The sequence below is a fragment of the Rutidosis leptorrhynchoides genome, chromosome 6 (genome assembly GCF_046630445.1).
Source record: "Rutidosis leptorrhynchoides isolate AG116_Rl617_1_P2 chromosome 6, CSIRO_AGI_Rlap_v1, whole genome shotgun sequence".
NCBI classification, from domain to species: Eukaryota; Viridiplantae; Streptophyta; class Magnoliopsida; order Asterales; family Asteraceae; genus Rutidosis; species Rutidosis leptorrhynchoides.
In genome coordinates, this window is record NC_092338.1 from 99,177,812 (window position 1) to 99,249,900 (window position 72,089).

Genomic DNA, 72,089 nt, shown 5'->3' on the forward strand with positions numbered 1-72,089 from the left:
GGATGACTGATTGATTGATTCATTCTGGTGACACAACTTTCGAAGCGTAGGTGAAATTCCATATCAGAATCCGAGAGATTTGAACTAGTGGTGAGTTTCATTTGGTACGGTTAGATAAAGTATTTTCGATAAGAAAAAGATTATAGGATTTAGTTTGGTATGCTTCAATACATAATTTACTTATGTATATACAATACCAAAATCCCATAAGTCACGGAGGAATCTTCGGAAGCTGTCGGATAAAGTTTATAGTAACTGATACACTGGGATATGAATTTATCTATACACTATCTATACTATAAGTGCAGGAAGTCGTTTCTAGACTTAGGAATAATAAGCAAGTAATTTTCTACTAGGAATGATAAACAATACTTATAATATGCAGCTAAGGTCGAAGTCCAGACTTGCTAATATATCCTAACAACTATCTGTTAAACACATTAATGCAAGACCTGGTTCGCTAGGACCAACGCTCTGATACCACCTGTGAGGACCCGTCCTTATCCTCCTGGACAAAGTCATCAACATTTGGTCCCATTGCGATGATCGACTCCAAGTAATGTCCTTAAAATGAGCAAATGCACAGCGAAAGACTTAATTCGTACCTGAGAATAAACATGCTTTAAAGTGTCAACCAAAAGGTTGGTGAGTTCATAGGTTTATCATAACAATCATTTCAATATATTAATAGTCTACAAGATTTCATAATCATAAACATAATACACTCGCAAGTGTATGTAAAGCATTCTAAGTGGTTGAGTACTTGGTAACCATACTTAACATTTAATCAACGTCGCATATTCCCTTTATTATGAAATCTCCCTACACTGTACCAAGTGTAGTAACAAAACGAAGTACTGTGCAACCGTTGAATACTGGTCGTCCAGTCCGGTTGGGTTTGTCAGGCCCGATAGATCTATCAACGGGATTCGCGTTTACAATACCACATGTAAATAGTAGTTACCAAGCTATTAGGGAAGATATGCAGGGTGGTACAACTCAACGTAGAATATATTTTAAGTACTTGTGTCTATCTCGTAAATATTTATAAAAGCAGCGCATGTATTCTCAGCCCAAAAATATATATTGCAAAAGCAATTAAAAAGGGAGCAAATGAAACTCACCATACTGTATTTTGTAGTAAAAATACATATGACGCCATTTAATAAGTGTAGGTTTGACCTCGAATTCACGAACCTCAAGGATGTAGTCCTAAAAAAAATGCCCAAGTCCGGGTTTGAACTCGCGATGTCCCGCTAAACCCGAAATCTCCCCAAACCACTCTTCTAACTTAACATCATACTATCCTAATCATTTTCATTTCATCATCAAGTATCATCACTTATCAAATATCATTCATTGTCATACTCATCATATGATTATCATTTTCATACCTATATCAACTTATCATTTATTGACATCATCATTAATCTCATTCCACCATGATATCGTCATGATCAATATCATAATTATTTCGTCTCCGTTACCACCCATATCATGACATTATCACGATCTCACTAACATCATTATAATCATAATCTTAGTTATAATCTTAATCTTACTTTCATCATCTCTAAATTAACATCATCATCATCATCATGAGGTATCCTAATCATCGTCATCATAATCATACGCCATTCATCATTATCATCGACTCATTTAACACTTAAGTCATTTTCATAGTCATCCTTATTTAACATCATCAACCTTTTCCCTCATCATTATCAACTTAATCATTATTATCATTTGTTCATCATCACCCCATATTAACGTCACCCTCATATCTTATTATCCAAACCAACCAACACAGCTCTCGTTCGAACCATCAATCCCATATTGTGATTTCAATTAGGTCTTAAATGGTCCAACATACAAACAAGGCCCACTATAAAAATAAAAGCTTGCGGCCCAAAATCAAAATGAGATGTAAGTTCACGGCTCAATCCTTCTCATATGAATCTGTTACCCCTTTTTTCCCTTTAAACTGTTATTTAAATATCAACATGTTACCCATATCAAAGTTGTCGGCCACAACAATATTAAAACAATCACAAGAAGTTTGATTCATCATTATCATGTAATCATTGAGCCACCTCACCATCACTATCTTAAAAGAAAAAAAATAATAAAAGGAGTTGTATACGAAACTTGCAGTTTCTTCTTCATCTTTGTGGGTTCATGTAGAGGTAATTCTGGTGGTTGCTTTGGTGTTCGAAAACAAGAAACATAAGTTACATCAATGGTGATCGATGGTGTTTTGAGATGAAGGTGATTGGATGGAGAAGAAAGGAACAAGGTGGGGGTTTGTTGGTTGACAGGTTGGTGGTTTGTGGTTTTATTTTATTTTCCCTTTTTGCGAACACAAATGGTAGTAAATCAAGTGGGTTGTCGATGGTTGTAGCAGTAGCAAGGCAATTCGATTAGAAACAGGAAAAATGAAGCAGTTTTTCAATGGGTTGTGGTGGGTTGATTAACCGAAGAAAGATAGCAAGATAGTAGCAGAAATATAGCGGGGACCGTGGTGGTTTTTGGACAGAAATTAGTAGCAGAAAGTGGAGATGAAAAGTGGGTTTGTTAATGGTTGAAGTGGTGGTTCAAGGTGGTAGAATGTGGCGTGTTGTGGTGGTGATGAAAAGAGGTGGTCTCGGTGGTGCTGCAAAACATAAGTGAAAAAGAGACAGTGGTGATGGTTCTTGGAGAGAGAGAGGCATTGAGAGAGAGAGAAGAGGAAAAGAAAGAAAGATATGTGATGGTGTACATGGTAGTTTTAGGTGAAGTTGAAGATAGCATGGATGTTCGATCGAAAAATGAAAGGATGGTTTTGATGATGGGTTTATAATAAAGAAGATGATGGTGAGGGTTTTAAGTTTATTCTCGTTTGATAATAGTAACCAAGAAATGGTAGTCGTAGATACAAGTGTAAGTGGTTTATGGTGTTTCCGATGGTGTTTGATGAATTTTAATGGGTCACGAATTGAAAGTGGTGATAAGGTGATGTAGTTGTAGTTGTGGTTGTGGGTTTGATATGGGTGGGTTTTACTTTGAACGAAATAGAAAAACAAAAAGATGCAGCAGCATAAGGATGACGGTTGGAGTGGTGGTGATCATAGGGGCTACAAGGTGGCGAGTTTGGGGGGTGATGGAGGTCCTTGGTGGTTGTTGCACGAGGATGGTGTCATAGGTGTTTTGTGGTGCTCAAATAGGGTTGTGAGGTTCAAGAAGGTGATGGTTTTGGTTATATGTTTGTTGAGAGAGGAAGTGCAATAATATTGCACTATGAACGAACCACTTGTGGATATTTCTTCAAATTAAGTGGGGATGCATACATGTATATATTATGCTTAGATATCTATCAAGTACAGTAACATAAAGTAGTTAATTGAATTCAATTGTGCACAATAGATTTAATAATAATAAACTTGGCAGCCACTTGTTTTGAATAATTCTGCCGACAGTTTACGGACTATTAAATCGTACTCCGTTGTTAAATCAATGGCGGATAAAAAGTCTTCAGAAAAGTCCTAAGCAAATATACTAATTGTTAAAATTTAACAAATAGCTCGTAAATATATATTTAATAACCCTATAATTTGTATAACTCATTTCCGAATCACCGTTCATTTTAAAAATACATAAGTTTGAATTTAACTTCTCTAAATACTTATTCGAAACGTCCAATGAGTATTACAACCATTAAATAATTATATTTAATATACTCTATACATATATTAATATTTATTTTTATATGTATACACATTTATTTACAAATAATAGCTCGTGAATCGTCGAGAACAGTCGAAGGTCAATTGAATATATGAAACAATTCGAAATTTTTGAGACTCAACCTAACAGACTTTGCTTATCGTGTTGAAAATACAATATCGTATTGAGAGTTTGGTTTAAAATTATTCGAAATTTTCCGGGTCGTGACAAATACCAAGCTATTTCCTTCCATTTCACACTTGATCTCATTCACATTTTACACACACTTGCTCTCTAATTCTCTCTCTAGTCTTTCTCACTCTAAAAATTGTAAGCTTTAAATTTTCTTCTTCTTCTTCTCTTCTTCTTTCACACGACATCATCATCATCTTCATAAGATCAAGCTTTTTAGCTTCTTGATCTTGTTATATCTTGAAGATTCAAACTTTGATTTGAATCCTTCAAGAACATGAAAGATTCAAGCTTTTTAGATTTGAATCTTCATTACTTTGTTGGATCTAAGTTTTGAAGCTTAAGATCACTTTATTTTGTTAAAAGATCAAAACTTGTGTTTATGATCTTCATATAACTTGTAGATCTAGCTTTTTGCTTTAAAGATCTTCAAGAACATTAAAGATCCAAGCTTTCTAGCTTAGGGTTTCATTATTTTGTTTAGATCTAAGCTTTTTAAGTTTATGATCTCATTACTTTTACTAGATCTTAGCTTTCTAGCTTATGGTCTCATTAATCTTGTAAAGATCCAAACTTTCTAGCTTAGGGTTTCCTAACACTTGAGATCTAAGTTATTATTGTAGATCTCACTTACTTGGAACCTTTTTATGTTTTTTATGGTGATAAAAATCAAGTCTTCATCATCTCATATGATGAAGATGCATAAACTTGCATCAAAAGGACAAAGGTTGAAGCTTTATTGTGATTATACAATAAAGAGACAACCTTGATGTTCAAAACTTGTAGAATGTTAGCTTTTACTCTTAGTTGTATGTTGATGGTTGAAACTTGGTCAAAGTGATGCTAAAACATCAAAGAGTTGTACACTTGAAGCTTACACGCATCAAGGATGAGAACCGTGATGAACATCAAGCACCAAGAAACCCACTGGAGCACTTGTTTTCTATTTTTTGGGGTCTGATCAAATACCTGGGACTTCTGAAAAGTTCATTTTTAGATAGTTCGTTTTGAGTAGATGACTTTTCGTTTAAGACTCGCCTAAATCCGATATACGGTTTAGGATTTATACCCTTCCGAAAGTCACTACGCCTTTGTAACGACGTGCTAAAAATTATGACCTACTCGTGCTTGAACCGTCGCCACGGTCAAACAACATCGAGTTAGGATCTTAAAATTGGATAGCGGTTAGAGGACTCATATACGGAGCCTTGGCCACTGACTACGCGTCTTTTCATTTTGTATAGAGGTCGTAGCAGCTGTCCGAAATCAGCCATTGTTTCGATCTCTATTTCTGTTGAAAACTTACTTTATCTTTTACGAATGATGATGATACTTAAGACTTAATTTATTCACTTTTAAACTTTTGGGGACAATGAACTGACATAGTGACCTTTGACTTAGGTTGAGGACCTTTCGGACCGACTTACTACTTGCATACTTTCCGTATCGACTTTTACCGCATTTATCACAGTGAGTTATAGCTTCCCTTTTTACTTAAACTATTTTTAGGACTGAGAATACATGTGCTTTTTATGTTTTACTTACTTGACACGAGTACTTAAACTTTATATATGTGTGGGTGATATAACGGCACAAAGATTCCCCTTAGCACGGTAACGTTTAATCATTGATTTTTGAACCGGTGAACGCAAATATTAGATATGGATCCATAGGGTTTGACATCCCCATTCGGGCTAATCGCGCTAGCATTTAACGGGTGTTTAATACTTCGAGAACATACGCACTCGCTAAGTGTACTTTTAGGGGGTGATATTTATTTTACGTTAAGTTAGTTACCGGGTGTCCACGGATAAGCATATACTTTATCATACTGATTTGAAATACTGATTTGAAACGTTGGTTGAAGCACTAAAATCTCGTAGTTTACATTACATTACTGAATACAAACAAACTATAGCTCACCAACATTCGTGTTGACTTTTTAAGCATGTATTTCTCAGGTGCTTAGACGTTGTTGCTTCCGATGTTAGACTTGCTGTTAGACCTGCTGTGTTAGACTTCCGTTGCATTGTTTAGAGATATCTCAAGCATGGAACTTTTATCTTGCATTTACCACTTAGGTTATTATTGAACAATGGCTTTGTAATGACCTTTGTGTCACATATTTATGTTTATGCTTTCTATTCGTAGAAGCACGTTATCTTTTGTAAAACTTTTACGTTATCTTTTTATGAATGCAAAACTGGTTTTTAAACAGCATATAGTGTTTGACCTTGTAATGATCCTGTTGTTGATGATCCGTACACGATGATTTTATACAGGGCGTCACACCTCCGCCGTCATTAAGGGTAGGGTTTTTGTAGTCGTCGGTGATGACAGAGATGGTGGCTAGCAGTGAAGACAACGATGGTGGCTAGCGAATTTGGGTTTAATCTGTCAATTTACATGTCTTCCAAGGGACAATACTTTCTGACATACTTCGGTTTAATCTGGGTTTCGATTGAATATTATATTTGGATTTCGATTGAAGATGACGATGATGAACAAAATGATGAAGATGACGTGGGTTGGACTTTTGATCTTGAATGATGTGGGTTTAATTTTGAGGAAGCTGAGATCGACAATCTCTCAAAACATCAATAGTTCGCAGGTAATATGTGTTTTGTATGTGTATGTTTATGTATTAATATAAAATGTTAAATGAACAAAGAATATGAAACCCATGTGGGATCTATAACCGTATTTGAAGTATTTGAATTGAAATGAATTTCTACATATTTTGATTTTGATGATAATAGATGAAATTGGTAGATGATAATTTGGGTATTAATTGATAATAGATAAATTTTGATTATGTTCGGGATTTAGATTATGATTATAACAATACATATTTGTGTTTGATGGTTTGATTAGTTTAGGGTTATAATGTTTTAGTGAAAAGATAAATTTGGGGAAGAACAAATACATAAAACAAACAAATATAAATATTATAAGGTTTTTTGCACTAAAATAATTGATATACGGAGTAATATATATTGATATGATATTGACATTGATATATTCTTATTTATATATAACGGAAATAAATTTATAATGGATGGATATAATTTTATAATAGGTTTGGTTTATTTTTTAATTTAGTTTTTGATTTGCTGTCTGTAAATTAAGATGAAGATGATTCATATATTTGGTATTTAAAATAACAAAATTATATCATATAAACATATAAATTATAAGATTTTTTGATTTTTTGCGCTGGTGGTCCTTCGTTTTTAGTGTACAATAGAGTAAAAAGACTATTTTACCCTCACATGCAACTAACATGATGGGACTTAACGTTCGATTTGGATGGCAAGTTGACAGAGGGACTCAGATTGCAAAATTAAAATAATTAAGGGATGCGAATTACCAAATTAAAAATAGAGGGACGCTGTTAGCGATTTGGGGTATAATAGATGGACCAACTGAGCAAAAAAGTATATTATTTTGTTTTAATTTAAGAGATATGCTTTTTTCAAATAATGTAACACCCTGAATTTTATACATCAGAAGTGTCATCAGAAAGTGTTAGTAAAAGTGTGCATCAGAAAGTGTCACTGAAACTCAACCTAACAATTATGCATTTTCAGAATTTACATCAGAATCAGAATCTGACAACCTCAGTCCCTGAACTTTTAAATGGAAGCTGAGAACTGCAGTTATCGCGTTTGGAGCACACTTGTCGCGTTTTAGTACGTCGCGGAATGCGACAAACATGGTCAAAACGCGTGATGTGATAAAACCGACCTTTAAATTTTTACAACTAAACTAACTAATAAATATTATCACACTACGGGCAACTGGTCCCGATCATGCATCAATAGATACTGGCAAGTCAAGTTCATTCTACAGGGAGAAGCGTATTCAAGAATTTAATTACAATTAATTATACTAGAAAATGGGGTTTTAGTTGGTTTTGATTTTGAATATAATTAACTAAAATAATAATAAAAATTACAATAAATAAAAATATAAGAAAGTGTATTTACTTAGATTTCGTCCCCCTCGTTGATATGAATCATAGAAAATTCATAATCAATATACTATGGATTGTTGTTAAGTCCGGTTACAATATTATATAGTATATAACTTCGTGATAACCTTTCGATTTCATAAAGTCCTGATTTACTAAAATTCAACTTAACTTTCACTAATCTCATTTTAACAAATCAACTATACCCGATCATTCGAATTGTGATTCAACCTAGTTTTAACTTTCATTAAAACCTAAACTAAAATGGTTTCCCTTCTTATAATTTCATGACTATATAAATCTTAATACCACCAAATCACCAAATTCGTATTCTTATATTTTTGTCAGGAATATAATCCTACGTTTTGTCTAGATCACAAATAGTGTTGAAGCATATTTTATATTACCAATTTAACTTTCGCTAAATGATTCAATAAACTATGTGACGAGGATTGAGTATTAAATTTACATAATAATGGATCTTTTGATTGAACACAATATCTAAAATGACTAAAATAACAATTATAATACTTAAAATGTTGACTTTATATATTTTTCTTTCGAATTTATATAAAATCTTAACTAACTAAAATTAAATCTAACTTTCGTTAGATCTTATTTTAGATAGTTAACTATACCCCGATTATCTAAATTGAGACATAGCCTAGTTTTGACCTTCGCCAAAACTTAAATCGTAATGGTTTCCCTTTTACAATTTCACGATTATACAAACTATAATATTACCCAAACTACCGAATCATATTTCTAAATTGGTATCAATAATTTATCCATAAGTTCGTCTAAATCACTTATAGTGTTAAAACATAATCTATATCAATAAAAATAACTTTCGCCATTTTTATCTAATAAATTAAGTGATAGGGTTAAATATCTAATTATATAACAATGGTTCTTTCGACAAGGCATAATATTAAAGATAATCTAAGTTACATTTTAGTGTTCTAAATGATAACAATCCATAATCGAGGGGTTCTACATCTAAGTAAACACGGGAGTAAACTAGCTAATCATAATAATAGGACGAGAGTAAAAAATGTAAATACATAAACATAAACATAATAATAAATAACAATAATAAAAATGAAAGTAACAAACTTACAAACAAAACTTCAATTTATTAACTGCAAATGGTAGAAATGGAAATAACAGTACCCGTGCACACGAACAATAATACTCGTACAATATTGAAACTACCCTATTACACTCTTGAAATGAAATTTGAAACCGAATATAATTTGGAAAATAAATGAAACGGAATGTATATGGAAATTAAATTTAGGACAGTAGATGTTTTGTTTGGTACAGTGTTGACTAACTGCTGCTAACTAGTTCCTACTCTACTCACTACTACTAGCTACTGTACGTAATGTTATATCCCTTGTGTAAAATTTCTTCCCTCTGTATTATAGCATAGTATTAGAAGTAGTAGGTAGACTTCTATCTGTATTCTGATTCCTTTTGCTGTAAAAGTCTGAAAAGTAGGATTATTAAACATAAAGTCACCGTCCCATTTGCTTTTGGATCTAGATCTGGTTGAAAAACTACGCGTTTCACGTAGATAGGTACGCGTTTTGCGTAACGTATCTTCGTGAAAGTTGTAGATTTTTGAGTTACGGACGTCTGGACACCTGATTCGCCTTTTTTCGAGTCAGTATGATTTAGTTATGATTTTTTTCGTGCAGACACGCAGATTCCGTGATTTCGATCATTTTAACTTGTAGTCTTGAGGCGCGATGTTGTACTCTTTTGTTGCTCATTAGAAATCTTTATTTTATCTTCATTTTGATCTTTATGTCATTGAAAATCCATAATAACATTTCATTCGACGCTTTGGATATTTTAACCAATTACAAACCTAAAAACTACTCGAATACACATAAAATCATAACATTTGGGACTGATATTGCGACTAAGAATATGCATATATTAAGCAATATCAACGCGACATCCTAAAAACCTGGTCATGGTCAATTTGTCGCGTTTTGGTATGGTGTATCGCGTTTGGGGTGTCGTGAAACGCGATAGAGGTGCTGAATGACCATTTTAAACTCGTTTTTGGGGTTTAATTTGGGGGTATTTGTGTCATTTCACTTGAGGACGGGTTATATGCTTGAGGACTGATCTAGAGCTTAACCTTAGCTCATTTCTCACCCACACAAACACTCTCATCCATTTCTAGAGAGAGGAACCCATTTTAGAGTGAGAAAGCTTGATTTGGAAAGAAGAAATGGAAATCTCACCAAAGTGCTAGTGTTAAAGTTGTTCATCTCATTCCTAACTACATTTTGGTTGTGGTGGTAAGTTCTAACTCCGATTTTCATTGTTTGATTCTTGTTTGGGTTAGGGTTTATGTTAGTGACGAGTTGTAGAACCCACTTCTTGTGAAATTTAGGAGTTTTGGGTATTGTTATTGTAAGTGAACCCGATTATTGTGGGTTTAGGGTTTAATGATGAATTTGGCTAGATTTATCATGGGTTTGGGTGTTAATCACTAGATTGTAAGCGTGTTGGTGATTTAGATGTTCATAAGAACATGTTTGTTGGTCAAAATGGGTGTTAACCTTGATTTGGTGTCAAACTAAGTTACGGGTCAAGATGTGATGAACCAAGCATATAAATGTTTGATTCAAGTGTTAAATGGTGTTTTGGAAAGTTAATCACTAGTCGTTAGTGGTTAAGGATGTTTTTGTAAATTTTGTCAAAACGGGTAAATTAAAATGGGTCAAAATTGGTAATGACACTAGTCTTGGTTCAATAGATGTTTAAACACGTTTGTTAAGTGTTAAATGATGTTTTTGGAAGTAATCGCGCATGAGTAGTGATTTCGGGTCAAAGTGATGTGTTAAACATAAGTCAAACGTGGTCAAAAGCAATATGGGTCAATATTGCAAGTGTTGGGGTTTTGGTGTAAATGACGTTCGAAATGATTACTACCTAAGTAGTCATTTAGTGTTAAGACCTAGGTTGGTCTAATTGGTGTAAAGTATAAATTGGGTTAAATTGTACTTTGTAGAGTGGGTTTGAATTACCACCCGAAGTGGTAATTGGTTTGTGTCCATTAGGTGTTAAATGGGCGGGTTATGGCGAGCAAGGTGTGATCCCTAGACTAAGGGATGTTTGTGTCGGGTTCTCTTTTAGAGAATGACTACTTATGTGTATATTGTGCCTATGTGTAATATAGGTGGTTACTTGCTCAGATTTGAGGACGAAGATCATGTTGTGCATGACTTGTGCGGGCATTCCAAGGTGAGGGGAATAATTATACGTGTATGTATATAATGTATTTATTTGTGTAGCGCGAGATGTGAAGTGTCGAGGTGCTAAGACACCACTTTCACGTGACGAGTGAAGTGTCGAAGTGTTAAGACACCACTCCGGAATGTTTGACGGGTGAAGCATCGAGGTGTTAAGATACCACTCGGGGTGAAGTATCGAGGTGTTAAGATGCCACCCGGGAGTGAAGTGTCGAGGTGTTAAGACACCACTCCAGAATGTTTGATGGGTGAAGCATCGAGGTGTTAAGATGCCACTCGGGGTGAAGTATCGAGGTGTTAAGATGCCACCCGGGGGTTAGTGATACGCAGTGTTAAGTACACTAATGGATGTTGTGAACTCCGATGGTCTTTCGCGAGCACCATTCCCTTGTACGATTGGTTAACCATGGTTATGTGTTGTAGTGTAGCATAGTATATTGTTCGAGTTATATGCTATTGTTTGTGCTAGCTTGCGTATTGGAGATCTAGCGTTATACTTTGCGATGGTATGCTAATTATATTGCTAGCGTGTATGCGGTAATTGTGTAAGTAATTGCAAGTAAGTAGGTTATATATGTATATGTATAATTATTGCATTCACTAAGCTTTATGCTTACCCCTCTCGTTGTTTACCTTTTTACATGTATTGTGATTGTGAAGTTAGCTAGTTATTAGACTAGATGCGTAGGAGCGCTTGAGCTCGATGGGGTAGCTTTTGGATAATTGTACGCGGATTGGGGATTTGATAGTCCTAGGGATTATGCTCTTGGTATCGGGTTGAGTTATTGAGTATTAACCCGTAATTCGTGTGATTGAGTCATTATTGCAAATGCTTTTGTAATATGTCATATGTGTACTAAGAGTCATATTAAAATGATTAAAGAGTCATTATGATAATGCGTATTCGGTTAAAACTATTTGGAATGGTTTATGTAAAGTGGATGTTTAATGGGACCTAACTTATAAAAAAAAAATGTGCTTCGTTTTCGGTAAACGGATTTGGGGTCGTTACACATAAATCACACACATTTCATTTGTTTTTGTTTTTTTTTTCATAACTAACGATAACTCGTGTAGAAACGAAAAGGTTTTCTTAAAAGAAAGAGTCTTCAACCAATAAATACAATTAAACAATCGACGAAACTCATACATAGAAAGCGGCTATACAATCTAACTATTTATAATCGAGATCTCACCTACTATTACCAAACCAATAACCAAAACAATTTAGAACATAACAATACAATACAATACAAAAAAAAAAAAAAAATTTCCAACAAACTGCGACTCACACATGCTATAAACAAGTCTAAACATCTAACAATTTAAAAGCCTTAATCTTTTCAATTTACCATTTATAATTTCCCGACGAATATTTTTACGAAACAATTATCAATCTTAAAAGTGAGCACAGTTGGGGAACCATTAACAACTAAAGTCGCAGTTGGGGGAGGAATCAAACCACTATTCGGTGGATTTTGAAAAAAGCATTTGTTAGATGATCCAGTATCCGCATCTAACGAACCAACACGGTTATTGTCTTGAACATTCATAAACAAACTTTGAATTGCGTCACCACTATCTTTCAGCTTGTAAGAACACGAAGGGGCATCCACGTTCTCCTTCTTATTCCCTCCGTTGTTATCAACACCTACGTGACCATTTGATTTTTTTCCTATTTATAGGAAACCAAGTTTTACAAAAACCTTTACATGAGAGCATAGGCTATTCATACACATTTCATTAGTGTTTTTTTTTTTTTTTTTTTTGGCGAAAATGCACACTAAAAGTTCAAGCTTCATAAAACATTTACGGCCCACAAACAACCCTAAATTAGAAGTTGAGATGTGGTCAAGCGGTTGGTGGTCTGCCTCCTTTAGAGAAGGTCAGGAGTTCGACCCCCATTGACTGCATATTAACCTACAATTTCATCTCTGCCATGAAGTTCCACTCATGTCTCCTTTCCCACATCGCGTTGTGTGTGGGGGGTGGGGGGAGAGAGGTTTTTACCGTCCATGCCCCCGTATGTGATTGGTGCGGGTTTTCTCCCGGGCACGTAGTTGGAGGACGAATATAACTCTGTAAAAGATGAACGCGTAGGTGGTTAAGTTCCTCTGAGTGTTCGTAACAGCTGTCAAAAAAAAAAAAAAAAAAAAAAAAAAAAAAAACCACCCTAAATTAATTCATAGATCATAGATTCAAATCGGGTCTCAGTTATTACCACTCATCTTACAACCAAATCCCTATTTCAGCAATCAGTCCATAAACTTCAAAATTGGGCTTCCAATCAGGCCCAATATCCCAAAACACCTCGATACAAAACCCTAAACATCAATGAAACCCTAATATCTCTTATACACACGCCTACACTCGATATCAAGCAGCAATTGTAGAGAGAGTGAAATCATGGTATCTGGATCGGGTATATGCACCAAAGAGGTGGTGGTTGATGCTCGCCACCACATGCTCGGCCGATTATCTTCCATTATCGCCAAAGAATTACTCAACGGTCAGCGAGTTACGATCGTCCGATGCGAAGAAATATGTCTTTCCGGCGGACTTGTTCGTCAGAAAATGAAGTATCTTCGTTTTCTTCGTAAGCGTATGAACACGAAACCCTCGCATGGTCCGATTCATTTCCGTGCTCCTTCTAAGATCCTTTGGCGTACCATCAGAGGGTAAATTATTATCAGAATTTATAAATACATACAATTTAATGTGCTCACTTATGGTTTTGTTTTATATTGCTGCGTATAGCATTATCTGTTGATTGATTTTATATTTGTTTCGCATTCACAATCTCTGAACGAATTGGGTAAATGGTTTTGTGAGCTGAATTTATTAGCTGGAAATGGTTCATTTGCGATACTGCTGTTTAGATAGATGCATATCTGATAAGTAATTTTATTTTTTGATTTGTTGTTTATGAAAGTAACATGTGGTTTTTAGAAATTTATAGTGTTTGGACGTGTTTATAAATTTAAATTGAAGTTAGGTCATGCAGGTCTTTTAGTTGTTATTTGTTGATTATTTTGATTTAAGTTTTTTGCTGTTTAATAAGTGATTGTCGAAATGTGCATCAAGTATTTTAGTGTTGTTATAAATTGTATAAAACTTTAATAATGTGCTGCTACTAGCCTTCCTAGGAATTTGGCATTTTAAGGGGTTTTTTAAATGCTTTAATTTTAGAAAGGCATTGTTTTCTGATTTGTGCTTTTGTATAATGTAGGATGATTCCCCACAAGACGAAGCGTGGAGCAGCTGCACTCGCAAAGTTGAAGGCTTATGAAGGAGTTCCTACTCCGTACAACAGGAAGAAAAGGATGGTGATCCCTGATGCTCTCAAGTAAGCACTTTGGGGATTTTATTTTAAATATAAAATAAAATTACATTTGTTTATTTATCCATAGTAGATTTTATGATTTACTTGTTGAACATGTTGAGGATTGTTTTTTTTTTTTTAATTAAAATTTCAGGGTTTTGAGACTTACTGCTGGACACAAGTTCTGCTTGTTGGGACAATTATCATCTGAGGTTGGATGGAATCACTATGATACCATCAAGGTATACATGTGCTCTTCTCTCTTTATCACCCGGTGTTTTTATTTTATTTATAGCAATGTGTTTTTTATTAATGTACATTCGTATCGTGACAGTGCTTATTACTTAACATAGTGTTTTGATTGTGGTTATATTGTCATTGTTTGTTTGTTTTTTGCATAAGTTGACTTCTTTCCTTGACAGGATCTTGAGAAGAAGAGGAAAGAGAAGGCTCAGGTGGTGTATGAGAGGAAGAAGCAGCTCAACAAGTTGCGCGCTAAGGCAGAGAAGGCAGCTGAAGAGAAACTTGGCTCGCAACTTGAGATCCTTGCTCCCGTTACCTACTAAATGTTTTAAGCATAGTTTCTTGTTAGAAATTTTGTGTCGGATATGGATGACTCTTTACAATCTACTATTTAATTTTAATATTAGGTTACCATGTCTTGGATTTCGTTTGTGGAATCGAACATTTTTGCTCAATTGTGGATCACATCTTGGGGTTCGGCTTTTTGTGTTTTTGTAAACTCATCTAAATATTTCATAATGCACTTCAGGGATTTTTGTATTTGCTTATATATGTAGGGCTTAAGCTCTGATTAGCCCCATAACTGGAGTTCAAGTTTTTGAGCTCATTGTTTCATAGAAAGAGACTATAAACTCAACTAAATAGTTTGTTGAGCTTGTATATTTTACTAAAATGAACTAAAGTTTAAGATTATGTAATGCAATCCTTTTATAATGCAAGGAAACAAATAGCCTTAATTTGTGTATGGACAACTTGGTTGCAAATTGCGTCTGTAGCTGTTGCGCAGCTCTGTATTTACGTAGGAGCCATCAATGTTATAATCGTTTTTGCTGTGATATTTATAAATGGTTCAGAATATTCTAAAGATTTCCTATAAATGGTTCAGAATATTCTAAAGATTTTAATCTTTGGACCGTGGGAGATGGAGTAACTTCCGTGATCTGGACAAGTATTTTTGTATTATTTGGACTACAAGAGGAAACTAGAGCAATATAAGTAATAGTCAACAAACTGAAATTCATTTGTCAACAGATTTTTTATTCCGTTTGAATTTATTTCAATAATTCTCGACCCTTCAAGGTCCCTACCGTATCGATTTCTTTTTGCACCTTTTTCAACCTTAATGGACAACATGATGGTAGCAATGGATTTAGATGATGACATAGCAATGGATTTAGATGATGACACATCACATATCGTTTATGGGGCAAACACAATTAAAAGTTTAAAACACATTCATTACATTTGGACCACACTTAGAACCTAAATACTACTCTATGAAATGACAATGCAACAAACATGTGACTTTTCAAGTCGTACTATAAAAAAGCAAAATAAACGATCTGTGTAATATAATATCATTAAATATTATCTCAATTTTAAATTTTATTCTGCTAGAATGATTAATGAACAAGGTAACAGGGCACATATGATTCCGGTTTAAAAGCATATTGGTTTTATATAAGAGAAAAATCACATAAATCGTTATTGTAGTATGATATACGTCACCACAAAAAACAAATATGATTCAGGTCATAACTTTAATCTAACTATACAAACACACATGTAAGCAATATGGTAAAGGACAAATAAACAACCTGATACCAAAAACCAGTAATTAGTGATCATGGTAGTTGCATATAATTTATTACTACCACTTCTTTAATCCAAAAGCAGTGGGGTAAAAAAGCAAAATAGAAATGATATTTTGCTGGTGTTTTAAGCATCCTATGCATCATTAGTCAATGTTTACTTTAACAAAGTTCTTATCACTAGTACAGACCAATTTCAAATCTTACTCCCTAATCCACCTAATAATAACAAGTAAAACTGTATTACATGTACTTTGATTCTAGTTTTCAAAATGTTTGCTTTATCTTGAAATTGTTAAATACATTTCTAATTCTTTTCAGAAGTAACTGTCAAATCTAATACTTAGAAACATATAAGCTTCTTGATTTATTAAATTTTGCTAAACATAGTTCCTAAAATTTAGGAGATAATTAAGCAAGAAACAGGTAAACCGGTGAGGTAATCTTTGTTAGGCTACTCGGGCAGTGCAATTGTTTATAATCTGATTATCCATTTCTATTTCCGAATTCTAGTATGACCGTTTATAACCTTTTGAGATGTGCTGCATCTAACGTTTGAACTTGAGATCTTTTGTGCCGATATCATGACGCCAATTATTAAGCAATCTTGTGTGATTGATAACAATTAACTTTCATTTAAAAAGCTGCTAACAAAGATGATTATATAACCACCTTTTATCAGCCACTCCCAACAAAAGTTGAATGTCAACCCAAATTAAAACAAACACAAGGATACTAATGAAATTTACAGAATATGTTGTTGACTTAGACTTGTTCAAAATAACGTTCTTATCATATTTTTATTTTTATTTTTAATTTTAATAAACAAAAAAGATATAAAGATAATTGATTGGAGACAAGTAAATGTAAAAAGTAGAGAGACGTTTTGATTTAATGATTAAAGTAGACGTTAGATGATTGAAATAGTAACAATCCCAGCACGTCTCATTATCATTCTCCGTCCTTTACTCATACACCAAAAGAACCAAAATCTATGTCATCTTAACTACCCAAAATAATGCAAAACACAATTATATTATATCAATATTAATATTAATATGACCACCAAGTAGGCAATATGTAGGGACGACAAAACTCTAAACGATATAATTTTTTATTTTGAAACGTAAATGACTGTTCAGCCTATTTGGAAAGAGTGAACACCTTTACCCACATATAACCTGCCTAACCGGGTTATCAGTGGCGGATCTAAATTTCGTAGTCACTGGTGTCACTAGTTAAAAGTTTAAAAAAAATTACACTATCCAATGGTGTCACACATAAAAAAATACACTATCAAGTGGTATCACTAGTTTTAAACCCCCCAAAAAATTTCAATACATCGCGTATTCCAGTGGTAGCCCGTGCTACCACTGGATCCCATATAGATCCCCTTGCGGGTTATCCTGCATAACCGTTTATAACTCTTTCGTGTCAACCCATGATGCTGTAAGTGTGTTTCGGATATGATATCTTTTGTAAGGATATCAAAACGCCAACGAACATAAAACAAGTATTATATTATGAAAAAGATGATATACGTTGTATTATAACAAACAAAATTTGTATGACATACACAATTTATAAGACAATAACATTTTTGGATATATATATATATATATATATATATATATATATATATATATATATATATATATATATATATATATATATATATATATAAGCAAATTGTTGATTATGTTAGACATATTAGTAAAGCCCAAGTCCAATATGTGGACTTGGGTCCATTAGGATTAATTAGGGCTCATTGTATCGCTATACTAATATGGACTTGGGCTTTACTAATATGTCTAACAGATTAAACAATAAGCTATATTTTTAAACATATAGTAGTCAAAATCGGTAGATTCACATGCATACTTATATACATACGTATCAAATGTGACTAGAAAAATAGATTCACATTTTCAGAAATGTATAATTATCGTAGAAACAATAGATTTACAATATATTAGATGATACAACGCAAAAACCACCACTAAATTTAACTATAGTACATCATATATTTTTTTAGTTTTTATGGTTTTTGTTGATTTGTTGATGTAGTTAGTCACTAAATATAAATAGCCAACTTTGAGACCTATATTTTGATTCTAAAATTGCATATGTCATCATCAATGCAAACACTTTTCCCTGCTCTCTATGTACTCCCTGCTCTCTATGTACTAACTTTTTGTAACGTTAGTAGTGCATAAATTCAGCTCTCACTATTCTTCACCATTTATAGAAAGAAAAGAAAACATCTTTACCCATATCTTAAATTAATTTGTTTTGTCTTCAATTCCTACAAATCTGAAGCAAACATATGAATCTCATGGACCTCCATTGGTGTTTGTTATATGTTTTTGCCTTTCTAAGCTTCACAAAACTCACTTTATGTTATCAAGATGGTATGCATATATGCAATACTACCATTTACATCAATCATACACTTCTATACACCAACTTAAATTCACCATATATAACTTTACATACTTTTTACAGGTTTTTGGAGTTTATCATGCGGCGCAGCTACCAACTTTATCGATTCATCCAACATTTCGTGGGTATCAGACTACAATTATATCACCATAGGCAACACTGCAACAGTTGGTTTCACTAGCAATGTTACACCGTCAACCTCGATTCGTTTTTTCCCAGAGCCTAAAATTCGAAAGTGTTACAAGTTACCAATGAATTACACATCATCATCTTTGATCCTTATTCGGGCAACTTTCGTGTATAAAAACTATGATGGGCAAGAAAAACCACCATCGTTTTTTGTTTCTTTAGGAACAGCTATTGCTGCTAACATCAACCTGTCTTTTAAAGATCCATGGGTTGAAGAGTTAATACTGCAACCAAAAAACAAAGAGAATCTTTCGTTTTGCTTAATCTCAATCCCGAACGGTGGGTATCCTGTTATTTCATCGATTGAAATCAGGCCAATTCCTCAAAGAGCTTATTATAGTGGGATGGAAGATTTTGCAAACACTTTGATTAGGAAACATTATCGGATCAATTGTGGTTACACTAATGGCTCTATTCGGTATGATCAACTTAGTTATCATGAGGGTTGGATAACAGATCAAAATGGGTTGGGATGACACTGGTTATTTTTTCTGGTATGTGGTGAACTGGGCGGGCTGGGTCGACCTGCAACACTTCATAGTTTTTTTTTTGTTTTTTTTTTTTGTTTTTTTTTTATTATTATCTTAAATTGATAACTAACGTGTTAATTATGATTATTGAAACTAAAATGACACCAACAATGCAACTATCGAATACAAACATATAGAAGTTCGTAGTTGTTACAAGTAGACTTTGAAAGATGTTTTACTAATTTGACCTGTTTCGCTTATGGGTCAACATTTTTCTACCCATTTGTGATCCATCATAGTTTCAATTTCGGATTGCTAACGTATGATTCATGTTAATTCTAGGTACCCTTTGGACCCATACGATAGGATATGGGATACTGATGAAGCTTTTTCGCCTTTACATACATCAACTGGATTCAAGACTTTGGGTACTTTTAATACCTGGGGTCTGAACGAGAGTCCTCCTCAACCCGTTCTTCAAACGGGTCGGGTTTTAGCTAGGAGGGAAGGGTTGACTTACAACTTTTCGCTCGAGAATCTTGCAGATTATTATATTGTTCTATATTTTGCTGGGATTCTTCCTGTTTCACCCACATTCAATGTCTTGATTAACAACGAAATCGCGCAATCAAACTATAGAGTAAAAAGCTGGGAAGTTGGGATCTTATATTTTTTAAGGAAAGGAATTAATAGCTTAAATATTACTTTTAAGGATATTAGCTTCTACCCTCTTGTGAACGCGATCGAAGTGTACGAGATCGTTAACATACCTCCAGAATCATCTACGACAGTAGGTCCGTTTCATCCAAGTATACAACAAGATGTACTACTGTACAATCTTCCAATGCACTTCGTGCATATTTTAGTTCACTATTGTTTACGTAACATGCCTTTATCGACGTTCTTCTGCAGTTTCAGCTCTTCAGGTTATTCAGCAGTCAACTGGGTTGGATCTTGAATGGGAAGACGATCCATGTTCTCCAACGCCCTGGCGACACGTACAATGCGAAGGAAATTTAGTCACCTCATTGTATGCAAAAAACAATATGTCAAATTTTTATTTAATACGACTTTATTTTGGTGTTTACTTTCTTTTAATATGAAAATTTTATGTTGATCTTGTATGTAGGGAACTATTTGATATCAACTTGAGGTCAATCTGCCCGACATTTGGCGACATATTTGATCTAAAAACATTGTAAGGCAGTTGAAAAAAAAGTATACATGTAACTTAATTTGGTTCCATATATTTAATGATTTCGTTTTATAATACTTGCAGAGATCTGCATAATACATCACTTGCAGGAGAAATAGAAAATCTGGGCAGCTTAAAGAATCTTGAAAACCTGTAACCCTCTATACGCAACTCAAGTTCATATTCTTTATAGTTGCTCGAGCGTAAAACGATTGATTACTCATGATAATTGTGGGTTTAAAATTGCAGGAATCTGAGTTATAATGAATTAACATCATTTGGAACCGATCTGGACGGTTTAATCAGCCTTCAAGTTCTGTAAGTCTTATCCGAATCATATGGTGGTAAATTTGACGCATTTACTTGAGCATGGATTCATTGTTAGGTTTTTATCTATAACAGGCCAAATAACGAACAATAAAGTATCACTGTTTCTGTGTAGGGATTTGAAGAATAACAGTTTAGAAGGTTTAGTTCCCGAAAGCTTTGGAGCCATGAAGAATCTTCACCTGTTGTAAGTCAATTAATACTTCATTCTATTCTATTTTCTGCATCAAGTAACGAACTCGAAATACCTGCTCCTCTAATTACTTCGAATGAATAGGGATCTGGAGAACAATCAATTACAAGGCATGCTCCCAAAGGCATTGAACAAAGACAGTCTTGAAATAAGGTATGAACATCCTAATTTTTCTTTTTGGTACCGTGTCTAGTGGTCGGCATCCTAATATTCGAGGTGTCAGGTTCAAACCTCACTATAACATATTTAGTCGCTAGATAAAGGCTCGGAAACAGTCATGGATAACCTGGTTAGGCCGCATACATGGCTAGATAAAGGGTCGGAGACGGTCATGGATAACCTAGTTAGGCCGTACATCAGAGTAAAAATACTTGCCATTTCTCGGTAAATGGGAAAACCTCTTCCATTGTTGGATTGGTTCTATCAACCAGGGGTATTACTTAAAGATGCAATCATGAGTGTGAATGTGATGATTCGTGTTATAGCTATCTCCACATGTTAAAATGGTCAAAGTCGCGCAAAAGTGTATTTTGGATTCACAAAATCAATTTATTATATATTTTATTATTTCTTTAAGGTTGTGCTTTTGTTATCCTTCACTCTGTGCGGGCCAAGCAGTTAACCTAAAGCATTCCGGATACGCTTTGCGCGATGAATGCGAGAAGTTTCTTCCTAACGGGTGTGTGGGTGGCGAATGAGAGGATTCAATGTCAAAATTGCCGTTCTAAAAAAAAAAAAAAAAAAAAATATTTGAAAGGGGAAAACCTCTTCTGTTGTCATATTGGTGAGTGTTGTATGAACCTAAGGGTATTACCTAAAGACATAATCTCGAGTGTGAATGTGTTGATTCGTGTTAGATCTCCACTTGTCAAAACCGGTCAAAGTCGCCCAAAGTGCATTTTGAATTCAAGAAATCAATATTAAATATTTCGCTACCATTTTTGACATAATATATATAGATGTAGAATAATACAAAAATTTGGGAAAATAAAGTTGGTCCGGATCAACCCAAGCTAACTGTGAACCAACTTGACCAGTTCAACCTGTACGCTACAACCATGAACCAAGTATATCTAGCCGTCTAGATACTAAACCTAACACAAATGTATTGTGCAGAACCTCAGGAAATCAATGTCTAAGCTTCTCCGAGTCAAAATGCTATCATGCTACAGCAAACGCTTCAATCGATGCACCAAAAGTCTCAGTCCTTGACAAGAAAAAACAAAAACTCCACAGCCATTTAGCAATCGTATTTTGTGCAGTTGGAGGAATTTTTCTAGTTCTTGTTAGTGTGTCTATTTCGGTTTTGTATTACACAAGAAGAAATAAAGCAGAGCAAAAACAGAGAGAGAGAGAGCAAGCCAACCTTCAGATGATGAACTGCAATGCAGCAAAAGCCTTTTCTTATAGAGAAATTAAAGTAGCCACTCGTAACTTTAAGCAGGCTTTGGGTCGTGGTAGCTTTGGGTCGGTCTACCTTGCAAAGCTTCCAGATGGCAAACTGACAGCTGTCAAAGTCCGGTTTGATAAAACACAGCTAGGTGCTGAGTCTTTCATTAATGAGGTTTGTTCATTATCCAAAAATCTTTGTTGATTCAGTTGGAGCTAATGCTTCAAAAAAGTAGGTTGCAAGTTTGACCCATTTACTTTTGAACGGTTGCAAATGGGTCAAACGGGGTTGAAAGTTGCCAAAGTGTATTTACTTCATACAATTTTGTAAACTAAATTCAAAAGTTCAGATTTTTGTTGCAGTAAGAAACTTACATTGTACATATAATCACAAGTAATTCGACAGTCAAGTATAAAATAAAGGGGAAAGGACAAAAAGGGTGTATGTGATTCAACTCCACCCGAACCAGGCTTTTTTGACCTAAACAATAAAATTGACATATTCTAACCCGTTACCGACTCGCCCATATTGCCACATATAAAGTCAACAAGAGGTTGATATTGACACATTGAAGGATCAATTGCAGGTATCTCTTTTGTCTTCAATTCGTCACCAAAATCTTGTATCCTTGGAAGGATACTGTAATGAATCGAAAAGGCATATACTGGTTTATGAATATCTACCAGGTGGATCATTAACCGAGAATCTTTACGGTAAGCCATAAACTCGTCAAATCCTACCTATGAAATCCACATTATTATCATTCATATTGCTATTGCTACTTTTTCAGGAGAAAATAGCAAACGAATAACGTTAAGTTGGGTTCGCAGACTCAAGATTGCGATTGATGCAGCAAAAGGTACAAACACATAATCTAGCAATGCAATAGTGGTGTAATTTGTACCCGAAAAAGTCAAACTAATTTTGTTGACTTTTATCAAAAGGTTTGGACTACTTGCACAATGGGAGGCAACCACGGATCATCCATCGTGACGTTAAGTCCAGCAATATATTGTTAGATGATGATTTAAATGCTAAGGTTTGTGATTTCGGGCTATCGAAGCAAGTAACTCAAGCAGACGCAAGTCATGTGACCACCATGGTTAAGGGCACTGCTGGCTATCTTGACCCAGAGTATGTTTATGCTTTGTCAAAAGTCCTCTTAATTAGAGTCAAAGTGTATATATATAATAAGAAGAATCTGACATTCTATGCAGATATTACACCACCCAACAATTGACTGAGAAGAGCGATGTTTATAGTTTTGGAGTCGTTCTTCTGGAGCTTATATGTGGTAGAGCACCATTAAGGCGAATCGGATCACCGGATTCATTTAACTTAGTTTTATGGGTACCCAAATTTCTTCTCAGGAAGCTTTTATCATGTTTACTAAAAGGTTTTGAAAGATGGGCAGGTTGGGTAACGGGTCGAAACAGGTTTTGGTTGAAACAGCCCAGATCAGATTGGATTGACCCGCAAACAAAAGTTCATCCTTTTATTAAAAAAGTTAAGAAAAAGGTGCCCTGGGTGACTTTGATCCATTCGACTTTGACCCATTCGTAAGTAAATGGGTGTAAATTGCCAAAACTAGTGCTTACAAGTGTGTTTGGCCAGGTGGTTAGATAATTGAAAATTTTTGCAGGCAAAGCCTTATTTGCAGGCGGGTGCATTTGAGATCGTGGATGAGAGTATCAAGGGAACATATGATGAGGAGAGCATGAGAAAAACAGCTTCGATCGCTTCCAGGTGTGTGGATAGAGACGCATCACACAGACCGAACATTGCTGAAGTACTTGCAGTGCTTAAAGAATCCTATGGCCTCCAGTTATCGCATCTTGCAGCTGTTGAGGATTCAACTTGAGAGAGAAGAAGCGACTAGGAATCCAAATCTTGTAGATTTGTATGTTATAATGCTACAGTGAACAAGGATGACTTTGTGCCTTATTTATATAAATTGGAAAATATTTAATAAATTATATAAATTGGAAAATATTTAATAAATGTAAACGGATGAGGTTTTCTAGTTCAGGAGGGCGGGTATTTTCTCACATACACGGTGCCAAACCGGATTATCACCTGACCGTTTAAACCCTCTCCATGGCCACTTGATGTGCTGCTAACGAGGTTTGAACATGAGACCTCTTGTGAGAATAATATCAAAAAGACACACTAGGCCGTCTTGTGTTTAAGCAAAATATTAAGTAGATAATCCGTTAAATGGATAAGCTCTTCCCTGTTCAGGCTACTTGGGAAGGCGCGAGTATTTTTACTAAGATGTGCGCCGCCTAACCAGGTTATTCCGTGACCGTTGGCGACCCTTTCGCTTCGCCAACATATAGAAATGAAGCAAATATTATAGAAATAGAGAGACGTAATTCATGTTTTGAGCAAAACCATATAGGAATGAACAAGATCTAAACAGAAATACAAAGTAATAGCCTTGCATCTCATGGTTTCAACAACAAATCTATTTGTCAATTATCATTTTATATCAGTTCATAGAAGATAAAAGGAATAGGCTTACAAATGACTTGCATCTCTTGTAATTAGGAAAAAATGAGTCATCTAGATATACAACAATGTATACTTCTTTCTAGTTCTCTTATCTACCACCTATTCTATATTCCCAAACAGAGTTGAGCCAAACTCCTCAAATAATTAATTATATGTCACTATGAAAATAATATAACATTTTAAATAATTTCAATATAATATCTTCTAATCCTTGGTACCTCATGAACAGAGCTGAATTAGTTGTTAAGTTAATTAGAGTATCGACGTCGCAGATAAAAAAATAATGCTGTTGATGCGGCTACAACATATGGGAAGATGGTCCATATTCCCTGTTAGTACAAAATAGATTAGCTAACTCTGAAATGGAAAAACATATGATAAATCGGGGTTGAGGATTTATTCTTACAACTACTGTAGCAACAGTGGCTAGGGAAAATACGGGGCGTTCTCTCATTAAGAAACCGATTCCGAGCTGAAATTCAGAAGAAAATGGAACATCAGATTCCCAGCAGATCATGGCACAACTTCAACTTCTAGACTTACATATAAAAAAGATAGTGAATTATAATTCAAAACTTGTGTGTTAATTGTATTACTTGTAAAGTATGCGAGGATATAAGTTCAATAACCTGAATTGGAAGAGTAATCAAACCACCGCAACAAACACCAGCAAAGAAATACTCGGGGGATATATCCTGCAACATATAAGTGTTGTAATAAGTAAAAACCCACTCTAAATACTAGATATAAGCCATGATGTCTATTCAACGTCATTGTATAGGAAATGCCTAAGAAATTAGATGCATATGTAGGTAGAACTGTAGAAGTAAGACTGTAAAATCCAGAAATTGAATATTTTGTGCTCAGACAGTTACAAAGTCACACTAGAAACCAAATTGCAATGCTAAATGTGGAAACAAAGCTTGTGTTCTTATGTTTTTACGATGCTATACAGTAAAGTAATAATGTAAAAAAGATGGGTTTACTAACCAGTGCCCCAGCAATAAAAGCTGTTGGATTCCTTACTCCGAGAGAAAAGCGTTCAACTGCAAAATCATAATGTGATGAGAGTCACCGATCAGCAACCCTTATGCAATTCATCTACCTCCAACAATTGTATTTTTTATTCTATATAGTTTATAGAAACATGACGTGATATGTGACCATGTTTAAAAAGAGTAAAATGAGAATAACCAGGAAATGATAGCCAGGAACAAGATCACAGGAGTACATGTGTGCTCTGAACTTACCAAAACCAACGAGATTCCCAAATCTTTGAACAATGCGGGTAAGACCAAGTGCCTTGTCTTTGTTAATTCCTAACTACAATCATTATTATAAATATTCAATAATAAACTTTATTTCATGATACAAATCAAACAAGATTGCAATTGAAAAAGAGGTTTCATGAACAAAAACAAACCTTCGAATACACATCATCAGATGCACCAGATTTCTTGAAGAGCCTCCCGAGGTAAAATGGTATCATATCACTAATACAAACTCCCCTGTGGTTTATACTAAAATTATCATACAAATTTTGCAAATAATCTATATGCATTACAACTTGTTTTAGCACTGGAGAGTAACACCTAAAGATTGTTGTCCAAAAAGGGAAGAAAGCTTTGACTTTTTTACTAACCAGTAGACCCACAAAACAGTCGATAATATATGTGGAGCATTCCTAGAAAATGATTCAACAAAGGACTGCCTTGTCCCATCCAATGTCAACAACCGTGCGATTGAAATTCCTACCTGAAAATTGTGAGAAACAAGAATTAAACAGAAGCTCATATATATGAGTTTTTGAGATATAGGAGAAAATTCGCGCACCCATATATTCAAAGCCTCTTCACTTATAAAAAGTCCACATCCTGCAGCCATCAGTAGCCAAAAATAGATCCATCTGACATGCACAATCAAAAAGGCTTTATTTTAGACTATTTCTTCAAAAAAGCACATGATCAGGATTAACTACATTATATATCAAAATGTTGGTAGCTAAAATTCTTTAATGAGATAAGACAGTTATCTTAATACATACCCTGGCGTGTATTCTGGAAGTATGACTTTGTATCCAAAAACATTAAAAGAAAAACCAATGTTTGGTAGAGTAGACGTCGCTGCTCCCCCAGCTAATATTTGAATTCCGGTAGAGGATCCCTGATTGGGTTGCTTGAAACATATAGACAACAGTGTGATTGTTGCAGCTATACCCAAAAGTATAGCTAGTTGTAACAGTAATGAACTTTTTGTACTAATGGTTCGATTTTCTTTAGTCCCAAGCAAGACATCAATGGTTTCATCTCCACTTTCAGAGTTATCTATGTAGGTTTCGGTTTTAGAGTATTCTGCATCATCTTGCTGAAAGCTTCTAATACTACAGAAAATTGATGAAATGTTAACATGTACACATGAATACAAGGTCAGACTACGTTGCAAGCTGATTACTAAAAGGCATCCTGTCATAAATTTCAGTTTTTTCAGATTAATAATGGCTACCTTAAAACACTTCAGAAATATGAATTAATGAATACCCTAAAGCTTGACACTTGAAATCTAACACTTGTTAACTACAATATACCAGTTTATGAGAAGTACCGAATTGTGCATTTTTAATAATTTTATATTACAAGTTGATGTATGCAACCAGATTTTACATTACATTAGTAGTGAAAAACTTCAAGAGAGCACAAACAAACTCTGTACTTGTGTATGCAACCAGACATATATATATACGCCAATAGAGATTAACCATGGGTGCTTAAGTAGAGTGGTCCAACGGTATTCGATCAGGGGCACTTGCTTCATCATAGAGATTGCATTAAAGCACCAAAACTTAACAGAAAAATCATTGGTCATCATGTACTGAATATATCACAATTACCAGAAACAATTTTGCTCGTTGGCACCTCGTATACACTGTAAGATAGTAAAATCTATACCAGAAAGTGGCACCAAATTTTCATGCTGCATGTATTCAAAGAAATAAAGAAAGAAGAAGATATTAATATTAATACATAGTAAACCACGTGACACGTGTCACTCCATTCAAATTTCTAATCCCTCTAACCAAAACTAAACCAGGATTCTTCACTTTCAGCGCTTAACTCATTGACAACAATGTGTTACTGTCTTTACTCTTATGCTCCTTCTATCCAAAACTAAAGGCCCCGTTTGGCTCACGGAATCCCATTGGATTCCGTGAGCCAAACGGAAATGGTCATTTGTTGCTAATTATTAGTTCAAACTCGGTTACAAACCTACAGTCTATCATTTCCATTATAAAACAAATCTTAATAAACCTGATTTAATATTTTAATCAACTATAGAGTTGTACACAATATACACTATTGAGTCATATCAGTTGTATACAAATGTATTCTTCAAGTACGAGCCTGAACCCTTTCATATACTGCTTAACTGTATTTTTAAAAGATATAAACTTGCAAATACACAATTACACAATTAATTTTATAAATTGATAAAATAAAGCATATACGCAATGTACAAAAACAAGCATCTGCTAATTAAAACCTAAATTGCTTTTATTACACTTAAAGCAACTCAGCAATTAACAACACAACGCGTGTTAACACCACCACTAACAACGAGACTGCCAATAACATAAGTCTAACAGAGCAACACCGTGAAATATAACTAACTACGATCATTTAAATACGAAATTGAGCAAGCATTTACCTAGTAATCGAACGTTTAAACAAATTCGACGCACCGTTAAAGGCTAGTTTTCCATTAGGCGAAAATAACCTACCACCAGCCAAATTGAGACTACTGTTTAAACGCTTATTGAAGCGGAATTTGATCGGATAACGTGGCCGGTCGCGGTGGTGCAATGAAAAGTTTCCGACGGACAGAACCACCGCCATTGACGAAGCGTGTGGCGGAGGTAAAGTTTGGTGGTGGCCAGTAGAGAAGAGTGAAGAGATGGCGACGAATTTGAAACGCGATTTTCGGATGTTTTGAAAGAAGTGTGTGGTTGAAAATTGAGCTTCTGGGCTAAAAGTTACTGAATCCAGACAATTGGGCTTTATTTTACTGGTTGTTCACTTGTAAACATACATTCTTTTTAGGATACTTGCTAATAAAAATATCAAAGGGAAATCGGTTAAAATACCCCATTTTTTAAGACCGTTTGTATCGGACATCAACGACGGGGTTGGATCCGATGTGTCACTCCAAAAACGCCAACAAATTCTGGTATCCCTGCGTTTTCGGCTTGCTTTTTGCCGGCGTTGGGAAGGATTCAACGAGATGCTCAACGTACGTTGTTTTGATTTTTTTTTTATTTTTTTATTATTTTAAATATATTATTTTTATTTCTTTTTAATACTTACCCAATTATAATTTAACACATCATCACAATACTCCTAACCAACACCAACTCACAACACCATCACTACTCCACTCAATAACTCAACACGTCCTAGTCATCAAAAAAGTGCAAAAAGTGCACAACACGAACTCACAACACGAGTTACCATTACAAATGGTCTAAAAGTGTTTAATAAAATTTCCTCAAAATCTGGTAATTGCAAAAATGTTTCCTTAACATGCAACATGCACCCCATGTTTAATGCTTGGTGCGGATGCGTATTATCGAGATACTGATCGAGACAGTCATTTTTACACGCGAACACGCACCACGCACAACTTTTAACTGCACTTTGACCGCTCATAATTTGCTATAGAACATTCTAATTTGTGATTCGTTAAATTTATCACAAATCTTGATTAAAAGTACACGAAACCCCTCAATCAATTTGAATAAACGTCACATTTCACAAATCGAGCATTTTATATGTAATTCGTAAATCGCAATACCATGTCTGATTTCAAAAATATTTTTGCCACTTCATAGGCTTTGTCGACGGATAAATCTCGAAAAATACACGATTTAAAAAAACGAAGACTAAATTGGAACTACGAGTCAGAAAATACGGTCATTCAAAGTTTTTGCCTAATAAGCACCACACACGGTGCATGGTGCTTGGTGTGTGGTGCGTGTTCACGTGAAAAAATAGTTGTCTCGGTCAGTATCTCGGTAACATGCATCCGCACCAAGCATGGGTGCGTGGTGCGTGTTAAGGGAGAACTTTTGCAATTGCTAGATTTTTGAGGGCATTTTGTTAAACACTCTAAAAAATGGGGATACTTTGACCAATCTACCTAAACATGCACTCATCTAATGTGTGCCTAAGAATACATGATATTACAATTATTACATGTAAAATTTGGATCATAACAATAATTCCTAAAAACTCGGATTCTGTTTTTCCATAATTTTCCGTATTTGCCACTATACTTGAATCACTAAAAGTGACAAGATATATGGTAGACTTGAAAGAATAATATTCAATAATTAAAGAGGAATGCTAAACGTAGCTTTTACGGGTACGTTTAAGCATATCATATTTAACTTTATTTTTATTTTTTTTAAATCAATTGCAAAGCATAAATATCCTTTGAAATATCAAATTTACTTATATACTTTTGCTATTAGTTATATTCATGGCAACAATTAGTTATAAATATGAAATTAACTTATATATGGTATGCTTAAATGTAACCATTAGAGCTGCGTGTTTAGCTTGTTTTATCATATGTCTATAGGGCACACATTAACACATTAGACAAACTCTATGATATACTTAAGCATAATCTTAAGAGTTACGTTGATACGTACGTTCACAATATTTATTACATACATCGTTTATTTTCCTTTAAAATTTGTGAGGTTCATGTCTCCTCTTTCAAAATATTCTTTATTCACTCTAATAATGCTAAAAACAAACATATATTTCATAGCATTATCCTTCCAGAAAGACAAGCTTTTAGTTGCAATTGTTCTATTTTCAAGTAATATTCGTTTAAATAATAAAAGGTGAAGACAAAAGACAGATTCGACAATTTGAAGACGTAAATGACCAAAATGCTCAAATGTACAAGATACAATCTAAGTGATTCGTTTTATTGATGATCAACGTCTAAAAATGACAAGAGTACAAGCCGCAAAACGCAAAGTACAAGATATTAAATTATACGAAAAGGCGTTCGGAAATCCGGAACCAAGACATGAACCAACTATCAACGTGCGACTCAACGAAGCTAAAAGTACAAGTCAACTATGCACAAGAATATAATATAATATATAATTAATTATATATATAAATTATATATTATATTATAAAATAACAAAGCCGCCCACGTTTTGGATGCATTTGGTGAGCTGGAAACCAAAGCTCCGCAATCGCGGAGCTGTGAGGAAGAAAAGAGCCGCAGTCGCGGAGCTGCACAGTTCCAGATGGGCCTATAAAAGGCCGAGCATTCTGCCGATTAATCCACCCCTTTTTCTTTCTTTCTATCTACAAATTATATATATATAATTATTAATTTTAATTTAAGTTAATAATAATAATAAGGTTATTGTAGCGAATGTTTTAAGGTTTTGTAAGTCGAAATTCTGTCCGTGTAACACTACGCTATAAATACTCATTGTAAGTTATGTTCAACCTTTTTAAATTAATGTCTTGTAGCTAAGTTATTATTATACTTATTTAAGAGTTATTATTATACTTATTTAAGCCAAAGTAATCATGATGTTGGACTAAATATTAAGACTGGGTTATTGGGCTTTGGACCATAATTGGGGTTTGAACAAAAGAACGACACTTGTGAAAATTGGACTATGGGCTATTAATGGGCTTTATATTTAATTAGCTAAATGATATCTTATTAATTTAATATAAAGGTTACAATTTGACGTATCTATATATAACCACATACGCTTGACTGGGTACGGTGGGGGAATATTTATAAATACTAATAATTGTTCATTTGACCGGACACGGGGATGGATTAATAGTCAACGGACTCATTAAAACAGGGGTGGATTACATTCAAGGGTAATTGGTGTAATTGTTAACAAAGTATTAAAACCTTGGATTACACGCAGTCGATAACCTGGTGTATTCATTAAACAAAGTATTAAGACCTTGTTACAGTTTGAATCCCCAGTTAGTTGAAATATTTGACTTCGGGTATAAGGTTAATTTTGTGAAGACCCTCGCACTTTATAATTATGACCGATGGACTATTATGGACAAAACCAGATGGACTTATCAAATAATCCAGGACAAAGGACAATTAACCCATGGTAATAAATTAAAATCAACACGTCAAACATCATGATTACGAAAGTTTAAATAAGAATAATTCCTTTATTTTTTATCTCATCGTACTTTTATTTACCGCCATTTTATTTATCGTACTTTAAATTATCGCACTTTTAATTATCGCACTTTTATTTATCGTCATTTACTTTACGCTTTAAATTAAGTTATATTTATTTTGCATTAGGACTTAAAATCGACAAATCGGTCATTAAACGGTAAAACCCCCTTTTTATAATAATAATAATAATACTACTTATATATATGTGATGACCCGGAAATTTCGACTAAATTTAAACTTAATCTTAAATGATTAATGATTTCGACACGATAAGTAAAGTCTGTAAAACTGAATCTCAAAAATTTTAAACTATTCAAATACCCTTCAGTTGTTCTCAACGATTCGCGAACCATTATATGTAAATAGATACATATATATACTATAACTTGAAAACGTAACAAAGTTTTAATTGCATGTTACCGTACATTAAACTTATTGGTTTATATATCTATTTGAATATATATGATTTCAAGTTATTTAGTAAACGATAGTAACATTCGATTATTGATTCGATTGATATTTAGATAAGTTAACTAAAACGTTTAAGATGAACAAGTAAAACACTAATTTGCTACAGTATTTTCAAATTGCTACAGTACCCAAAATGCTACAGTGTTTTCGAAAATCACTATTTGCTACAGTAAAATTTACTTCGGTACATTGAATTGCTACAGTAAAAATTGAAACACTATTTTAAAAATGTATTTTAACAAATAGTGAGACGATGATTTATAGAAGTAAATGACCAAAACACTCTAAAGTTTAAGATATACTTTGAGTGGTAGAGTTTATGGATAACTTAAGGCTATATTTTGACAAAGGTACGTGACACGAAACGTAAAATGCAAGTTTTCTAAAGGTACGAAAGGACATTCGAAAAACCAGAACCGGGACATAAGTCAAGTGATGACGTACGACTTATCGGAACAAAAATTACAAATCAACTATGCACGGGAATAAAATATAATATATAATTAATTAATTTAAATTATATATTATATATATATTATTTAATTATGTCGACAAGCATTAGGACAAAATTATGTGAGCTGGAAAAATGGGCCATGCGATCGCATGGCCAATGGCCTTCAGAACCATGCGATCGCATGGGGTCTGGGGACAGGCCACACCTATAAAAACTCGATCATTCTGCTTCTATTTTAACATATATTACTTCGTATTTATTTTATTTATTTATTTATTATTATTATTATTATTATTATTATTATTATTATTATTATTATTATTAATAAGATTATTATTAATCTTATTATTTTTATTATTAATGTTATTATTTTTGCGATACAAAAATAATAATGTACATAAAATATTAAGACGGAGTGCTGTCCAAGTAATTTTCAAAACGAGTTTTCGAGCGAGCTAGAGCTAAGGAAAATATGGGTTATTACCAAGGAGGTTATGGGTAATGTTCGGGGGTATTTTTGTGAATCAAACCTCGTGTTTATCATCTCCGATGCGTCTACGTGCTTTCCTGCAATATTGTATATCAATATAAAACAGTGAGTTTCATAAGATCCCTTTTACTCTCTACATTTTTGGGCTGAGAATACATGCAAATGCTTTATTAACCGATATACAATATTTATATGTGTGAGTTTCATTTGCTCCCTTTTTAAATGATTTTGCAATATATATTTTTGGGCTGAGAATACATGCACTTTATTTTAAAAATAATGGGCACAAGTACATACTAAATTCTATACTGAGTTTGAACCGAAAATCCCTTAGCTTTGGTAACTAGTAACTGCCGGTTATAAGAACTGGTGGGCGCGAGTAGTAGTATATGGATCCATAGGGCTTGATATCCCCGTCCGAGCTAGAGCGCTAGCCTTTTAATGGACGTATGCTATTTGAGAAGCGTACACGTTGGTTTGCGTGTATTATTAAGATGATTATACAAAGGGTACAAATTATATAAACGTTAAAGTTTAGTTACCAGGGTGCTCAATTTTGTAGAACCGATTGATAAACGTTTCGGATGAAACAACTGAAATCTTGTGATCCACCTTTTATGTAAAACCTATTGATAAACGTTTTGAATAAAACAACTGAACTTTTGTAATCCACATTGATATACGGATTATGTGTAATATTAAAACTATGAACTCACCAACCTTTGTGTTGACACTTGAAGCATGTTTATTCTCAGGTTTCTAGAAGTCTTCCGCTGTTTGCTTATACGTGATACAAGATATGTGCTTGGAGTCATACATGCTATATACAAGAAACTTGCATTCACCAAACCATTACCATGTATCTTATTTTGACTGTATTGTCAACAGATGTATTATTGTAAACCATTTAAATGGTGATTGTCTATACGTAGGAATCATCAGATGTTAAAAACCTGGAATTTATATATTCATTTATGAAATACCTTTTCAAACGAATACAATGTTACAAAATGTATCACATAGAGGTCAAATACCTCGCAATGAAATCAATGAATGACGTGTTCGTCCATATGGATTTGGAGCGATCGTCACAATATATATTTATACAAATATAGTTGTGAAAAATATAGCGTTAAACTCAGCTAGCTCCCTGTGGAACGAACCAGACTTACTAAAAACTACACTACTCTACGATTAGGTACACTGCCTATAAGTGTTGTAGCAAGGTTTAGGTATATCCATTCAATAAATAAATAAATAACTTGTGTAAAATTGTATCATATTTAATAGTATTTCGTAATAAAAATAATAGTATTTCGTACCCCTCCGCTTTAACATCACACTCCCTCTTTAGCTATTGTGAAGATAATGTTGGGTTTATCACCAAAAAGCCCTTTTTTGAGACTTTTTACTCAGAGCCCTAAAAAAAAGTTGACGATATGCCCGCGCAAGGCGCAAATGGCCTTGTGTCCTTGCGGCGTTGCGTAAGCACGCAAGACGCAAGGTTAGTGCCTTGCGTATTTGCGTCTTTGCGCCTTGCGTGTTATCAGGATAGGATTTTCTTGATTTTTGGATAAGATTTTTTTATATTTTCTGTACTTTTATGGATAAGATTTCATTTTTATATAGTGATTGAGGCTTGAACTCCAGATTAACATTTTCATTTCAATTCATTTCTAAGTGTATCATGTCATTACAACATCGTTAAGGTACACGTTTTACCTTTTTTTTTTTTTGTAACAATGAGTTGTAGTAATGGTGAATCATTTGTTGTTCATATATGTTGTGGGGGTAATTTTGAATTTATTAGCAACATGTCTGCGTATTTGCTCCTAGACTGTTTTAGATACAGGTTAAAACTCTCAATTGCTCCAGAAAAACCATTAAATCGAAGAGTATTGTTAAAAAGGGTTCTTAAAAAGATTGAATTGCCACCTAATGCACCTGTTTCAATGAGCTATGTTGTTGGTAATCATATTTTTGATATTACGGATGATTATGAAGATTTTTATGAGTTTTTACAATACACAATCTCAAATGCTCCTATTGATATTTATATTGTTGACCAAGTAACAATGCATCAACTCCCAAAAAATGTAAAAACACTCCAGCATGAACCAAAGTCACAAACACACCATCTTCAACAAAACCTACACGATGTCCAACAACACCGATCAAAACACGATGTCCAACAAAACCTAGAAACACAAGACTCCCAATCACACAATTTGGAAGAAGAACCGCCTGAAATACCACCTCCAAACACAGAAGAGTTTGATTTGTTTAACCATGGTGTTGAGAATGTATGTAAAATAAAAAAAACAAAAATAAAACAGATCACCCGTTTGAATCTGTTGTCGCGTCTAGTGATTCAGAGGAACCAAATGAGGGAGAAGATCAAGATGAAGAAGATGAAGAAAAGCAAGATGTATTCTAGAATATGCCATTTTTATTGAGTGAGATGTACAAGAGCTACAATCTACGACCCCCATTCCAACCACTATAGGGTTTCCGATTTGATTAAAGTTCGACAAAATTTTTTGAACAAGGATGATTTTTTAAACCATCTATATACAAAATGCCTTGAAGAAAACTTTCAAATTAAGCCTGTAAAGTCGGACAAATCTCGATTCAGCGCTAAATGTGTGTTGCTAAACTGTGATTGGAAATGTAGTGCATACAAAATAAGACACACTAACAACTTTATTGTAAATAAATTTATAAGATGTAAACGAAATGTACTCACTATTAGGCTTAATTTTTCATAAGGGGTTATCTACCATTCTGTCTTCTCTTCTGATGGATATAAATTAATAAAATAAAAGCTTATTCTTTAAGTCTACTTAATGTATATGGATAATTATACATTAAAATCTGGGTGGGGCAACAACCCCCTCCACACTATTGTATCTTCCGCCCCTGCATATTTGTTGGAAAGGGTTTTACCCATGACGTACAAACTGTCTGCTTGTCGATCACCCTACCATGCGTGGTGTAAATTATATTCTCAGTGGACAAAGTTGCTTCTATATAAAAAATTCGAAGAAGAACAAAAAACATTAGCTTATTTAAAAGTCTTAGACCTATAAGAATATAAACATGTTTAAGTTCAAAGAACTTATACATCTACAATAAACAACATAATAGTCTTGAATGCGACAATAAACTTCATAGTGGTCAAATATCAAAGAATATCTTAGAAAGTACCGAGTACATGTTTCGTTAATATATTTCAAACTAAACAACCCCTAAAGGATAGCCATCAAAGGATAATGAGTGTTCATTCGTAATAGATTTAATGGCGATCTAATTGAATTGATGAAAAGTCATATTTGGACGATCCAAGTATGAATCAATACATTTGTTGGTGTTCCATTTATTGGGAGATAGATAAACAAATTGCCATCTGCAAGACTGCAAGTTGTAGAAAAATGTAGTCACTTGCCTAAAGCAGTTGCAAAGAAATAAGCCCATTGACCTTCAAGATTTAAATGATGTTCATTTTAATTTCTGGCTGTTTTAATGACACCAAAGTAAAGTCTGATAAATCAATCACAAATAACATATTACCGGTTTAAATTCATGCCAGTAAACTACAAATGGATATCGTTGACTGTAAGATGTGACTTATTGTAACAGAATTATTTTGAACGGTTGTGCAAACGATTGTTAATATTCTTTGGTTTTGTAGATGCATGTTGTTGTATAATTTGCGATCTTGTTGCAAACCTTAGTTTAGTTTTAAGCCATTAATCTAGTATACAATTCAAATTTAGCATTCGTTACTTAAACTTCTTTCAAAACTCAATTTACAATACTATAGTATAGTCTGATTCAATTTTGCTAAGGTAATAGTTAACCTGAATGAACATGTTTTACTTTTGATTTAGAATCTTGCTTTTTGTTTACCAACAATACAAAGTAATATACTCAGAAATTGAATTACTTAGGAAATTAATACATACAACAATACATAGTTCTGTAACCTGATCAAGAAAATAGAAGTTTATAAACGCGAATTGAAAAAAGAATTCATAGTAATAAAATCAAAATAGTTTTGATAAACAGCTATGATTATTGTGACGATCGCTCCAAATCCATATGGACGAATACGTCATTCATCGATTTCATTGCGAGGTATTTGACCTCTATATGATACGTTTTATAAACATTGCATTCTTTGGAAAAGGTATACCATAATGAATATTTAAATCCAAGGTTTTCGACATCTGATGATTTCTACATATAGACAATCACCGTAAATAATAGTTTACAATAATACTTCCGTTGACAATGCAGTCAGAATAGATACACGATGATGGTTTGTGAATGCAACGCTTTCTCGAATAAAACATGTATGACTCCATGCACATAGCTTGTCTAACATATAAGCAAATAGCGGAAGACTTCTAGGAACCTGAGAATAAACATGCTAACAAGTGTCAACACAAAGGTTGATGAGTTCATAGTTTTAATGTTTCGCATAATATGTATATAAAGGTAGACCACAAGATTTCAGTTGTTTCATCCAGAAACGTTTATCAAATTATTCTACAAGATTGAGCACTCTGGTAACTAAGCTTTAACGTCTGTATAATAAGTACTCCTGTTTTAACATACATGCGACCAACATGTACAATACACGCAATCCAACGTATATTAACTCAAATAGCATACATCTGTTTTATAGTTTAGGCTAGGGTCTCTATACCTGGAACAGATGGGGATGTCAAACCCTATGGATCCATATACAACTACTCGCGCCCACCAGTTCTTTTAACTGGCAGTTACTAGTTACCAAAGCTAAGGAATTTTCGATTCAAACTCGGTGTAGAATTTAGTATGTACTTGTGTCCATTGTTTTTAAAATAAAGTGCATGTATTCTCACCCCAAAAATATATATTGCAAAAGCATTTAAAAAGGGAGCAAATGAAACTCACCTTAGCAGCACATAAAGTCGTTCACTGAAATGTGACCGAAACTCGGATTACCAAATAACCGTAGATCTCAACCTAGAGAATATATGTTGATCAATAAATGTCTATCAAGCTAGGTCAGGTCATAGTGTATCACAATCCTAATGCTCGAGATCGACATACAAAAGTTATCCAAAGTCGTTTCAAAAAGTCAATTTTGACAATAGTTTAACAAAACGAGGCGTGCCTTATATAAGGATTCATTTACTCGGTTGGTAATATTCAAAAATCCAATTTATCAATCTTACAAACAAGTTGTTTAAATATTAATTGCAGATTCAAAAGCAATTCCAATTAACGTCAATCATAATTCAGTTGACCATATCTTTTAATTCGTTCATCGAAATTACGCGATTTCTAAATGAAAAGTTATTGATTTTTCGCCAGCTTTCCAAAAACATGTATATCATATACCTTTTACCAGTAATATGTAGTGACCCGAACTTTTCCATGTTTATATATATTAATTGAGATTGATATTTACATGATTAAATGTTTCCAACATGTTAAGCAATCAAACTTGTTAAGACTTGATTAAATGAAATATGTTTCATATAGACAATTGACCACCCAAGTTGACCGGTGATTCACGAACGTTAAAACTTGTAAAAACTATATGATGACATATATATGGATATATATATAGTTAACATGATACTATGATAAGTAAACATATCATTAAGTATATTAACAATGAACTACATATGTAAAAACAAGACTACTAACTTAATGATTTTTAAACGAGACATATATGTAACGATTATCGTTGTAAAGACATTTAATGTATATATATCATATTAAGAGATATTCATACATGATAATATCATTATAATATAATAATTTAAAAATCTAATTTGATATTATAAACATTGGGTTAACAACATTTAACAAGATCGTTAACCTAAAGGTTTCAAAACAACACTTACATGTAATGACTAACGATGACTTAACGACTCAGTTAAAATGTATATACATGTAGTGTTTTAATATGTATTTATACACTTTTGAAAGACTTCAATACACTTATCAAAATACTTCTACTTAACAAAAATGCTTACAATTACATTCTCGTTCAGTTTCATCAACAATTCTACTCGTATGCACCCGTATTCGTACTCGTACAATACACAGCTTTTAGATGTATGTACTATTGGTATATACACTCCAATGATCAGCTCTTAGCAGCCCATGTGAGTCACCTAACACATGTGGGAACCATCATTTGGCAACTAGCATGAAATATCTCATAAGATTACAAAAATATGAGTAATCATTCATGACTTATTTACATGAAAACAAAATTACATATCCTTTATATCTAATCCATACACCAACGACCAAAAACACCTACAAACACTTTCATTCTTCAATTTTCTTCATCTAATTGAACTCTCTCAAGTTCTATCTTCAAGTTCTAAGTGTTCTTCATAAATTCCAAAAGTTCTAGTTTCATAAAATCAAGAATACTTTCAAGTTTGCTAGCTCACTTCCAATCTTGTAAGGTGATCATCCAACCTCAAGAAATCTTTGTTTCTTACAGTAGGTTATCATTCTAATACAAGGTAATAATCATATTCAAACTTTGGTTCAATTTCTATAACTATAACAATCTTATTTCAAGTGATGATCTTACTTGAACTTGTTTTCGTGTCATGATTTTGCTTCAAGAACTTTGAGCCATCCAAGGATCCATTGAAGCTAGATCCATTTTTCTCTTTTCCAGTAGGTTCATTCAAGGAACTTAAGGTAGTAATGATGTTCATAACATCATTCGATTCATACATATAAAGCTATCTTATTCGAAGGTTTAAACTTGTAATCACTAGAACATAGTTTAGTTAATTCTAAACTTGTTCGCAAACAAAAGTTAATCCTTCTAACTTGACTTTTAAAATCAACTAAACACATGTTCTATATCTATATGATATGCTAACTTAATGATTTAAAACCTGGAAACACGAAAAACACCGTAAAACCGGATTTACGCCGTCGTAGTAACACCGCGGGCTGTTTTGGGTTAGTTAATTAAAAACTATGATAAACTTTGATTTAAAAGTTGTTATTCTGAGAAAATGATTTTTATTATGAACATGAAACTATATCCAAAAATTATGGTTAAACTCAAAGTGGAAGTATGTTTTCTAAAATGGTCATCTAGACGTCGTTCTTTCGACTGAAATGACTACCTTTACAAAAACGACTTGTAACTTATTTTTCCGACTAGAAACCTATACTTTTTTTGTTTAGATTCATAAAATAGAGTTCAATATGAAACCATAGCAATTTGATTCACTCAAAACGGATTTAAAATGAAGAAGTTATGGGTAAAACAAGATTGGATAATTTTTCTCATTTTAGCTACGTGAAAATTGGTAACAAATCTATTCCAACCATAACTTAATCAACTTGTATTATATATTATGTAATCTTGAGATACCATAGACACGTATACAATGTTTCGACCTATCATGTCGACACATCTATATATATTTTGGAACAACCATAGACACTCTATATGTGAATGTTGGAGTTAGCTATACAGGGTTGAGGTTGATTCCAAAATATATATAGTTTGAGTTGTGATCAATACTGAGATACGTATACACTGGGTCGTGGATTGATTCAAGATAATATTTATCGATTTATTTCTGTACATCTAACTGTGGACAACTAGTTGTAGGTTACTAACGAGGACAGCTGACTTAATAAACTTAAAACATCAAAATATATTAAAAGTGTTGTAAATATATTTTGAACATACTTTGATATATATGTATATATTGTTATAGGTTCGTGAATCAACCAGTGGCCAAGTCTTACTTCCCGACGAAGTAAAAATCTGTGAAAGTGAGTTATAGTCCCACTTTTAAAATCTAATATTTTTGGGATGAGAATACATGCAGGTTTTATAAATGATTTACAAAATAGACACAAGTACATGAAACTACATTCTATGGTTGAATTATCTAAATCGAATATGCCCCTTTTTATTAAGTCTGGTAATCTAAGAATTAGGGAACAAACACCCTAATTGACGCGAATCCTAAAGATAGATCTATTGGGCCTAACAAACCCCATCCAAAGTACCGGATGCTTTAGTACTTCGAAATTTATATCATATCCGAAGGGTGTCCCGGAATGATGGGGATATTCTTATATATGCATCTTGTTAATGTCGGTTACCAGGTGTTCACCATATGAATGATTTTTATCTCTATGTATGGGATGTGTATTGAAATATGAAATCTTGTGGTCTATTGTTACGATTTGATATATATAGGTTAAACCTATAACTCACCAACATTTTTGTTGACGTTTTAAGCATGTTTATTCTCAGGTGATTATTAAGAGCTTCCGCTGTCGCATACTTAAATAAGGACAAGATTTGGAGTCCATGCTTGTATGATATTGTGTAAAAACTGCATTCAAGAAACTTATTTTGTTGTAACATATTTGTATTGTAAACCATTATGTAATGGTCGTGTGTAAACAGGATATTTTAGATTATCATTATTTGATAATCTACGTAAAGCTTTTTAAACCTTTATTGATGAAATAAAGGTTATGGTTTGTTTAAAAATGAATGCAGTCTTTGAAAAACGTCTCATATAGAGGTCAAAACCTCGCAACGAAATCAATTAATATGGAACGTTTTTAATCAATAAGAACGGGACATTTCAGTTGGTATCCGAGCGTTGGTCTTAGAGAACCAGAAAATTTGCATTAGTGTGTCTTATCGAGTTTGTTAGGATGCATTAGTGAGTCTGGACTTCGACCGTGTTTTCTTTAAAAATGATTGCTTAACATTTTTGTTGGAAACTATATATTTTTAACATATGAATATTATGTGATATATTAATCTCTTAACGTGTTTGATATTATGTGATAGATGTCTACCTCTAGAACAAGTCCCATTGACTCACCTAATAATAATGAAGAGTCAAATGTAAATTGGAATGATTTGTGGACTGATTCACAAGTTCCCGAAGAGGAACCGGAAGAAGAGTCGGAACCGGAAGAAGAATCGGAACCGGAAGAAGAATCGGAACCGGATGAAGAAATAGAACCGGTGGGGGAAATAATAAAACGGTTAAGTAAAAGAAAATCCTCAACCAACCGACCAAAGTTAATTATGGTCAATGGTGTTTCCGCCAAGGAAGCAAAATATTGGGAGGATTACCAATTCTCCGATGAATCGGATTCCGACGAGAATTCCGATGAGGTTATAGAAATTACCCCAACTGAATTTAAAAAGGCAAAAGAAAATAATAAGGGAAAGGGCATAAAAATAGAGAAATCTAATTCCAACCCCGATGAACTTTATATGTATCGTCAACCCGCGAAGTCCTTAAGTTGTAACAATGACCCGGGAACCTCTAAACCACCAGGTTTTTCTAAACCAATGTGGACAACGACGGCTCGTATTAGGGGAACATCATATATCCCTAGAAACTTGGCAAAACGAACCAAAACCGAAGAAGAAGAAACGAGCGAGTCGGAATAAGATAGTTGTATTCGTGTGGTGTAATATATGGAATATAGTGTTCTTATGCTTTATGATATATGTAAAAATTGCTTGTATTAATAAGTATTTTTTTTATGAATCTAACTCTTGTCTATTTTACAGTTTAAAAACACAAAATGGATAGACAACCCAATATTTTAAGAGACCTACCCGGAGACATGATTGATGAAATCTTGTCTAGAGTCGGCCAGAATTCTTCGGCACAACTATTTAAGGCGAGATCAGTTTGTAAGACATTCGAAGAACGTTCCAAGAATGTCTTGGTTTATAAGAGACTTTCGTTTGAAAGATGGGGGATATCACATTGGGAAACCCATAAGTTACGATGTGTTTACTTTGACGCATATATTGCGGGGAACCCAAATGCTATTTTACGCAACGGGTTAAGAAATTATTTTGACTCATTATATCCGAATATTGGACTTCGTGATTTAGAAAAAGCGGCTAACATGCAACATAAAGAAGCATGTTATGCTTACGGATTAGTAATGTTCGCTTCTCACCAAAGTGAGAACAAGAACATCGGGCTACAACTATTAAACAAAACGTTTCCACAAGTGACGGAGTCGGTAATTGGGGTAAGAAATGAGGTTTTTAGATTATTACGGGACTGTTGGACATTACGTAACCCTCGTCCCTTTGATGACGTTACAACACGCTGTCTTATCAACGGCCATAACGGTTATGTTGCACAAGACCAAGGATGGGAAGTAGTCCTAGTAAAACCAGAATGCATGACTTGTTTCTGGACGTATGAATTACGTGTCTTTATTGCCTTTGCTGAACGACTTGTGTACTAGCTAGAATTGTCTTCAAAACTATCCTGTATCAAAGTTATTGTGTGCTATATTTCATGCTTTATGTAAAATAAGCGGTATTGTAAGTTTGTAAAATATTGTATAAAAGTTTGAACGCGAAATATTATTATAATCAGTTTTTCATATAGAATTGTAGTAGTTGATTTGTATATTAGCTACTAAGTATGAACTTAACGGGTAGGTACTACCCGAAATTTAAACTTATAAAACGCTAATATGAAGAAAAAGCTTTTATAAATGAGTTCATATTATGCTACGAAATACTATTAACTACTCTTAATATTCTGTATGATTAACTTGTTCCATTTAACTATTTTGAAGGAAATGGCACCGACTACTCGACACACCGTGAATATGAATGAAGAGGAATTCCGTACTTTTCTAGCTTCAAACATAGCCGCAGTACAGGCTGCGCTACATACCAACAATAACCTTGGATCTAGCAGTACAGGAAATCGTGTAGGATGCACCTACAAAGAATTCACTGCCTGCAAACCTTTGGAATTTGATGGAACCGAAGGACCGATCGGATTGAAACGGTGGACCGAGAAGGTTGAATCGGTGTTTGCCATAAGTAAGTATACTGAAGAGGACAAAGTGAAGTACGCTACGCATACCTTCACAGGTTCTGCGTTAACATGGTGGAATACCTATCTAGAGCAAGTGGGACAAGACGATGCGTACGCACTACCGTGGTCAGCATTCAAGCACTTGATGAACGAGAAGTACCGTCCCAGAACCGAGGTCAATAAGCTCAAGACAGAACTTAGAGGGTTACGAACCCAAGGATTTGATATTACCACGTACGAAAGACGATTCACAGAATTGTGCCTATTGTGTCCGGGAGCATTCGAAGATGAGGAAGAGAAGATCGACGCGTTTGTGAAAGGATTACCGGAAAGAATCCAAGAAGATATAAGTTCACACGAGCCCGCCTCCATACAACAGGCATGTAGAATGGCTCACAAACTAGTGAACCAGATTGAAGAAAGAAATAAAGAACAGACTGCTGAAGAGGCCAATGTGAAGCAAGTCAAAAGAAAGTGGGAGGAAAACGGTGATAAGAATCACCAATACAACAACAACAGCAATTACAACAACAATCGCAACAATTATCCCAACAATCGCAACATCAATCGCAACTACAACAAACGGCCCAACAACAACAACAACAACAACAACAGCAACTACAACAATCATCCCAACAACAATAATAACCGCAACAACAACAACAATCAGAAGCAACTATGCCAAAGGTGTGAAAAGAATCACTCGGGGTTCTGCACCAAATTTTGCAACAAGTGTAAAAGAAATGGTCATAGCGCGGCAAAGTGTGAGGTCTATGGACCAGGGGTTAATAGAACGAAAGGAACAAATGGTGTCGGAACGAGTAATGGCGGAGCAAGTAGTGTCGGAGCAAGTTATGCCAATGTAGTTTGTTATAAATGTGGAAAACCAGGCCACATTATTAGAAATTGCCCGAACCAGGAGAACACAAATGGACAAGGACGTGGAAGAGTTTTCAATATTAATGCGGTAGAGGCACAGGAAGACCCGGAGCTTGTTACGGGTACGTTTCTTATTGACAATAAATCTGCTTACGTTTTATTTGATTCGGGTGCGGATAGAAGCTATATGAGTAGAGATTTTTGTGCTAAATTAAGTTGTCCATTGACGCCTTTGGATAGTAAATTTTTACTCGAATTAGCAAATGGTAAATTAATTTCAGCAGATAATATATGTCTGAATAGAGAAATTAAACTGGTTAGCGAAACATTTAAGATTGATTTGATACCAGTAGAGTTAGGGAGTTTTGATGTGATAATCGGTATGGACTGGTTGAAAGAAGTGAAAGCGGAGATCGTTTGTTACAAAAATGCAATTCGCATTATACGAGAAAAAGGAAAACCCTTAATGGTGTACGGAGAAAAGGGCAACACGAAGCTACATCTTATTAGTAATTTGAAGGCACAAAAACTAATAAGAAAAGGTTGCTATGCTGTTCTAGCACACGTCGAGAAAGTACAAACTGAAGAAAAGAGCATCAATGATGTTCCCATTGCAAAAGAATTTCCCGATGTATTTTCGAAAGAATTACCAGGATTACCCCCACATCGATCCGTTGAATTTCAAATAGATCTTGTACCAGGAGCTGCACCAATAGCTCGTGCTCCTTACAGACTCGCACCCAGCGAGATGAAAGAACTGCAAAGCCAATTACAAGAACTTTTAGAGCGTGGTTTCATTCGATCAAGCACATCACCATGGGGAGCTCCTGTTTTGTTTGTCAAGAAGAAAGATGGTACATTCAGGTTGTGTATCGACTACCGAGAGTTGAACAAACTTACCATCAAGAACCGCTACCCACTACCGAGAATCGACGACTTATTTGATCAACTACAAGGCTCGTCTGTTTATTCAAAGATTGACTTACGTTCCGGGTATCATCAAATGCGGGTGAAAGAAGATGATATTCCAAAGACTGCTTTCAGAACACGTTACGGTCATTACGAGTTTATGGTCATGCCATTTGGTTTAACTAATGCACCAGCTGTGTTCATGGACCTTATGAACCGAGTGTGTGGACCATACCTTGACAAGTTTGTCATTGTTTTCATTGATGACATACTTATTTACTCAAAGAATAACCAAGAACACGGTGAACATTTGAGAAAGGTGTTAGAAGTATTGAGGAAGGAAGAATTGTACGCTAAGTTTTCAAAGTGTGCATTTTGGTTGGAAGAAGTTCAATTCCTCGGTCACATAGTGAACAAAGGAGGTATTAAGGTGGATCCGGCAAAGATAGAAACTGTTGAAAAGTGGGAAACCCCGAAAACTCCGAAACACATACGCCAGTTTTTAGGACTAGCTGGTTACTACAGAAGGTTCATCCAAGACTTTTCCAGAATAGCAAAACCCTTGACTGCATTAACGCATAAAGGGAAGAAATTTGAATGGAATGATGAACAAGAGAAAGCGTTTCAGTTATTGAAGAAAAAGCTAACTACGGCACCTATATTGTCATTGCCTGAAGGGAATGATGATTTTGTGATTTATTGTGATGCATCAAAGCAAGGTCTCGGTTGTGTATTAATGCAACGAACGAAGGTGATTGCTTATGCGTCTAGACAATTGAAGATTCACGAACAAAATTATACGACGCATGATTTGGAATTAGGCGCGGTTGTTTTTGCATTAAAGACTTGGAGGCACTACTTATATGGGGTCAAAAGTATTATATATACCGACCACAAAAGTCTTCAACACATATTTAACCAGAAACAACTGAATATGAGGCAGCGTAGGTGGATTGAATTATTGAATGATTACGACTTTGAGATTCGTTACCACCCGGGGAAGGCAAATGTGGTAGCCGATGCCTTGAGCAGGAAGGACAGAGAACCCATTCGAGTAAAATCTATGAATATAATGATTCATAATAACCTTACTACTCAAATAAAGGAGGCACAACAAGGAGTTTTAAAAGAGGGAAATTTAAAGGATGAAATACCCAAAGGATCGGAGAAGCATCTTAATATTCGGGAAGACGGAACCCGGTATAGGGCTGAAAGGATTTGGGTACCAAAATTTGGAGATATGAGAGAAATGGTACTTAGAGAAGCTCATAAAACCAGATACTCAATACATCCTGGAACGGGGAAGATGTACAAGGATCTCAGAAAATATTTTTGGTGGCCGGGTATGAAAGCCGATGTTGCTAAATACGTAGGAGAATGTTTGACGTGTTCTAAGGTCAAAGCTGAGCATCAGAAACCATCAGGTCTACTTCAACAACCCGAAATCCCAGAATGGAAATGGGAAAACATTACCATGGATTTCATCACTAAATTGCCAAGGACTGCAAGTGGTTTTGATACTATTTGGGTAATAGTTGATCGTCTCACCAAATCAGCACACTTCCTGCCAATAAGAGAAGATGACAAGATGGAGAAGTTAGCACGACTGTATTTGAAGGAAGTCATATCCAGACATGGAATACCAATCTCTATTATCTCTGATAGGGATGGCAGATTTATTTCAAGATTCTGGCAGACATTACAGCAAGCATTAGGAACTCGTCTAGACATGAGTACTGCCTATCATCCACAAACTGATGGGCAGAGCAAAAGGACGATACAAACGCTTGAAGACATGCTACGAGCATGTGTTATTGATTTCGGAAACAGTTGGGATCGACATCTACCGTTAGCAGAATTTTCCTACAACAACAGCTACCATTCAAGCATTGAGATGGCGCCGTTTGAAGCACTTTATGGTAGAAAGTGCAGGTCTCCGATTTGTTGGAGTGAAGTGGGGGATAGACAGATTACGGGTCCGGAGATTATACAACAAACTACCGAGAAGATCATCCAAATTCAACAACGGTTGAAAACCGCCCAAAGTCGACAAAAGAGCTACGCTGACATTAAAAGAAAAGATATAGAATTTGAAATTGGAGAGATGGTCATGCTTAAAGTTGCACCTTGGAAAGGCGTTGTTCGATTTGGTAAACGAGGGAAATTAAATCCAAGGTATATTGGACCATTCAAGATTATTGATCGTGTCGGACCAGTAGCTTACCGACTTGAGTTACCTCAACAACTCGCGGCTGTACATAACACTTTCCACGTCTCGAATTTGAAGAAATGTTTTGCTAAAGAAGATCTCACTATTCCATTAGATGAAATCCAAATCAACGAAAAACTTCAATTCATCGAAGAACCCGTCGAAATAATGGATCGTGAGGTTAAAAGACTTAAGCAAAACAAGATACCAATTGTTAAGGTTCGATGGAATGCTCGTAGAGGACCCGAGTTCACCTGGGAGCATGAAGATCAGATGAAGAAGAAATACCCGCATCTATTTCCAGAAGATTCGTCAACACCTTCAACAGCTTAAAATTTCGGGACGAAATTTATTTAACGGGTAGGTACTGTAGTGACCCGAACTTTTCCATGTTTATATATATTAATTGAGATTGATATTTACATGATTAAATGTTTCCAACATGTTAAGCAATCAAACTTGTTAAGACTTGATTAAATGAAATATGTTTCATATAGACAATTGACCACCCAAGTTGACCGGTGATTCACGAACGTTAAAACTTGTAAAAACTATATGATGACATATATATGGATATATATATAGTTAACATGATACTATGATAAGTAAACATATCATTAAGTATATTAACAATGAACTACATATGTAAAAACAAGACTACTAACTTAATGATTTTTAAACGAGACATATATGTAACGATTATCGTTGTAAAGACATTTAATGTATATATATCATATTAAGAGATATTCATACATGATAATATCATTATAATATAATAATTTAAAAATCTAATTTGATATTATAAACATTGGGTTAACAACATTTAACAAGATCGTTAACCTAAAGGTTTCAAAACAACACTTACATGTAATGACTAACGATGACTTAACGACTCAGTTAAAATGTATATACATGTAGTGTTTTAATATGTATTTATACACTTTTGAAAGACTTCAATACACTTATCAAAATACTTCTACTTAACAAAAATGCTTACAATTACATTCTCGTTCAGTTTCATCAATAATTCTACTCGTATGCACCCGTATTCGTACTCGTACAATACACAGCTTTTAGATGTATGTACTATTGGTATATACACTCCAATGATCAGCTCTTAGCAGCCCATGTGAGTCACCTAACACATGTGGGAACCATCATTTGGCAACTAGCATGAAATATCTCATAAGATTACAAAAATATGAGTAATCATTCATGACTTATTTACATGAAAACAAAATTACATATCCTTTATATCTAATCCATACACCAACGACCAAAAACACCTACAAACACTTTAATTCTTCAATTTTCTTCATCTAATTGAACTCTCTCAAGTTCTATCTTCAAGTTCTAAGTGTTCTTCATAAATTCCAAAAGTTCTAGTTTCATAAAATCAAGAATACTTTCAAGTTTGCTAGCTCACTTCCAATCTTGTAAGGTGATCATCCAACCTCAAGAAATCTTTGTTTCTTACAGTAGGTTATCATTCTAATACAAGGTAATAATCATATTCAAACTTTGGTTCAATTTCTATAACTATAACAATCTTATTTCAAGTGATGATCTTACTTGAACTTGTTTTCGTGTCATGATTTTGCTTCAAGAACTTTGAGCCATCCAAGGATCCATTGAAGCTAGATCCATTTTTCTCTTTTCCAGTAGGTTCATCCAAGGAACTTAAGGTAGTAATGATGTTCATAACATCATTCGATTCATACATATAAAGCTATCTTATTCGAAGGTTTAAACTTGTAATCACTAGAACATAGTTTAGTTAATTCTAAACTTGTTCGCAAACAAAAGTTAATCCTTCTAACTTGACTTTTAAAATCAACTAAACACATGTTCTATATCTATATGATATGCTAACTTAATGATTTAAAACCTGGAAACACGAAAAACACCGTAAAACCGGATTTACGCCGTCGTAGTAACACCGCGGGCTGTTTTGGGTTAGTTAATTAAAAACTATGATAAACTTTGATTTAAAAGTTGTTATTCTGAGAAAATGATTTTTATTATGAACATGAAACTATATCCAAAAATTATGGTTAAACTCAAAGTGGAAGTATGTTTTCTAAAATGGTCATCTAGACGTCGTTCTTTCGACTGAAATGACTACCTTTACAAAAACGACTTGTAACTTATTTTTCCGACTAGAAACCTATACTTTTTTTGTTTAGATTCATAAAATAGAGTTCAATATGAAACCATAGCAATTTGATTCACTCAAAACGGATTTAAAATGAAGAAGTTATGGGTAAAACAAGATTGGATAATTTTTCTCATTTTAGCTACGTGAAAATTGGTAACAAATCTATTCCAACCATAACTTAATCAACTTGTATTATATATTATGTAATCTTGAGATACCATAGACACGTATACAATGTTTCGACCTATCATGTCGACACATCTATATATATTTCGGAACAACCATAGACACTCTATATGTGAATGTTGGAGTTAGCTATACAGGGTTGAGGTTGATTCCAAAATATATATAGTTTGAGTTGTGATCAATACTGAGATACGTATACACTGGGTCGTGGATTGATTCAAGATAATATTTATCGATTTATTTCTGTACATCTAACTGTGGACAACTAGTTGTAGGTTACTAACGAGGACAGCTGACTTAATAAACTTAAAACATCAAAATATATTAAAAGTGTTGTAAATATATTTTGAACATACTTTGATATATATGTATATATTGTTATAGGTTCGTGAATCAACCAGTGGCCAAGTCTTACTTCCCGACGAAGTAAAAATCTGTGAAAGTGAGTTATAGTCCCACTTTTAAAATCTAATATTTTTGGGATGAGAATACATGCAGGTTTTATAAATGATTTACAAAATAGACACAAGTACATGAAACTACATTCTATGGTTGAATTATCTAAATCGAATATGCCCCTTTTTATTAAGTCTGGTAATCTAAGAATTAGGGAACAAACACCCTAATTGACGCGAATCCTAAAGATAGATCTATTGGGCCTAACAAACCCCATCCAAAGTACCGGATGCTTTAGTACTTCGAAATTTATATCATATCCAAAGGGTGTCCCGGAATGATGGGGATATTCTTATATATGCATCTTGTTAATGTCGGTTACCAGGTGTTCACCATATGAATGATTTTTATCTCTATGTATGGGATGTGTATTGAAATATGAAATCTTGTGGTCTATTGTTACGATTTGATATATATAGGTTAAACCTATAACTCACCAACATTTTTGTTGACGTTTTAAGCATGTTTATTCTCAGGTGATTATTAAGAGCTTCCGCTGTCGCATACTTAAATAAGGACAAGATTTGGAGTCCATGCTTGTATGATATTGTGTAAAAAATGCATTCAAGAAACTTATTTTGTTGTAACATATTTGTATTGTAAACCATTATGTAATGGTCGTGTGTAAACAGGATATTTTAGATTATCATTATTTGATAATCTACGTAAAGCTTTTTAAACCTTTATTGATGAAATAAAGGTTATGGTTTGTTTAAAAATGAATGCAGTCTTTGAAAAACGTCTCATATAGAGGTCAAAACCTCGCAACGAAATCAATTAATATGGAACGTTTTTAATCAATAAGAACGGGACATTTCATAATATATGTATTTAATTCGTGATTCATTATAAACTGTTTAACGACGAAATTTAGCATAAAAGCATGCATAAATATATATACTCGAGCACTAGACATGGATACACAATTAATATATAAAAGATAAGATATGAATGCTCACGTATCAATATTGTGATTCAATATTGCAGGGAAAGTATGTAGACGCAACAGAGATGATAAACACTAGGTTAGACTTGCGAATAATACCCACGTACATTACTCATAACCTCCATAGCTATAGCCCATAGTTTCCTTAGATTTGACTCATTTGAAAACTCGGTTTGAAATTATTTGGACATGACCTCGTCGTAGTATTTTATGTATAATACTAATAACATTACTAATAATAATTAGATTGATAATAATATTAATCTTAATCTTATTCTTATTAATAATAATAATAATAATAATAATAATAATAATAATAATAATAATAATAATAATAATAATAATAATAATAATAATAATAATAATAATAATAATAATAATAAATATTACGGAGTATATATCTATATCTGTGTAAATATGTGTGTGATATTCGTTCGAGCAAAAACACTTGAATTTATAGTACCTGGCCAGTTGTTTAGCCCCATGCGATCGCATGGTTTAGAGGTGCATGGCCCCTTTTTCCAGCTCAGTATGTTTTTGTCCATAAGCTTGTCGACATATTTATTAATTATATTTATAATTTATATAATTTATATTAATTATATATATTATATTATATTCTCGTGCATGTGGACTTGTAAATTTAGTCCCGTTATTTTGTACGTTGATGCCCGGTTTAAGTCCCGGTTCCGGTTTTTCAAACGTGGTTTCGTATACTTAGAAAACTAGCATTTTACGTTTCATGACTCGTACCTTGGTCAAAATATAGACTTAAATTACCAATAAACTATATTACTCAATATATAACTTATACATTTGAGTGTTTTGGTCATTTACTTCTATAAATCATCGTCTCGTAGTATATACATATACATATATACATTTTCATTTTGAAATAGTGTTTTACTGTAGCAAAGTTACTGTAGCAAAGTTTTTTTATTGTAGCAAATAGTGATTTTCGAAAACACTGTAGCTTTTCGGGTATTGTAGCAATTCGAAAATGCTGTAGCAAATTAGTGTTTTACTGGTTCATTTTAAACGTTTTAGTTAACTTATCTAAATATCAATCGAATCAATAATCGAATGTTACTATCGTTTACTAAATAACTTGAAATCATATATATATATATATATATATATATATATATATATATATATATATATATATATATATATATATTGTTCGTGAATCTTCGTGAACAGTCAAAGAATAAATGATTACATGAATATAGTTCCAAAACTTGAGACTTAACATTACAGACTTTGCTTATCGTGTCGAAAACATTAAATCATTTAAAGATAAAGTTTAAATTTGGTCAGAAATTTTCGGGTCGTCACAATTATCACCAACAGAAGAGAACAAAATAGAAAAATCATAGCAATTTTTAAATTTCAGAAACAAACATTAATGGTACTCCAACTATTCATGAATACAATCAGACACGATTTAGTACAATTAGACATAGATATTATTAGAAATTCATCATTGATTTGAATAGACCCTGATTTATGATAAGTTGTGAATGAAGTGGTAATCGATGGAGAAAAAAGAAGGCAGCAACACTGGAAGGAGCGGCGTTCATCTTTTCGTGTAGTCCTAACTGTGTGAAAAATTAAAACGGGCCCTAGAATAGACCAGGTTAATTAATGGGTATTAGAGAATTTAGTAATTCATAAATGACGTGATTTTTTAATTTTTATACGTGGCTTACCCTTAATTACGACATGACAACATAATTTACCTCTAATTATTAAGATAATGACACTTAATCCATTGTTGTTCTTTTTGTTTTCACTCTCTCTCTCTCTCTCCTTCTCTTTTAAGAACTGCATATATTATGCACAACTCCGTAGTTGTTTTCTACTTCTTAAAAAAACACGAAGATCGCCCAAGTTATTAAATTTATACCGTAATACCTTTCCCACAGAAACATACAAAAGTAAACATAGATATAAGAGTGCTCCCATCTGTAGGATTAATGTGCAAGGTACAACATATAACTATATGGCCAACCTCATTTGAGCCTTCGGGGTCACACACATATACACCGAGACGTCAAATAAAATATATATATGATGTATATATATTACTCAAGTAACAAAATAGTAAATCGAAATTAATTCATTTACTATTCATGTGAATAGTAAATGAAATGAAATTAATTAATTTACTATTCACATGAAAGTGACATGATAGAAATTATTAATTATAAGTTTCATAAACTACCCCTAAAGTATTTGAGAAATACGACTTTTTAAAATATAGCATTGTATTTGAAAATGATCTTGATTTCTTTTGATTTGCTTTTTGCTATCAAACAAACGAATCTTGATTTCTTTTGATTTACTTTATGCTACCAAACAAATGAGATATATTATATATTCATATATGTGTATCATATTACGAAGTAATTTTTGAATCATTCTAATGCTTTCGATGAACTAAAAGGAAAAACACATATTACATATTTTGGGTTCATAATATTAATCAAATGTTGATTGATTATTACTTGGGTTTGGACTAGCATCCATTGACGTTGTTTGAAGTGTAGTGTGGACTATCCAAAGAGACGGTCATATTTTTTATCGTAGGTTTCTCTCCTTCAATCAGGTTCTTCAAGAAAGGTTTCTCTCCTTCAATCAGTTTCTTCAAGAAAGGTATATCGTTTACTCATCTTATGATTTATATTCTTGACAATTATTATGGTGTAACTGGATTTTTGGGATCGTTAATCATGTGCATGTTTCATTAAATAAGTGAAAATTTAATCTTGTTAAATTTTGTTCATAAAATAATAAAAGATTATTATTTTAACTATCCGCTGCATTAATCTGTTTTGGTAAAAGTACACACGATTTTCCAACAGTGGTATCCGAGCCGCTTTTACACCATCTTAATTGTCGCGTGATTTTCTTTAAATTTAGCTTTGTGGTGAATTGGTAAAAGTCGAAACCTTTTTGGTTTTTAAAGTCAACGCGGTTGATTTAGACTTAACCTCATGACGCACAAATATGATTGAAAGAATATCACTATTTTAAATTGTAGATTTAATTGTTATGGCTTGAATATTTATTATAATTGTTGATTGTTATATTCCATGGTTATACACATGCATTGTAACCATGGACAAGCCATATATAGGTTTTAATAATGTAGTTATTAAAATTGTGATTGCATACATAGCCCGTAATGCCCCGACCTATGTGATTGTTGTGATTGTTGATTACGGCAATATTATATCATGTTGATTATTTATTTTATTAGAAAGGCCATTTTGAAGCCAAAGTTGTATTGTATTTATTTTTCATTTTCATAGTATTGTATTTCAGTTTATTTTAATTTGTAAAAGTACTAGTTTAGTTGTATTTTCAAATTTAAATAAATGTAACAAGATGAAAATTGAAGATAAAGATGCAACACGAAGTTTGACTTAGAAGATGGCGAACAGGTCAAGTTGACAACGATGGCGTTTGTCAAGTTTTCACTTGATTCTTGAATTAAGTGGGAGCTACGATATTACCCTTAGTTTGACCTCTTGATCTCATGTCGGCTCATGGGATTAAGCATAGGATTTTTTGGGCTAGGCTATGTGTGTGTGATGCATGGTCGTGTTTTATTTTACGCATTTATATTTAATGGTTGATTATAATATATGCTAAATGTTTTTGATGAAAACATTAAATAAAACCGGTAACGAGTTTCAAATATTAAAATTGATGATTTTAAAAGGTTAAATTCTAACGAGTTTAAAGTTAAATAATTTTGAGACTCAAATTATATATATATGTTTTTTGATGAAAACATTAACTAAAACTCTAAACGAGTTTCAAAGATTAAAATTGATGATTTTAAAATAAGTTAAACTCTAACGAGTTTAATGATAAATGATTTTGAAAGTCAAATAAAATATATGGACGACATCTTTTAAAACTGTTTTAAAACGATACACGTTTGTGTATTTGTTATTTTTATATCCTATAAATTAAATAACAAATTAGATCACAAACATAATCGACATATACAATTGGTTAAAATGTTTTTTTAACTAGTAGTGTAGCGAATCTTGTGTGCATGCATTATTCGTTGACACAAACTTTTTACAAAATACCCGTCAAATTTAAGTCATGCCATCCAATGAGCTTGCAAACACTCCTCGTTATTTTTCTGATCTAGTGAGACTAGGCTGAATTATAACCACGAGGTGGATTTTTCGATCTAGTGAGACTAGCGTGAATTTCCACTGTTTTCAAATTGGACGACTTAATCGTATTCACGGTGAGACCTGAGTTCGAGGCAAGGATGAGACAAACATGTTAGTAGATAATAGTGGTTTGTTGAACTACACATATCTCAAGGTCTCATAAAGATCTAAGAGTTGCACTTGTAATGCAATTGGTACCCGTTACCTACCAATAGACTCCATAACTGCTAGCTGATCAACAGATGTGGCTATGGAACCTCTATGTGGATCTTAGGCTTTCGTAAATTAATTGTTTTTTTTATAATATTATAAAAACTTGGGTAGTTAATTTATTAAAGCTCAATATCGAAAATACTAAATTGAATCTTATATCTATTGTAGATGTCAAATAATCAAGACGTAAACCAAAACACACTTCCTTCTTTGTTGGAGAAGGATAAACTCAATGTTCAAACTTCCTAGACTGACACTGCAACCTGAGAATTGTTCTCAAGCATACATGGAAGTTGAACAAAATTTAGAACCCTTATTCATACTTCCTGTTGTGGCAGTTGCTGCTGCTCAGCAAAATTTCTATCGGATGTTGTTCGATGATCAGGAAGAAATATGATTGAAGGGTGAAAAAGAATAAGCCGAATATTTTGTGGAAGGAAAATGACAAATCATTTGCTAGGAAAAATATTCCACCTTCCAAGAAGGAAAGCCCAACAAAAGACGCCGAATGTTTCCATTGTGGAAAGGTTGGCAATTGGAGAAGGAAGTTGTCCTATCTTCCAATCTGAGCTGAGAAAAGGCAACGCTGGTGAGACTAGCAAATCAGGTATATTCCATAAATAGTTATATACTTCTTCTAGTGATTCCTATATCTTTGTTAACTGGTTGTGGCCTTCACACCTGTAACAATATGAAGGGAATGAGAAGAAGTAATAGACTAAAGAAAGGCACACTGGATTTGCAAGTAGGCAAGGGGGATCAAGCTTTTGTTAAAGCTATTGGTACCTCTGAACTTACTTCTCTAAGTGGTCTTATTGTTTTGTTGGAACAATAGCATTATGCTCTCAATACTGCGAGCGACATAGTTTGAAAGATGCTAGTTTTGAACTTGCATTTACACACTTAGATATTTCAGTTTCTAAGGATAATATATTTATCTTAATACCTATCCACGTGATGGTATTTTTGAAATTGATATGCATAGTGTAATTTCAAATGAGAATTCTGTGTATACCTACATCGCCAAAGTCTTCAAGCAAGACTTGAATAAGACCTATCTATGACATTGTCATATGAGTCATATAAACAAACAATGCATTTCAAAACTCCAGTCTAATGGACTTTTGGAATCAATTGGCTCTGAGTCATTTGATGTATGCGAGTCATGTTTATGTAAAAAGATGACAAATGCTTCTTTCTCCGATTTAGGTAAAAGAGCTAAAGATCTTTTAGGACTAATACATACTGTTGTATGTAGCCCTTTAAGAACAATGTATAGATTTAGTTAATTTTACTTCATTACATTTACTGATGAGTATAGTAGCTATGATTATGTTCACTTGCTGAAACATAAACATACAACTATTTTACCATTCAAAAGTATTCCAAAATGAAGTAGATAATCAGCTTGGAAAGACCATTAAAGCACTTCGCTCCGATGGAGTAAGTGAGTTTATGAGTCAAGAGTTTTTGGACCACCTAAAGAATTGTGGGATTGTCTCATGGTTCACTCTACCTTACACACCACAACACGATGGTGTGTCTGAGTAAGAGGAATCAACTTTACTTGATATAGTTTGATTTATGATGAGTCTGATTTCTCTACTACCGTCTTTTAGGGATATGTATGAGAGTCTGCTGCAGGCATACTCAATGTGATTCCAACTATGAAGGTAGAAAAGACACCATATGAGTTATGGCATGGGAAGAATCCCAAGTTGTCTTATCTCAAATTCTGGGGTTGTGAAGCGTATGTGAAGCATGACACTTCAAACAAATTAGTACCCAGAACTATCCAATGTTACTTTGTACGATACATAAAGGAAACAACAGGTTACTACTTTTACTACCAAACTGAAGACAACGTGTTTTCTGCTCGGTCTGCTGAATTCCTAGAAAGAGATCTTCTCTTACAAGAAGTCAGTGGGAGTAAAGTAGATCTTGAAGAAATTCAAGTACTTTAAAGTAACATACCTTCAATAAGCACTAGCAATCCACACGTTGAAACTGAGCACACTGTTGGTAAGCCAGAACGTGTTACACCTGCACTTTATAGATCTAGTAGAGCTCATCGGCTTATGAGGTTTAATTATCTGATTAATTCAGATAAACCTCAACTAAGGGATTATGATGAACCCTCTAGCTGTGTGAGGCCATATCAGATTCTGAATCTGAAAATGACTAGATTCTATGAATACAGATATGCAGTCCATGAAGGATAATCAAGTATGAGACTTGATTGATCTTCTACCCAATTGTAAGACAATGAGGTAAAAATGGGTCTTCAAAGGAAGACTGATATGGACGGTAATGTAAACACTTTTAAAGCTCTATTGGTGACAAAAGGTTATGATGAAAGTTTTTCACCAGTCGTGAGCCCTAAAACAATTAGGATACTTATTGCCATGGTTACTTTTCATGATAATAAAATATGGCTAATGGATGTCAAAACCGCTTTCCTAAATGGCGACCTAAGCGAGGACGTATATATGGTTCATCCGGAAGGGTTTATGAATCCTAAGCATCCTAATAAAGTATGCAAGCTTCTAAAATCCATTTATGGATAAAAGCAAGCATCCAGGAGCTAGAATCTTAAGTTTAATGAGAAAATCAATTCTCAAAACCAAGATAAGCTCTGAGTTTACATTAGAGCTAGTGGGAGCAGAGTAGTCTTCTTGATCTTATATGTTGATGACATATTACTTATTAGAAATAACATTCCAACTTGCAAGATGTCAAGTCTTGGCTTGGAAAATGTATTTCCATAAAGGATCTTGATGAAGCTACTTATATTATTAGAATGAGGATCTATACAATAGATCCAATTGGCTTATTGGTTTGAATCAAAGTACATACATTATCTTGCAGAGATTTAGCATGCAAAACTCCAAGCATGGAGCTTTGCCAATGCAAAAGGGCATAACCTTGAGAAAGTCTCAAAAGTCCTATCACAGTAGATGAGATGAGACAAATGAAATGTATCACATATGCTTCGGCTATATGATCCATTATGTATGCCATGATATGTACTATACTCGATGTTTCGTTAGTTTTGAGTTTGACGAGTCATTGTCAACATAATCCGGGTGAAGTACATTGGATTGTTGTTAAGAATATTCTTTAGTATTTGCATAGTACTAATGATATGTTCTTGGTTTACGGTGGTTTGGAAAAAGAGTTAAGTATTAAGTTTTATACTTATTCTAGTTTCCAAACTGATCAAGATGATTCTCGATCCAGTCACGTTGTTTCTTTGTCATGATGGGCAAGACATTTGATTGGAAGAGCTCTAGGCAGAGCACTATTGAACAATCTACAACAAAAACAGAATACATTGTTGACTGAGAAGCTACTCAGAAAGCTGTCTGGGTAAGGAAGTTCGTTGTTATACTCAGAGTAGTACACAACATTTAATCTTCTATAATATGTACTGTGATAGTTCGAGTGTTAATATACTTTTGAAAGAATCACATGTATATAAAAGTATCCGGCACATTCTTCAAAAGTTTGACTACATTCATTAAGTCATTAAGAGGAATGATATTAGTATTCTTAAAGGTTCATACAAATGATAATGTGGCTGACCCGTTCACGAAGCCCATGATGCACAACAAGCATGATGATCATGCTAGTAATATTGGACTTCGTTATGCTGCTGATCTTTTTCATTTGTAATTTAATATTTGGATATTTTTGGAACATTAAGCAGTTTTATATTAATGAACTGACATACTTGATATGGTCGTTTTCATTTATATCATTGTGTTCTATATTAGCATGTTTAATCCATGAATAATTGTTGATTATTCAAAATCTCCATAATCGGTCATGTTATGGGAATAACATGAATTAAGATTAATGTGAAATTTTGGTTATATTCATTGATGATGAATAGTTAACTTGTTGAGACCAAAATTCATATGTATTCATTGATGATGAATATTGGAATGACCCAACCATGAGATGTCACTACATGGATCGTAGTCAGTAGTGAATCTTTTAGTGATTATGTCTTTGTGTCCTTAGACTTGAGATGCACGCCCGTCTTGATGAGTGTAGCATTGTATTTTGATATGGTTAAACGCTGTCCTGAATAAGGCTGTTATAAAGGCCATTATTGGGTATAATGTAAAGCTCGTGATAGACACGTGTATGCAATATAGGATTTGTTCCTCTAAAATGTTTGGAGTTAGATACTTTTTGAGCTCCTCGATGAATGAATAAGATATTTGTGTGGCCGCACCCAGATGTAATTAAGATGATACTTAATTAATTTGGTGATCTAATTCAGTTCTAAGATCGATAAATAAAATTGTTAAACAAATGAGAATGACCGATGATCCATATCTCAAGTTTAACTAAAGTATCTGAAACAAAAGGACGAATGACATTTAACACTTACCATAAACAGTTTCGAGAAACTATCCTCACGTGAATTTGGGGACAATGACGTGTTGCTAGACGCTTATCATTGTTTGTATAGTTACTTGGTGTTGTGCCATGCACAAGTGGGAGTTTGTAGGATTAATGTGCAAGGTACAACATATAACTATATGGCCAACCTCATTTGAGCCTTCGGGGTCACACACATATACACCGAGACGTCAAATAAAATATATATATGATGTATATATATTACTCAAGTAACAAAATAGTAAATCGAAATTAATTCATTTACTATTCATGTGAATAGTAAATGAAATGAAATTAATTAATTTACTATTCACATGAAAGTGACATGATAGAAATTATTAATTATAAGTTTCATAAACTACCCCTAAAGTATTTGAGAAATACGACTTTTTAAAATATAGCATTGTATTTGAAAATGATCTTGATTTCTTTTGATTTGCTTTTTGCTATCAAACAAACGAATCTTGATTTCTTTTGATTTACTTTATGCTACCAAACAAATGAGATATATTATATATTCATATATGTGTATCATATTACGAAGTAATTTTTGAATCATTCTAATGCTTTCGATGAACTAAAAGGAAAAACACATATTACATATTTTGGGTTCATAATATTAATCAAATGTTGATTGATTATTACTTGGGTTTGGACTAGCATCCATTGACGTTGTTTGAAGTGTAGTGTGGACTATCCAAAGAGACGGTCATATTTTTGATCGTAGGTTTCTCTCCTTCAATCAGGTTCTTCAAGAAAGGTTTCTCTCCTTCAATCAGTTTCTTCAAGAAAGGTATATCGTTTACTCATCTTATGATTTATATTCTTGACAATTATTATGGTGTAACTGGATTTTTGGGATCGTTAATCATGTGCATGTTTCATTAAATAAGTGAAAATTTAATCTTGTTAAATTTTGTTCATAAAATAATAAAAGATTATTATTTTAACTATCCGCTGCGTTAATCTGTTTTGGTAAAAGTACACACGATTTTCCAACACCATCCATCCCGTCCAGGAGCCCGCCCAAGCCACCGCCCACCTGGGCGCCGATGGTAGCGGCAGGGGCGGAGCCAGGATTTGAAATGGATGGTGTCACAAAACAATACCGAGAAAAATCGAGTATTTTCATTGTTGAAAACTCTTGACAATTGCGGTTGCAATGACAACAAAAGCAAGCTTTAATAATTTGTAGACATAATGATATGAAAATGTTTTCCGGTTTCAACCATCTATTTAGGAAGGTCGGCAAAATGAAAAATAAAAGGTTGTAGATTATGAAAGTTACTCCGTATTTCTTAAACGTAAAAAAGCTTTCTAAAAGTTTTTTTGGAATAATTTAGGCTAAAATGTATAGGAAACTATAAAAAGAATCTACGAATCAATGGGCTTTTTCTCTAATATTGGCTAACTAATGGGCTACTGGGTATTATCTCTGCAATAAAAAGGCTTGGGACCCAAAACTGTGCTGGACTCGTGAGTATATATCATATCTTGATGGTGTCCCTAATTAAATATCAAAATAAAATACACTATGCGGGCTGCTGGGTTGTAAATTTCTGGCCTGTTTAGTGGGGTCACGGGCCCCAGTAATAGCTATGTAGCTCCGCCCCTGGGTAGCGGGCCGCCCAGGGGGCCGCCCACGCAGCCGTCCAGCCTATCGTCTCCATTTTCGTGCTTTCTTGAAATATTTGAGGACGGTCGGACGTAGAATAAAGCTTTTTTTCTTTTTTTTTTTTAGCCATGAATTGAAGATGGAGATAGAGAAGATGAAGAATGGACTGTATATGTATATGTATGTGTATGTAGATGTAGATGTAGATGAGGAAGATGAGATATTTTTAATTTTTATTATTATTATTGTGGGTCCCACTTTTATTGTGGCCAAAAATACTCTATGTAATTTTATTTTAAACTCTATGTTTTAATTTTAATTATTTGTAATGTTTTTTTTTAATTATCAATGAAATTTAGTTTTATGTTATTAAATATTTATAATTTATAATATATATAATTAAAATAATTTTATTTTTGAAAAAATAAAAAAATAAAAAATTAAAAAAAATGGAAGGAAGGAGTGTCATGGTTGGGAGTGTTTAGTCCTGGGTTTAGTCCTGAGAAGGAAGTGGGAAAAAAGTGCTGATGTGGCGCTGAAGACTAAGCTGGAGACATGTCTCCATTGGGAGCACTCTAAATAGATAAATACAAAATGAATGCTCGATTCAGTCCAATGATCCTTGCAACACATTGCGGTAAGGGGAGTTGCTGGCATTTTAAATTTTGGGCAACTATTCTTCTTATTCTTATATTGATATTCATCTATCAAAGTTGACAAAATGGATAGTGTCTCAGATTAATTTAATCAAAAATTCAATTTTAATTTTCCCAATTCAAGATACAAACGCTAGAACTAAGTTCAAGTAAATCATAATCATGATTACTTGTTTGAAGGTGCATAAAAATTCCAAATTCAAGATAGAAAGAAAGTAATAAGAAGAATAAATCATTTTTTTACAAAAAAAAGTAAAAACAATTCTATTTTTTTTTTTTTTTTTTTTTTTGAATGACAATTTTATAGAATAAAAACTCGCCTCCCTAGTAAGGTACTAGGAAGACCAACAAGCAAACGGAAAGCAAAAATATTTCATTACTCACAAAGAAATTAAAAGAAAAAAAAAACAAGAACAATAATTTACTACTCATTCATTTTTCAAAGACTCAGCAAACGAAAAAGAATCGGAAGTTCCCATTTTTTCTTGATGTCAAAAGCTATGAGTTTAGCTAAGAGGGTTAAAAAAAAGAATATACAACTGGTATTAAACAATTACCCCATATAGCATAAGATTATTTTAGGAAGTTAACTAAAATTATGATTATGATGAATTTATTGTGACGACCCGGGAATTTTCGACCAAATTTAAACTTTAAACTTTATGTTATTCCGACACGATAAGCAAAGTTTGTAAATTGAATCTAAAAAATTTTAAACTGTGTTCTTACATTCATTTAACCTCGACCAAATTCCAAAGATTCACGAACCATTATACGAACGAATATGATTATATATGTATATGTGTATATATTATAACTTGATAACGTTAACGAAATATTAAGTATAAATACTTTACAATATAGTATTTGGTTCCATATGTTTGTCGATGGAATTCCATAGTAATCGATTGATGTAGTTTTCAACTATACGAAAACACTTTTTGTTATAATAGGACTTGTCTATCTAAACGGCCTTTGAGCAAACAGACGTAAGTTAAAAATATTGGTTGTAACGTGTACTTAAAACGTGTTCATTAGAAATATATGTTTCCAAATCAAGTACACAGTAGTAACACTCGTCTAGTGACGCAATTGATATTTAAAAACAATTAGTACTTGTATCTATTTAAATTCTTAAAAAGAAAAACGTTACGCGCTAAACTATTTTCCAAAATGAAATAAAAATAAACTTTGAAAAATAAAGGGTTTTGAAAAAAACTAAATGTTATATTGTTAAATAAAAGATTTTGGATGCAAACTAATATTTCTAAATATGTATATATATATCTCTATTTTTAATTTAGTCATAAAACGTTTCAATTAAAAATAATATATTTTCGTAAACAAAGAGTCCCTGATTTATAGAAGCAAATGACCACGACGCTCAAATTTTATAAGATACATTTTCATAAAGCATTTTTTGATAAATAAATCAAATTTTTATTAAAGGTACACGTCGCGTAACGTAAAAGGCTAGTTTTCTAAACGTACGAAAGTGCGCTCGAAAAACCGAAAGTAGTACATGAGTCGAGTGACAACGTACGAGTCATTTTTGTAAAAATTATATTTTTATTATGCACGTAAATATAATATAATATTTAATTAATTCTAAAGATTAAATATATTATAATTAATATATAAATAAATCTATAGTACGTAATATATGTGAAAAGGAAAGGAACGAGTGTAAACTCCTTGTGTGCGTATGAGCTGTAAATCTCGACCATGCGGTCGCATGATGTAAACACACAACCCCCATGCGATCGCATGGGGGGTTTGGTGAAGTGAAATGCATAAAGCTCTTCGACTGGTTCCAATTTCATTCCATTTCTCAACCTCTCTATCTATGTATATTACTCCGTAATATTTACTTATTTATTTTATTTATATATTAATTTTATTATTAAGGTTATTAATTTTATTATTATTAGTATTAGTATTGTTAGGAATGATAATACTAGTATTATACATAAAATACTACGACAAGGGGTACGCGCGAGCTATTGCACCATGGGTTTTATGAGTGGGATAGGGCTAAGGAAATTATGGGTTATAGCTATGGAGGTGATGTGTATGGTTCATGAGTATGCTCATGAGGTCAATCTAGTGTTTATCATCTCCGTTGCGTGTACGTACCTTTCCTGCAATATTGAGTCTCAATATTGATACGTGAGTACTCGTAAATTAATTTTTACATATTAATAGTGTATCCCTAACTAGTGCTCGAGAATATAGGATTATGCATGTTTGTACTCTTGATATTGCCATTAGTTAGGTTATGTTGAATCTTAAATTAGTCACCTATGCGGTTGAGATAAGGTATAAGATACGCATGTCCTTGGAAAGCTAGCGAAAAATTAAGAACTTTTCCTTTAGATGTCGAATGGATTCGATGAACGGATTAGAAGATATAGTCAATTGAATTTTGATATTATTATTAAAAATGATTATTATTATTATCGTCGTTATTATCGTCGTTCTAGTTTTTTTTTTTTTTTTTTATATCAAACTATTATGATTACTATTATTATCATTAAAATGAACGCGATATAAAAGACGATTTAAAAGCTATTAACAAATTGATTAGGAAATAATGAGTATGAGTATCATGATGAAATTTAAAGATATTGATTTAGATAAAATTATCATTTTTCATTATTTTATCACTATTATTATTAAAAGTATTATTATTAATATTAAAAATATCATCTTTACAAAAATTATTATTTTTAATAGGAATATCATTGTTAATATAAAATTTCATTATTAATAAGAATTATTATATTGTTATAATACCAGTTTCGTAAATATAAATATTGTTATTATTATTAGTAGAATAATAATAATTATTAATACAAAATAATACTCGTACAACTTTTACTTATTATTATTATCAATGTTATTTTATCAAATAAATATGTAATACAAAAAATATAATTACCTTAATAAAACCTATTATAATATTTTTATGATATCAAATGAACTTTATAAATTTTATTACTTAAGATATATAAAAGTATATTTTTATATAAAATTATATTTGTTAATAAAAGAATTATATTATTTACTCTAGTAAATCTTTTTAAATTATTTAAAAATGTAAAACGACGATATATAAAGTATATATTAATCATGTATAAAATTTGGAAAACATTTTTTTGAGTCAAACTGACTTTTGTTGATTTTTGCGTATTAGTCTCGAGCATTAGGATTGCAGTACACTATGACTTGACTTAAATTATCAAACAAATATTGACCAACATATAAATATATATAATTAATATTGGTTCGTGAATTCGAGGTCAACCCTGCTTTGTCCAGTTGTTCAATGACGTCATATGTATTTTTACTACAAAATACAGTATTGTGAGTTTCATTTGCTCCCTTTTTAAATGCTTTTGCAATATATATTTTTGGGACTGAGAATACATGCGCTGCTTTTATAAATATTTTACGAAATAGACACAAGTGATCAAAAACTACATTATATGGTTGGATTATTAAACCGAATATCGCCCTTCAAGTCTGGTAACCTAAGAATTTAGGAAAATGTCCCCTGATTGACGCGAATCCTAAAGATAGATCTATGGACCTTGACAAGTCCCATTCGGGGTACGAATGCTTTAGTACTTCGAGATTATTATACAGACGAGAGGTTCTGTTTTGGGGATATTCTATGCATTAAGTTAACGTTGGTTACCAGGTGTTCAATCCATATGAATGATTTTTATCTCTATGCAGTTTGCGAAATGCCTGATACGAGAATGATGTTTATGAAAATGAAATCTTGTGGTCTATTATACTATCTGAAATGATTATTTATGATAAACTAATGAACTCACCAACCTTTTGGTTGACACTTTAAAGCATGTTTATTCTCAGGTATGAAAGAAATCTCCCGCTGTGCATTAGCTCATCCTAGAGATATTACTTGGAATCATTCATGACATATTTCAAAAGACGTTGCATTCGAGTTGTTGAGTTTATCAAGATTATTACTAAGTCAATTATAGTTAGATATATTATGAAATGATATGCATGTCGTCAACTTTCAATGTAAAGAAAGTTTGTCTTTTAAAAACGAATGCAATGTTTGTAAAATGTATCATATAGAGGTCAAGTACCTCGCGATGTAACCAAATATAATGTATTCGTCCAGATGGATAAGGACGGGTCATGAAATTTATCAAAAGTGAATGTGGAAAATCAATTGCCATATATTATACATTTCCAGAAAAGAAAAGTAAAAGTGACAATGGAAGTGGATTATTTAGTGTTTCGTTGAAAAAAAGTTTTCAATGTTGGGTTATTCACCAAGACACTACCTTCAACTTTTAGCCTCACCTAATCCAAAAACGTTAAATTAATATATGAAAAACTAATTAATTAATATTATAATAATATAATTATAATATTGGTAAATGACTAGTGATAAGTCATTAAAAATGTGGCTGTAGTTGGGGACTTGGGGTTACCGAATTTGACATACGAGGTTAAATATATTTCAAGATTGGAACTTTATATTCTTCAGACAGACCATGAAATTTATCAAATCGTGAAATCAATTTATAATAAAGTGTTTTTACTTTTAAATTGTAAAATCGATTATTTTTTTTTTATTTTTATTTTTTTGAAAGACAAACTCACACACCCACTTAAATCTAACTCGAATATATACACCACGAATTGTCCTAAGCAGGACTCGAACCCTCAACCTCAAGGTTGTAAGGGTGACCTCGATACCGCCAAGCCATTGGCTCTTTGGTGTAAAATCGATTCATTGGACTTTCTAAAAGCTTTTATAGATATTTTTCGTGCAAAGATGCCATCAACTCTTTAGTAAAATACAGCAAATTATATCCTTTGCAACAAAAAAAAAAAAAAAAAAAAAAAAACCAATATTTTATAGATTATGGGTCGAATTATAATTTCATCCTTGTTGCCTCATATAAATAAAATTATATTTTACATATTTAAGTATGCTGTTCTGAAAGTCGGTGATATCGTCACCCATTAACTTGATTCAATTGCAAACTCAAGATTTACCAGGAAGTCTGATTTAGCAATCAGAACTTAATAAAAAAAAAGCAGCCAGAACTGCACATGTAATCACTGAAGCGATGCATCGAAGGACATCTTAACAACATTGATCTAAGTGTACACTAAATGAGCTTACTAGTATTCACAAAATTTCCCAGGCTTAACCCATATAATAATGATAACTACCCACCTATTACAAAAGGGTAGTAACACATAGGGGCTAATCTAAGGCTTGATTCCAAAAGGAGAAAGAAAGAAAGATAATAAACAAAATGTTTTAATAAACGAGAGATGAATATCCTGTACACATAGCAGCGCTCTTTAGGCTCCTCCATCTCTTCATGATTTTATACAAAAACACCCAACAACTATCCATGCCATGTCAGCTTTACTAAACTCCAGTTAACCTAATTAGTTAACAAATTGCACCCTGCTTCCATCTTTTCCCAGCTGATGGAACCGAGCTTCATCTGCCTGATTATCAACACCAACAATCAGCATCAAGTTCAAACTAATCCTTCTCATTTAAAGCCTTCGAATCCATAGAAAATATGATCTTAATTCCTAATAATAATCTGGTATGTATCACAATAGTATAGCAAAGTAGGACGGTAGTATATCAATCAGCTTCATATTTTTCCCGGATGAGTACATAATTTAGGTAGCAAGAGTAAAGTAGGACTAAAGTATAACAATCTCTCAGAATTCTAACTTATCCTTCTCATTTAAAAAAATTTCAAGTATTCCATCTAACCCAGTCAAATTTACCCTTTACTCAAACATGCCTGCCCCACCCATCTTGTCATTCCTAAAATTAGAGAAGGAAAATGCAAGTGGAAACTAACCTGTAAACTTCTGTTACAAGGACAGCACAAGCCAAACACTACTGCCCAGTAGGCTCTATTCCCATCTAAACCTAGTAGGTAAGATGGGGGAAGTAGTTATGAAGAAGGCGGCTGCTGCTGCTGCTGCTGCTGCTGCTGTACACTAGCATCATGTGCGACAGGATTAGGCAAGCTGTCTGAAAAAGACAGCCTATGAACTGTATCTTGGTCCACGGCCAGTCCAGTGCGTTCATTCTCTGTTCCTAGATGGTTTGTTTGTGGTGAAGACACCTGCACATAACTCTTACTCAACTGTGTTCCCGGATTACCTGAATCAGCAGCCGAAGAAGATACAACAGGTATTTCAGTACTATTTGCATCATCAGAAGATACACGAGGCGTTGGGACAACTGTACTTGGCTGAGAGGAATTGGGTGACTCAGCTTGTTTGCTTGTAGACTGATCAGATGTCTTGGCTTTCCGATTAAGCAACAAATTCTGAGGTGTATTTGCTTGTTTTTGATTCACTAACTTGTGGTGGCTGGTACTTGAGGTAACCAACGATGAAGCATGGTTTTTATTGTTTTTATTATCACCCGAATAAGAAGGCTTTTGCGGTTTACCAGATAACGTCTTCTTCAGGGGTGTTTGACTTAAAGAAGACTGAGGTACAGATTGCTTTTCAGCACCCTGAGAAGAACCCTCATCTGGAATAAATTGGCCTCCTGAAAACCCATTTGGTAGAGAGGAAGAAGAATCGGTAGGAAGATTCTGATTCATCATCATATTTCCCCTAGCAGCTTTCATAAGCTTAGCTTGCTGCTGAGGTGGCATCTGTTGTCGTTGCTGAGGTGGCATATGTTGAAACTGATTTGGCGGACGTGGTCTCGGCTGCTTTATGATTTGGTTACCACTCGGTTGAGGGTTCCTCGCGAGCCCATGAGGTGGCGCTGGATGTTTTGGAGTCATAGATGGTGTCCCCATTGACACGGGCGGAGAAGAAGATCGCGTACTATTTTGTGGAGACGAAACAGGAAGTGAAGACTCTTGTGGTGGTGGTTGTTGTTGTTGTACATGTGGCATCACGTGATTGGATGTAGAAAATTGTTGCTGTTGTTGGAGTAACCGCTGTTGCTGAAGTTGTCTCTCTTTAGCTAATCTCATTGCATAATGATTTGGGTGTCCCTGAAAAGGGGAATTACTGGTAGGCACAAGTGGTGAAGTTGGGCCAGAAATTGGACGTGGATACGGTTGTTGGGGAAGTTGATTCGGAAACGATGAACTTGGTCCACCCGAAAATGTAGGAACTCCTTGAGTTGGCCCAGGCCCACTTTGTGTTACTTGGTGATCGATGTTGTTGTTGGGCTGTAAAAATTAGAAGATTAAGTTTACGTAACATAGTATAACTGAAGATGATGAATGTCACAATACAATGCAAACAGAAACTGACCCGAATCATATGCATAGGATCACGTGGCCTTGGCCCAGAGTGCATATTGGAGGAACTTGGTGTTGCCATTCGAGGACTCAATGTGGATGTTGATGCAATCCCTTGATAGCCTGGTCTAGCCATCCTCGGGTTTCTATTAATACCCGCAGGACCCATACCATTTCCAGCAGGTAATATCCGACCGGTACGATCGGTTACAGAATGTGATCCAGGTGGCAAACCGGGTTGCTGAGCATTTCGTGCAGATAACATTTGATTGTATTGTTGTATTCTTTGTTGGTCATCTGCTGATGATGAGCCTGTTCTCGGGATCCCATATCTTCCTTCTCTACTATATAGGTACAAAACAAAGAATCAGGATCTGATACCAGAAAGTAGAGTTTGGATGAACACCACTGGGAACAAAATCTCAAATCTATATACAAAATTACCTATGAGACGGATTAAATGGTGCAGACACAGACTGAGGGTTACTGCCATGAACCGAGTTGGACGAACTGGGTGCAGAGGAGGCGGAACCAGAACCAGAACCAGAACCAGGAAGCACTGGGGGCACAGGACCATGGTTTAGACCTGGTGGGAACCCACCACTATGAGGACCTTGATAGCCAACTGGAAGAACATCTGGGCTGGATGACACTGCTTCACATAGGTCAAGAGGCCTTACAAGAAAAACAGGGCAGAGCACAGTATCAGGATATATGATGACAAATAATAAAACATAAACAAAAAGTAGACATTCGATGTCAAGGGTTACATTAGAACATAACAAAAAACTCACGTAAGGACACGACCCCCATTATTAAGGTTATTTGGGTGGACTTGGGAAAGAGCAAATGCATGAGAACTATGAGGCTGCTGCAACTGTTTTGGATCCTGATTATCCTTATTTGGAGAAGAAAAGAAAAAAAAAACGAACAGATTATGTAAGTACAGTAGCACAAAATTTGAAGCATTAGCCAATAGACACACAGTATCGCGAAAATTGGTCACCTGCATTCGTCTGTAATGTTGTTTCTGTCCAATTACAATAATTTTTTCAAAGTGAGATTTGAGTGTATCCTCTTCCATTGGTCCCTGCAGCCGTTGAAATAATTGTCTTGCACTACCCTGCATAATATATATCATAACACAGAAGCAACGATATAGTTCAAACTTTGGAATCAAATTTCATAGCATACGAAATACATTAAATAAAAATAATAAAAAAAATTGAAAATATTGCCTCCGGAATGCCAGGTAACGTAGATGGATAAGGTTGAGATGACCCCGAATCTTCAGCGCTATCAGCTCCATCACCAGTATTTCTATCCATTAAGATTTTGTGCCGTTCTTTGCAATCTTTGGCTTTGCGAA

The 72,089-nt window shown here is 33.7% G+C and overlaps 4 protein-coding genes across 10 annotated transcripts in view; 2 read left to right on the top strand and 2 right to left on the bottom strand.

The window, feature by feature from the left end:
• The first annotated feature begins 13,483 nt into the window (after nt 1-13,483).
• LOC139852315 (large ribosomal subunit protein uL13w) lies at nt 13,484-15,057 on the top strand. Its single transcript, XM_071841587.1, has 4 exons — nt 13,484-13,820; nt 14,372-14,488; nt 14,619-14,706; nt 14,887-15,057. The coding sequence occupies exons 1-4, from the start codon at nt 13,549-13,551 to the stop codon at nt 15,028-15,030; spliced, it is 621 nt and encodes a 206-aa protein (XP_071697688.1). The 5' UTR covers nt 13,484-13,548; the 3' UTR covers nt 15,031-15,057.
• A 773-nt stretch (nt 15,058-15,830) lies between these two features.
• Nucleotides 15,831-24,442, top strand: LOC139853904 (probable LRR receptor-like serine/threonine-protein kinase At5g48740). Its single transcript, XM_071843245.1, has 15 exons — nt 15,831-15,930; nt 18,805-19,348; nt 19,743-20,194; nt 20,313-20,430; nt 20,530-20,598; nt 20,680-20,748; nt 20,845-20,913; nt 21,038-21,109; nt 21,200-21,268; nt 22,232-22,679; nt 23,092-23,218; nt 23,296-23,364; nt 23,450-23,639; nt 23,723-23,855; nt 24,148-24,442. The coding sequence occupies exons 1-15, from the start codon at nt 15,831-15,833 to the stop codon at nt 24,364-24,366; spliced, it is 2,748 nt and encodes a 915-aa protein (XP_071699346.1). The 3' UTR covers nt 24,367-24,442.
• Nucleotides 24,443-25,020: 578 nt separating this feature from the next.
• LOC139852241 (uncharacterized) lies at nt 25,021-29,025 on the bottom strand. Of its 3 annotated transcripts, none has more exons than XM_071841477.1 (10): nt 28,722-29,023; nt 27,064-27,399; nt 26,853-26,925; nt 26,662-26,774; nt 26,443-26,527; nt 26,270-26,342; nt 26,010-26,065; nt 25,649-25,714; nt 25,426-25,491; nt 25,021-25,348 (listed from the first exon to the last, which is right to left on the bottom strand). In XM_071841477.1, exons 1-10 carry the CDS (start codon nt 28,907-28,909, stop codon nt 25,268-25,270), a joined length of 1,137 nt encoding a protein of 378 aa, XP_071697578.1. In that variant the 5' UTR covers nt 28,910-29,023; the 3' UTR covers nt 25,021-25,267. The 3 variants fall into 3 exon arrangements, 2 of the variants coding, with proteins under 2 accessions (XP_071697578.1, XP_071697579.1); XR_011760986.1 differs by having other exon boundaries at nt 25,266-25,348; nt 25,426-25,552; nt 28,722-29,024; XM_071841478.1 differs by lacking the exon at nt 25,021-25,348 and having other exon boundaries at nt 25,436-25,557; nt 25,616-25,714; nt 28,722-29,025.
• Nucleotides 29,026-68,496: 39,471 nt separating this feature from the next.
• LOC139856195 (chromatin modification-related protein EAF1 A-like) overlaps nt 68,497-72,089 on the bottom strand; it is an 11,028-nt gene continuing 7,435 nt past the window's right edge. For 2 of the 5 annotated variants that reach the window (XM_071845444.1, XM_071845445.1), the window contains exons 17-22: nt 71,959-72,089; nt 71,515-71,843; nt 71,165-71,395; nt 70,734-71,064; nt 69,305-70,648; nt 68,497-68,933 (exon numbers count right to left, since the gene is read on the bottom strand). The exon at nt 71,959-72,089 is cut by the window's right edge and continues 7 nt beyond it. In XM_071845444.1, coding sequence (XP_071701545.1) covers nt 69,401-70,648; nt 70,734-71,064; nt 71,165-71,395; nt 71,515-71,843; nt 71,959-72,089 — 2,270 coding nt within the window. In that variant the 3' untranslated portion in view covers nt 68,497-68,933; nt 69,305-69,400. Of the gene's footprint in view, nt 69,024-69,304; nt 70,649-70,733; nt 71,065-71,164; nt 71,396-71,514; nt 71,844-71,958 lie in introns of all 5 variants that reach the window. The other 3 variants (XM_071845448.1, XM_071845447.1, XM_071845446.1) reach the window with 3 other exon arrangements.

Coding starts and splice junctions, on each gene's coding strand:
- LOC139853904 (XM_071843245.1), top strand. CDS start 15,831: ATGGACAACATGATGGTAGCAATGGATTTAGATGATGACATAGCAATG. Junction 20,431..20,529: donor GGAAATTTAGTCACCTCATT/GTATGCAAAAAA, acceptor TCTTGTATGTAG/GGAACTATTTGATATCAACT. Junction 21,269..22,231: donor AAAGACAGTCTTGAAATAAG/GTATGAACATCC, acceptor TGTATTGTGCAG/AACCTCAGGAAATCAATGTC.
- LOC139852241 (XM_071841477.1), bottom strand. CDS start 28,909: ATGGCGGTGGTTCTGTCCGTCGGAAACTTTTCATTGCACCACCGCGAC. Junction 26,775..26,852: donor AAGAGGCTTTGAATATATGG/GTGCGCGAATTT, acceptor CACAATTTTCAG/GTAGGAATTTCAATCGCACG. Junction 25,492..25,648: donor TGATTACTCTTCCAATTCAG/GTTATTGAACTT, acceptor TCTGAATTTCAG/CTCGGAATCGGTTTCTTAAT.
- LOC139852315 (XM_071841587.1), top strand. CDS start 13,549: ATGGTATCTGGATCGGGTATATGCACCAAAGAGGTGGTGGTTGATGCT. Junction 13,821..14,371: donor CTTTGGCGTACCATCAGAGG/GTAAATTATTAT, acceptor TGTATAATGTAG/GATGATTCCCCACAAGACGA. Junction 14,489..14,618: donor GTGATCCCTGATGCTCTCAA/GTAAGCACTTTG, acceptor TTAAAATTTCAG/GGTTTTGAGACTTACTGCTG.